This window comes from Hydra vulgaris, chromosome 13 (genome assembly GCF_038396675.1).
Source record: "Hydra vulgaris chromosome 13, alternate assembly HydraT2T_AEP".
Classification (NCBI taxonomy): domain Eukaryota; kingdom Metazoa; phylum Cnidaria; class Hydrozoa; order Anthoathecata; family Hydridae; genus Hydra; species Hydra vulgaris.
The window spans coordinates 53,474,089-53,546,177 of record NC_088932.1 but is presented as its reverse complement, the minus strand read 5'-3'; the positions used below and the strand labels follow the sequence as shown (position 1 = coordinate 53,546,177).

The following is a 72,089-nucleotide window of genomic DNA, read 5'->3' as shown; positions in this document are numbered from 1 at the left end:
TGCTTGCCCTCTTTAAACAGTTCTTAAAGACAGTCAGGGGTGCTGATGTCCAATACAGATTTCACCCCTGTGTATGCAAAACAAAAATAACAACAAAAATAGAATAAACATAAATATAATAAAGTAAAAATACATTTTTTCAAAATTTCGATTAGAAGCAGTAGTAAGTAAATAATAAAATAAAAAATATATAAATAAATATAAAAAATTAATGCCTGCATTTATGACACAATTTTTACTCATTTGATAAACCTTTTATACTTTTGGTAATAAAAGGAATATATAAAAAAATCTATAGCAAGTCTTCCCTGTGGCTAAGCAAAAATAAAGTTAAGATGGCTGAAAAAGACTGGGCATTGAATAAATATAAAAATTTTAAACTTCATGACTTATGACTAAACAATTTTGTAAATTTTTCCTTAATAAAAGCTAAAATAAGGTATCATAAAAATGATTTAAACTAAATCAGATTGAAATCAAAGAACTTTTAGATAAGTATTTCCAAACCAAACTCAAGTACTAAAAGAATCCATTAAACTACTCTGTAAAAAATCTAATCTATCAACAGCTCAAATCTTTTTAAACTATTTATCAACTGTCATTTTTACCCTAAAGAAAAAAAATGGCATTTGGAACTAAGGAGTTTGTATATCAACCAAAAAACAGAATTTATATTCTAAGAACAGTTAATAAATTCCATTTATTATGTTTTAGATGTAATTATAAAAAATCAACTTAGATCATCAAAATCTAGGAAATCAGCAGACCTAAATAATATTCCTCCTTTGCTATTGAAAGATTCAGCAGATTAATTAGTAAAATCTATCTTAGATAATATACTTATCCTTAAAAACTTTTACCATGCCTGATCTTTGAAAGGAAGCAAAAATTATTCATGTATATAAAAATAGTTCAGAAAACAATCTGGTAAATTACCACCCTTTATCTGTTTTGCTTTATTAAAGCATTTAGTACTATTTCTTATTAAATTTTATTTGGAATTAATCACATTTAATCAAAATAAATTGATGTGAATATATGATGTAAATTTCTTATTAAATTTTATTTGGAATTAATCACATTTAATCAAAATAAATTGATGTGAATATATGATGTAAATTTCTTATTAAATTTTATTTGGAATTAATCACATTTAATCAAAATAAATTGATGTGAATATATGATGTAAATTTCTTATTAAATTTTATTTGGAATTAATCACATTTAATCAAAATAAATTGATGTGAATAAAAAGTCATAAAAAATGGGTAGTAGAAAACTGCACCAGCTCCAACAAATACTCAAATTTATACAAATACTTAAAGTATATAAAATACATAAAAGTATCTAATAACTAAAGGTATCAGCGCTTTTAAAAAGCTTTCCAATTGATATAAAACAAATTACTTTTTTTACAGCTACAATGCAGTTTTCATTCTCAATATCTTCAGCCTTGTATACAGTAGCAAACTAAATGTATAAGAAATGAAAAAATAAAATTATTATTCTAAAATTATTATTTGAAACTAAAATTTTTATTTTGAAAATATTTAGCTATATAATTAATTTTCATGAAAAATAAATTTGAAAGCCCTAAATTAGCTTGACTCACAGCTCCTTCGCCTAAAAAAGAAACTTTTTTGTAACGTTTTGAGCGATCCTTTGATTCCAACATATTTTGCTTGGTTTTATAAAATTTAACAAGTATAGAACATGCAATATATATAATAATGTTATTTATAACTAGAATAGAGTTTTAAAATTAATTTAAAAACATTTTCATACTATTTGTACAATACAGTTAAGTTTTTAAAATTTCAAAAAAAAAAAAAAAAAACTTGTTTGAACATTTCGTGATGCACACAATCTCATGACATTGCCATTGACAGTAAATGGTAAATTTGAATTACCTTAAATATTTTGCCTCGCAACCAATTTAAACATTAACTTTTTGCCTCACTAAAAACATCACTAAATTTACTTTTAAAATCTCTACACATCGAACCAAAAAAATAACAAAAAATCTCTTTTTCTTTAAAACAACCAATACATACTATATCACTGTAAATACTTTAATGAAGTATTTCTATTACTGGTGCATTACATTCTATGACAGTTGTTACATTTTTTTATGATGTTTTTTACTTTGAATGCAAAAAAAAAGAGGATAATAACTAGATAGATTTTAGTATAAAAAAAATTACACTTTAAAAAATTCTATTTAAAAAAAATATTTTAACAGTATTTTGTCAGCTATATTTTTCAAAATATTTTTGTTGGCTTTACGCGTAAACCCCGCTTTTTCACTTTCACTTTTGTTTTGCATTAAGCTGGGTTTCCAATAAGGGGTCGTCCATAAAGTACTTTTGCTTTTTTTCGCCAACTCACCCCCCCCTCCCGCATTTCGCCATACGCTTTTTTGAATACCCTCTACCTCCCTAAAAGTACCTACGCTTTTAACCTACAAACCCAACATTTCATGAAGTTTTTCTTAATTTAATATCTCCATACATTTATAATTGACCTACTGCCCCCCCCCCATCTCATATGCGTCATTTGCAAACCCCTCTTCCTCTCCGAGAGTACGTACTTTATGGACGATCCCTAAACGTATTAACAGTAACTGTTGTTTCATGTTGTGATAAATCGTAATTGTTACGTTTTATAATACACAACAACCACTATCGCGTAAATTGCATAACTTAATGTGGGTTGCAAAGGCGCCTCTGATTAGGTAGATAGGATACACAAAGAAGGCCATCGAATCAATATTAGGATTGTAAGGACCACCGAGATTTATGTAGGGTTTCGAAAGTTACTGGAAAATCGTTAAATGGATGAGGTTTGTCTACGGGCCACCGAGTGTATAGTGACACCACTGGTGGGCTGTACAACTGTTTTACAGCATTTATGTTGTTAAACAATTGTAGCGGAAATCAATTTCCGCCACAACTGTTCTACAACAAAATTGCACAACTGCAGCACAACTGCAACTTTTCTACAGCTATTGGAAACTAAACGTTTGTATAATAAACGTTTGTGTAAGCTAAGTTGTATTCACGTGTTTTGTATCAACAAAGTAAAAAAAAGACATAGTAAAACCATGTATTGCTACAGCGTTCTTGTTTTTGTTTGAGGTAACTTTGTAAACTGGAGAAAACTTGAAACTTGTGTATGTTTATGCTGCTCCTGATCAAAAAGTTACCTCAAGCACAAACTACAAAGCTGTAGCATGGTTTTATTAAGATATATGATATATATATTTTTTCCCGCTATTGCGTTGTTAGAGCAATTAACTACGATAAACAAGCTTATTTTTCTAATATTTTGCTTTAAACATTAAATTACAAAAAGCAATCTGTAACACCTGTAAAAATAAATTAAGTGAGGTTTATTTAGAGTTAACATGTAAGGATTAAGGTATAGAGTTTATAAAAATCTCTATTTAATAATAATAAATCTATATGTATATATATGTTCTGTGATAAGTCCTTACGATCTTATCAAAGAACATATATGTATATGTGTATATATATATATATATATATATATATATATATATATATATATATATATATATATACATGTATATATATATATATATATATATGTATATATATATATATATATTCACTGCAGGCCAAAAGTTTCCGGACACTTGGATTTTGTTTAATTTTTTAATTAAAACTCCCATAATTATTTCAAAAAAATTCTTATATCATATCTATTTTATAAAAGATACATATAGTTACTATTTAAGAAAAAAAAAAAGAAAAAAAAGAAAAGAAAAAAAATACTAACAACACTATTATTATTAAACTGTCTTTTCGTCAAAAAATAACCCACGAGTTTTTATCACTTTTTTTGCGATCCGTGGCATCCTATTTATTAATTTATCTATTACTTTGGGTGTAATTGATAACCAGGATTCTTCTAATATCTGCCACAGGTGCTCTTTGGATGTTGGGCATTTTTGTCTGACCTTTCTGCCCAATTCTTCCCACAGTAACTCTATTGGGTTCAAATCTGTTGATTGGGCCGGCCAGGTCATGTTTTTGAGGACACCATTATCCTCTTGTTCCTTTATGTAGTTCTTACATAATTTTGAGGTGTGTTTAGGGTCATTGTCCTGCATAAAAACAAAACTACGACCAATAGTTCTTAAGCCAGAAGGTATAGCATTGTTTTCTAGAATTGTTTTATATTGTTCTTTTTTCATAATACCCTCAATTTTAACTAGGTCACCAACACCAGCTGAAGAAAAACATCCCCATACCATAACTGACCCACCACCATGCTTGATTGTCGGCACTAAACACTCTGGGATCATTTTTTCTTTTGTTGTTCTTCTGATGTAAATTCTACGTCTTTGCCCAAACAGTTCAAATTTGGACTCGTCGGTCCATAGTACTTTCCCCAGTCTCCTTCTGTCCAATTTTGGTGGTCTATAGCCCATTGTAACCTTTTCTTTTTATTTCCAATCCGTAGCAACGGTTTCCTGACCGCTATACGGCCAGAAAGTCCTGCTTGTCTAAGACGTCGTTTCGTAGTGGTTAATGAAATAGATTTTGAATGACTCCTATTAAAGCCTGAAGTTATTTCCGGGGCCGTAAGTCTTCGATTCCTTTTACTCATCAATATTATACTATTATCTTCTGCTTTTGTTGTTTTCCGTGGTCTACCAGATCTTTTTTTGTCTTCAAAAATGCCTGTTTCTTTCCATCGTTTGATGGTATCTTGTACAGTACTTCTGGCAACTTTTAATTTTTTGCAAATTTTACGAACTGAATACCCAATTACTGACCTCAAACTTACATAAACACTTAAAGTTAGTAAGTTTAAGTATTATAAATTAATTTTATTGGTTAATTTAATGATACAGGATAGATTTTAGCTTTTTATATAAAAATATCAAGTGTCCGGAAACTTTTGGCCTGCAGTGTATATATATATATATATATATATATATATATATATATATATATATATATATATATATATATATATATATATATATATATATATATATATACGTAAGTGTATATATATATGAAAAAAGAAAATATCTTTATATTATCATGTATAATATTGTATACTTGAAAGAGTGCTCAATAGATAAACTAGAGCTATATAATAAATATGTTACTGTTACCCGCAGTACCAGGAATTAGCTAAATGCTAATGTTTATAATATAATTTAATATTACAACTCTGAGTTTCATGTGTTATCACAATTATCAGGCAAGTAGTAAAAGTTTAATTTTGCTACGATTTGTTTAGTGGACGTTACGGTTTATATTGGTATTTTAGATCGTTACGGGACGGAAATTGATTAGTAGTTAGGTTAATAATATTTTTAATTTGTTTTTAGTTGGCTAATAACTGTGAAATAGTTATATGTTTAATGTTGTTTAAAATATTCTTTATGTGTTAATGTGTATTATTTGTGTATTAAAAAATAATAAAATAAAAATAAGATATAATTTCGGTTCTCTTATCTAACAGTTCTTCAGGTTTTGGATATGATATAATAGTAAATTTCTCATAAAGACATAGTGGGCATCTTTTGGAAATATTTGAGTAGGGGGGTACTGATTTGAGAATAGACCATGTTAGCATAGGGGTTTCATTAAAATTGTTTTTTCGATCCCAGACATAGTTTGATAGGGCGGTAGAATTTTTGTATTTATTTGTAATTCTACCGCCCTATCAAACTATGTCTGGGATTTAAAAAACAATTTTAATGAAACCCATATGCTAGCATGGTCTATTCTCAAATCAGTACCCCCCTACTCAAATATTTCCAAAAGATTCCCACTATGTCTGTATGAGAAATTTACTATTATATCATATCCAAAACCTGAAGAACTGTTAAATAAGAGAACCGAAATTATATCAAAGTGCCGCCACGAAAATAAATTCTTATTAAAACATTACAAAGCTCGCTACAAACCTGACTAACAACTATAAATAAAAATAACTATACTAATCTGCTCCAATTTTAATTCTTATTTTTATTTTATTATTTTTTAATACACAATTTTTTAATGACCTTTTTTTTATCAAAAATGTTATTAATTGCTGAAAATAATACTCTAGAAATATAAATTCAATAATAAAATTGATATTTTATAAATTAAAAAAACATAAACATTCATAACAAATAATAAAACAGTTTTGTCCAATTAATTGTTGTGCACGCAAATTTTGCAGAAGAATTTGGCTGTTTAAAAACTCAACAGAAAAGTTATTTCTATTATTAAGGTCTCAATTTGATTAGCATTTAAATAAGTTAGACGCTCAGGCACTTTTTCAATAAATGATAATGAATTCACATAACTGCTTGTTAAAGTGATACCCACTAATGTGGATTCTGAGATGCTGAACAAGATTGTTAATAATTATTATTTTTTAGGTTGTCCAAACATCTTTTTAACAATTTTTACTAAAAAATAATTGTAAGAATTATACTATGGTTATTGTTAGATAAAAAAATGCGTCGTTGCGTCAAAGAACCTACACACTAAAAAAAAAAGGTAGAAATTTCTACCTTAGGGTAGGATATGTGATATACCCTTAGTAAGGTATAATTTTCTACCTTTTAAGGTAGAAAATTATATTAAAAACAATTATTTGTCATACAATTTTCTAACTCAAAGGTATAATTTTTTACCTTATAAGGTAGAAAATTATACCTTACTAAGGGTATATCACATATCCTACCTTAACTAAAAATTTCTACCTTTAGTTTTTAGTGTGTAAAACTTAACATTTTTATTTTTTCCCTTCGGATTTTAAAATTTTCTAAAGGTCTTGCTACAGAACACCACTAAAGAGCATTTAATTATGAATTTTAAGATTATAGTTTTTAGAAATGCACCTACGCCGTCCGAAATGAGTCTTTTGGAGGATTTTATTGATTTATAGTAGTGGGAAAATATAATTTTCGACATATGAGTTCTAATACATTTCCTAATTAAATTAGAAAGAGTTACAAAACAAAAACCTCTTTTTCTCTAAAAGTCTCTAAGTACTTTCTGTACTTTTTCTTGTCTTACTTAACAACGTCCGTAATTTTTTTTAAGCTATTTTGTCTGATGAAATTTCACATTATTCAAAGCGGCCAACTTACTCCGATGTTGGACAATCTACTCTAGAGAAAATGTCCAATCGGACAGTTTACTCCGACGGACAGTTTTCTCCGTGAGAGACCACTTAGGCAGTTAGTTTTTCTGACTGCTGTCTCAAAGTTAAATGCCGGTGTCACGAATTAAATATTCCCCATTATATAATATCCCTTCGGTCGATATATACTTTCCGAGGGGAAAATTTATTTCGAAATAATATTTCCCCTCTTGTATAATTTTTTCCTCTATCTGCGAAATAAAATTTCCTCCGTTACATTAGTTCCCCCTAAATAATTTCTTAAATATACAAATTGATATAATTGTGCAATAAAATGTTAAAGAATGATCTAATTAAATACTAAATCTTAATGAATATACTATCTCTTTAAATGCTAAATTAACCTATATAAAAAACAAAGTTTCTGTTGAATCAAAAGCATCAATTAAAAAAAAATGAATGTCAGATAAGTTTGAACTTGGTTTCTTTAAACAAATTAATAACAATGACTAAAATTATGTTTGATTATTAACAAAATAAGTTCATGCAAGTTTAAAACGTTTTTGAACGTTTTAAAAAGCAAAGGCTTGTTAGTTTTCAAAATTTATGAACTAGTAATTCAAATCTGTATGAGTATTTTGTTATGCTTAGTAAAAAAGTTTCATAAAATTGTGGATCATTTTTATGAAATAACTTACAATTTTTATTTACTATAGTTATTTGCTATTAGTAAAGAACAAGAATATTTGTGAAAGTTTATTATTCAACTAGTTACATAAAAGTACAAAAGTACAAATATAAGTTGTTTTTGTTTTATTTAACTATTTGAAACAAGAATATGGAAAAAGAAGAAAGCAAGGTTCTGGTTATATATCTTGGGAAATAGGAATATCCATCAAAGTATACGAAAGACGACAAGAGGAAACTTCGAAAGAAAGCAGAATCCTTCCGGTTGCTACATGGAGAATTATTTCATATCGGAAATGAAAAACGACTACAACGTGTTGTAATTAGAGAAGATGAGAAAAACCGTATAATACGAACTCTCCATAGCAACATAGTTGGAGGATGTCACTTTGGGCAAAACGCCACGATCAAAAAAGCAGCTGAGAGGTATTGGTGGAAGTCGATTTCAAAAGACATACGCAAATTTGTCGGATCCTGCCCTGAATGCTGACGTGTGAATCCTAACAACAAACCATAACCTGCGACTAATAACAAACCATCAAATCCCAGTTCATGATATTTTTCACCGTTGGATAATAGATCTAATTGGTCCTTTGAAAAAAACTAAAAACGGAAAGAAGTATGTTGTAGTAGCAACAGAATACCTGACTAGATGGGCTGAAGTTGATTTCATTGCGGACAAGGATGCGGATTCTATTCATCGTTTCATTGTTCATCTGGTATTCAAATTTGGGCTTGCCACATTCTTCTTCACAACCAAGGACACGAGTTTTGTAACAAGCTCGTGGAAGATCTTATATTGAAATTAGACATAGAATCCGCAAAAACGTCACCATATCCTCCCCAGACTAATGGACTGACAGAAAGGTGATAAATGATTATACTCTTTTTTTATTTTTGTATAATTTTTTTAATAACTTTTATTATAATAATTTGTTTTTTGTGTAAAAAAGAGGCAATATTTAATAGTTTTAAATACAACAGTTACTAACTATAACTTATTTATTTATTTTGCACAACAGGTTCAACCAAACATTCCAAAACACAACCAAACTTCTGGACCCGGTGGCTTTTGCATATCGAATAAATAAACAAACTTCTACAAAATACTCTTCCTTTGAGATTATGTATGGAGTTAAAACTCAGATTCCAATCGATTTGGAAAACCGATTCCAATTGATTTGGAAAACCGGACAAGAGAGATTTTTCTGTGGGATACTAAAATTGACGAAGCCAAACAAGGATTACGAATGGCTCAGTTCGCTGAAGAAATTGGCGCGAAAAATTTTGAAACAAGTTGTTAACGCTATCAACCTAAAAAGATGGAATGAACCACATTTATACGCCATGCCAATTAAACCTGCAACCTCCGGTCAGAATATTGATGAAGTTATAGCAACAGAAGCATTGAAAAATTGAGTCGAAAAATTGATTATCAAAAAAGGTTTTAAAATAAGAACCCTGGATTTCAAAGTACAATCTAACAATTGGAGATAAACAGATCCTGATTTCAGACGCATGGTTAAACGACAGAATTATAGATGCGGTCAACAAAATGGTTTCAACACATCTTGGTAACAAAACAATCAATCAACTCTTCTAGTTCAGACACGATCTGGGTTCGAAGCAGTCACCTGGGAGTCGATCGTCATTCTTCACGACGTTAACCATTGGGTGACATCTGCATGCATTGAAGGAGAAGTTTTGTATTTAGATAGCCTTAATAGCTCCGTTTCAAACTATTTTAGACCTCAAATAAGACAACTCTATGTTAGACTTGTTAATCCCAAATTTTGTGGCCGTTTTGTGGCTCATTGTGCGGCCGTGGCGCAGTGGTTAGAACGCTTGCTTTATAAGCAGGAGATCCAGGTTCGAAACGAGCTCCGGACATATTTTCGCGTCACCGTAAGGAAGGAGGCGTGAACTTCCTGGTTAAATGCATTTTCGCGGTGCTCTGTGACAAGACTGTTAGGACTTCTTGGGGCACCTAAAATTAAAAAAAAAAAAAATTTGCTGTTTGGAAACATCAATCATCGCACCTTTTCCAAAAACTGTCTCACGTAAACATGAGCGCAAGAAAGCGATGCAAATTATCAACATTTAGAACATGTTATTTAGTATTTTTGAACTGTATTTTAACTGCTAAATTACGTTTTTATTTATTTTGATCGTTTTTTTTTTTAAATAAAATACTGGGGACCATGTGAAAATTCTGCATCAAGATTCGCCACGCATATTAACGTTCCTTGGTATCGGTCATAAATAACGTTCAGGCATGTTATTTAATAAATAAAATAGCGTAACAATAATTACTAATATTTTATCAAAAAAAAAAAAGTTTTAGTAAAAATTTTATCGGGGAATAATTATCACGGGCGGGGAAGAAATAATGTATCCCCGGAATGTTTATACTAGAATATACTTTCCGGGGGAAAAGTTTGTCCCGGTACATACTTTCCGGAGGGACAAAAACATGGGGAAGGAGGGGGGGGGGGGAACATTTGTCACGCGACACCGACACCGCCGGCCAAAACCGCTTGTCTTTTCGTAAAAAAAAAATACCCGTACTAAAATCGGTTTTTAGAACGGGTTTTTTTCATGCGGATTTTAGCTTGGTATTCATGGCAATAGTAAATTACTTTTATTTTAAAACATAAACAAATCTAAAAGATATTATTGTGTTAACAGTATCCTACCTATATCAAAAGTATATAGTATCCATATTACTATAATATATTATACTTGTATCAAAATATAGTTTATATCAAAAATTGCTCATTATTTGAGTCAATACAATATTAAATATAAAATACAGATTATCGGGATAGTTCACTACTTGCTACTTATTTTACATTTTGATACAAAGCCTTCTAAGATCTTGATAACATTATGTTCTTACAAAGCTTTCAATTAAAATGTTAATTCAAAGCTTTAATGTTTAGATTTTATTTAAATAAATAAAATTTTATATAAAATTTAATTGAAAAAAAGTGCAAATTTTATTTAAATATTTTAAATTAAATTATATATATATATATATATATATATATATATATATATATATATATATATATATATATATATATATATATATATATAAATTAGTAAAAAACACTTATCTAACTTTTTTCTTCAACTTGGAGTTTCACCATTGCTGGATCATTAGGAAGAGTTCTCTTCCTGATGATCCAGCAATATATACATATATATATAATATAATATAATATATATATATATATATATATATATATATATATATATATATATATATATATATATATATATATATATATATATATATATATATATATATATATATATATATGATGTTCATAGCCTTGGTAATTTATCTAAAGAAGGTCTTGAAACAAACAATATAGATATAAGAAACTATTTAAAGCTTTGTAAATCTAATAAATTAGTTTTTCAGCTCTCATCTAAAAAATTTTATAATTTTGAATTTTATTAAAAAACACTAGTCTGTCAAAAATACCAAGCTTTGCATTTGTTATACAGTTTTTTTCTTAAATCATTGTTTAAATTATAAATAGCTATGGTCCTAAAATCGTTTCCTTCCAACTGTTTCTAATTCTGATTCAAAAAACTCCAAAACAATTCTTTGATTTTGATTTCCTAGTAATGCTCTACAAACAATACTAAATGAGTTTCTTGAATGTAAAACTCATTTAAATGTTTTTGAAAAATCCAAAATAGCAACATCAACACTTTTTCCTCTATTTTTTCTGTGATTATATTTAATGTTTTAATGAGGTTTGTCACAGTCTTATATATCACAAATTAATTCACTAAATTCTTCATCATTTATCTTGATTACTTGATAGATTTTATAAATAGGCAGCATAATTGGTCTCAGGTCTTTAATTGACATTGGTAAAACTAATTTTGGCATTGACATTATAGGTGATTATATAATCATCTATAATGTCAATATATACTTAATATATACTTATTATTAAATTAATTTAATTATTTTGAATAAAATGTTTTCAAATAATAAATATAACATTTATATTATCTAACGTTAATTTACTTAATATTATCAATTCTTAAGGGTGTAAAAAATTTTTAAATGTAAAAAAAAACAGTTATTTTTTAATTTTTTAATTTCTTATAGTTTACTTATATAATTAAAAAAGCAGTTATATACAAACTGATGCTCAGGAAGTATTGAATGAGTTTATGGAAGGTCAGTTTTGTTTATTTATTACTTGCAAATTTCTAATGTATACAATAATAAGGTATTTTTTTCAAAAGATGTAAAGAAAAAGAACCTATTAATATTTTTTAAATATATATAAAAAACAGCATCCATATAGCATGTTTGTTTGAGAGAAAGACTGAAAGTTAGTTATTTTAGTTGCATGTTTTATACTTTATTGGTTCAGTTTTTATATAATATAATCTTTTTTATATTATAAAATAGGCTGCATTATGTATATTATACTAATTATATTATAGCCTATTAATAGACTGCATTATATGTATTGTACTGTAAGTTTTCAAATAAATGTGTAAATCAAAATTTTGTCAGGTCAGGTGTACGTCCATCATGATCATCAATGCTACTTAATATCTGTTATGCCTATAAATATTTTTGTGTGTGCGTGTGTGTCTTTTATATAGTTAGATGTGCCTTAGTTACTGTGTAAGCTTACCTAAAACTCACTTAAAATGTATGTTGGTGTTCTGTCTAAACCTCTGGCAAGGTGTTTACTTACCTGTAAGTTACTATATGTATGTTTGTGTTCTGTCTGAACCTTTGGCACAGTGTTGGTTTACCCATAAGTTACTATATATATGTTTGTGTTCTGTTTGAACCTCTGACACGGTGTTCACTCACCTATAAGTTATTTTATGTATGTTTATATCTCTGATGCAGTGTGAGCTCAGTAACCAACTAGACACAGAATGGACTGTTGATAATATTTATATGCTTTTCTACTGCTTCTAATAAGATTCCTGATTTCTTTAAACAATTTATAAAGGTCTGGTCTGAAATGGAATTCCATGCTTTTGTTAGCATAAACATAGCAGTTAAAATAGAAAACTTAATTTTCCCCAGTTAAAATAGAAAACCCGTCCCCAGCTCCGGCTAAAAATGAGATTTTTTTCAAACCCGGCCCTGGCTAAACTGTAAGATTTAGCAGGGGTTGATAGCCGGGGCTAGAAAAAAATGTATAATTCTTTATATATTATAATTTTATGCTTAGATTTACTAATTACTGAATACTGGCATATATTTATATAATTTCAAACTCTAATTTACTTCCAACAAGATTGCAAGCAACCACTATTAAGTTATGAGTTACTTTTAAATAGAGAATAAGTAAAAATACTAGGAAATGGTTAACTGAAGACTTGAAAAGTTGTAGGTTGCATAAAAGAAAAACATGAAGATGGCTAATAGTTATAAGGTTTTTTTGATGTGGAAGGAGAAAAACTGGGTTGATTAAAGGGACAGAAACAGTAAATAGATGCAACTTGTTGAATAAGAAACAAGCAAGAATGAGTTTTGGTTTATCGTAATAGAGATGATAGCTTGTTTGAGCATTGACCATGATTGTATTTGTAGTAAAAAAAAAGAAATGCAACCTTACAACAATGGGAGAGTGGCTCAAGCTTGCTAGATAAAGCAGGTCTAATTTATTGTTATTTTTTTGTTATTTTAATTCACCTCCCCAAGGCTGAAAACGCCTCTACAGACAAGGAGGCTACTTAATTGTGGTTATAACCCTCTCTCAACTATATAACTCCGAAACACAAACCTTGACAACCAGGGCTGCTATGCAGAGAAACAAGTTGAGCGTGGTACTACCAGGGATGTGGTAGGGATTGAACTTGGTACCTCTTGCTTATGATGCAAGCGCTCTACCACTACACAATGACCGCATTACATTTACAATGTGCTTTTAGACTTTGTCTGAGAGTAAGAGGGTTATTATTCATCAATATAGGAATACCAACATTATTGCAATATTTTTTTGCAGTAAATAAATGGGTTTTGTTGTCAACAAAAATTGCAGATTTTAAGACCAGAATTTAAATCCATAAGCCACAGCAAGCCTTAGGCTGTTACAGAAGAGAGATCAGATTAAAAATCAACTGCTTGTTCTAAGCAATCAAAAAGTGAAGGTTTTTTGTCAATAGTTTCCTTGCTCTTTAACTCTATTCTTTTTTTTCCTAGTAACTCCCAACTTAATAGTGGTTGTTTGCAACCTTGTGATTTAATCAGAATTGAAAAAAAAATAAAAATGTAAATAGAGATTTTATTTACTTTGTGGTCACAAAACATTTTCTAAACATCTTAAATACCAATTTGAGATGTCGAAATGCATCTTGTGCTGCTCTTTAAATTCAGGACTTGTTAAGAAGCATTACTCAAAATGCATTTCACAAACAAAATGTTGATTTTACCTACACTTTTAGCAATTTATGTTAAGGAAAAAGGTTTGTTTCTTGGAATATTTAAATATTTTTTATTATTCTATATTTTTTTTATTAGGCCCTTATTTAAATGGAATTAATTTTTTTGTGAAAAGATTAAATTTTTTAATGAAAAAAAATAGATTAAGTAAATTTTCTTTTAAACTTATAACGTAAAAATGTTAAAATTTTAAAAAGTCTTCATCATAGATTAAAATGTGTAAAAATAGCCATAAGACTTTATTTTATGTTTTAAGAAAGGAGAAGTGTTTTGTTTATAAATTTATTTTCAATATGGAATTGAAACTTTTTGTTTTTAATTCAAGATCGCTTTAAATTCATGACATAAGTTTTATTTATGAACATAAATTATGTTTATAAATATCTTATTCATAACTCATAAAACCTATCTATAATTTGTTTACAATCTTTATTAAAAATGGTTCATTAAGTATTTAAAAAAACTGAACAAAAAAACTGTATTGTGAGTATTTTATTAACTGGAGTGTTTTATTAAAGGAGTGTTTTAATAAAGAAGTGTTTTATTAAAGGAGTTTTCAGGAAAGTTATTGATAAGGCCTTATTTCTCAGATATTAACGATTTTAAAGGGTAAGAAGATGAATTAAAAACATTCTCAGGTGATGTTTCAATATGATTTGTTTGATCAGTAATCAGAGTAGAATTTGTTTGGGCTTAAATGTCTTAAGGAGACTGTAGTTTCTCTTTTATCTAGATACCTTATATGAGCAATTTGAGGGTTAGTGTTTATGAATGGAAGTTCCATTCATAAACACTAACCCTCACCATTCATAAACACTAACCCTCTAAATATTACCAGTGGTTCATACTTATTATAAAATGAATGTCTTTTCAACAATATTGGTCCAGGATGGCTTAACAATGAGGGTACAGTGCATACAATAGCTGTTTTATTCAGATGTTCAAACATTCTTTCTTAAGGTGTTTCCATTGCTTTAGTTTTTATTAAAGATCTTAGAGATAAGAAAACATTTAACAATACTTTTTCCCAAGTTTTAATAGGTAACTTGTATTTTCTGGTTGCATTATGGTTCCATTAGATTTCCTTAGAGATTATATGCTGTAGTATGACTTTTTAGAATACATGTATTTTCAAGTATTGCATAAAGATACAGGTTGCTGATTGGTAATAAGTCTAAAATCACATATAGTAAGGTATTGTCTCCAATATTTGACTGATTCTATTATTGTGCATGCTTCTTTCTAAATAGAGGGATGTTTGAGCTTACATTTTTGGAGTAATCTTGAAAAGAAATTAACAAGGTGACCATTCTGATTAAGAACTGCTTCTAATTTTCATTTTCATCCATTTAATCTGTCGCAGCATTTTCAATGTTTCATTTGAGTTGATTGAAATCATTTATACACTGATAAAAGTACTTAGTGTACTTTCTACTTTTGTGTGTTTTTGGTAAGAGAAGCTTTTTTTATCAAAAATATTTGAGATCCATTTAGAGTAACAAGAGAATTCTTCATGGATTTGGCATCATGAAGCAAAGACATCACTTTCTTTGGTTGAAGCTGACTGGGATGTGGTTTAAGTTTTCCTTCATCTTTAAGGTAATCAAGAATGCTGATTTTATTTTGTAAGAAACTACATTTATTATGATTAAATGTAAGATTAATATTTTCAAATAATTTGTGAAGTTTTTTATTACTACCATGCTCCAGATTACTATCATGCTGCACTTGGGTTTTACCACATATTATCACATCTAAATAAGTAAAAGTATCTATTTAAAGAGAAAAATAATTTTTAGAAAATAATTAGAAAGAGAAAAATAATTTTTCTCTTTCTATTATTGGAGGAAGCAAATTTCTTTAAATTAATCCAATGTCAGAATAGTCTAGTCATTAAGTGAAGGTTTGTATAAGTTCAAAGGTTGCTCAACAAGATTCATGCCTGCTATTGTAAGTTTAGAAGAGTTACATAGCTTTACAAAGTGGCCAACTTTCCCACATTTATAACAAATCAATTTCATAGTAGGACAGACAATGTTGTCATGCCTTAGATTCCCATAGTTCCAGTAAATTAAAATTTGAGTTTGAGTTTAATTGCTTTAATTTTTTTATTATTTTAGCCATTCTAGAATTTTCTGTGCAGGCTACAAGGTCTAGCTTTTGAAAATATTTCATCCAAACATATTGTTCTGTTTTCTAGTAGTTGCTGTCTTTATGCATCTCTAATATACACATAATATGCAGACACCTGTTTAAAGTTTTGCTAAAACTTTAAAAGCTTTTTGATAGACATCAAAACTTTCTCCTAGCTGTTGTTTATGTATTGCTAAAAGATGTTGTGCATAAACTCCATTTGATAGTTTGATGTAAACAGATTGTAAATATTGTATAGCTGGTTCATCATTTGCGGATTCACTTTTTATCTCATAAACATCAGGAACCACAAAATTTGTCAGAATTTTTAGTTTTTGAAGGTCTTGAGGGAGTTCATCAAGATAATACCCAAATGTTCTCTACCAATGTTTGAATAGTTTTGTAACAGAAGTTGAGTTGAGAAATGCATCAAGGTAAAAAGGTCTTAGGGCTCTATCCATTTATTATGTGTTTTTTTTTTTTTCAGAATTACAAAATTGAAACACTTGTACTAAAAATGACAATAAGTATTATTCTAACAAGTTTTTTTAATCTGAAATAAACAAAGTAAATAATCAAATCACAATAGTTTCAACAAAGATCAATAGTGAATAATAATCCAAAAAAACACTAGAGAACTCGGATTGTTGCTGTTCATCAATACAATGATAATTTTTTCAATCAACAATATTGTGATATAATGTTCATTCAATCAAAGATATTGTGATATAATGTTCATTCAATCAACAATATTGTGATATAATGTTCATTCAATCAAAGATATTGTGATATAATGTTCATTCAATCAACAATATTGTGATATAATGTTTATTCAATCAACAATATTGTGATATAACATTCATTCAATCAACAATATTGTGATAATTATAAGCAATAAACGACTGAGTTTTGCTTGGGTTAAAGTTTACTAGCAAATAAAGGTCCCAAGCTATCACAGAAGAGAGATCAAATTAGAGATTGGCTGCCTGTTCTAATCAATCAAAAACTGATGACTTTTTTGTCAAGACTGGGTTATATAGTTCATCAGGAAATAGTGGCACTTTAGAGGCAAGACTACCAGGAGGATTGTTGATATGGAATTGGAACAACATAGGACCAAGCATGAAACCTTGTAGTACAGAAGTTACAGGAAATGTAAGATCAGAAGTTACAGGAAATGTAAGATCAGAAGTTACAGGAAATGTAAGATTTTCATCTAAGACAATTTGATATTGTGGTTAGAAAAGAATGATAATAACAAAATAGAAAGATAATTTTTAAAACTTACTCAGATGCACCATAAGAAAGATGCTTTTGGAAAAGATCAGCATTCTTTTGGAGAAGACCAGCATGCCAGACATACAGATCAATAACCCTTGCCTCACTACTTCTATCTAATGTATGATAGAACCTGTTAGCAAGTAATAATTAACAAATCAGCAGTAAGATTAAAATGATTGTCAGAGAGTTTAGGCTCAAGATGAGTTATGAGAAGTTTGGTAATATGAAAAACACACAGCAGACAGTGTTTTATAAAATTTGGATTAAAATACTCATAGAGAATAGATATAGAGATTGTTTAGAACATAGAACCAAGGATAAGAAAGTGACACATTAAGAAGCTAATGGCCTCTCTTAAAAATTCTTGGTTTATCTAGTGCGAAGTCATAAAAAATTGCATAGGCAATGATATTAAAAACTCATTTTTTTGGAATAAAACCGCTTTTTCTTATATACTCCAATCTTATTATTTCTTTTCTTACTTAATTTCATTTTTTTTATCTATAAAAAAAAAAAAATTAATTGAAGTTGGTTAACTTTGTTTCTAGTACTATTTACTTCCTTTGTATTCTAGTACTTTGTTTTCTGTACCTAATCAAATAGCTGAAAATGTGTTTGTAAGTTTATTGTTAGTGATGATGTTTTGTTGTTAATTATTTAATGTATTCTATTTGACGTTTTTCCAATAATGCTTGATTTATTAGTTTCCTTGCTACATTCTAGTTCATCTTCATTTATTTAGTTAGATTTTTAGTTCATTTATAGCTTTAGTGATTTTGAATGTTTGTTTTAATTTTGGCATAAATTTTTGATCACACTAACTTTGTTAGTATTTATGCGGTTAGAAGGTCTGCAAAAACTATCTATGTGTTTGTGTATATGTGCCTGTATGTGTATGGTGTGGGATTTATAAATGAATATAAAAATCTATAGAAATATAAATAAGAATTTTCCATATTTTTTCTGTTTAAATACTCCAGTTGCACATGTTGTCCTGCAACATTTTTGGGAGATTCATGAAAGTGAATCAACCTAATTTATTTCATATTAAAAGATCTTCAAATGGAAATATCTAAATAGTATTCAACCGTCTTTATACTAACAATTTAAAATTTTCTTGAGTTTTTATGTTTTAAAACTGCATTTAACCATCCCATGTTGCTCTTGCTATTACTGTATACTGTTAATTCTTTTATATCCCACTTTCTAGCTAAATTTAGTCCTTGAAGAATTGAGTCCAGTTAACTTATATTAATATGGTGTGTATCACTTGCTAGCTGAAGCGTCTTCAACAACTTCTCCCCATATATTTCTTTAGATTCTCAATCGAAAAATACATTGTCATAAAAATTTATACAGATAATTTGCAACATTTTATGCAGCTTCTACACTTTCATCAGCAAATATATTATGTAGTTATCACATGCTTTCTTTATGGTTGGGTTTACATTGAGCAGGTGATGAAGAATTGTGGTCATTATTGTTAGAGACATGTTGATACCAAAACACATTCTGGTAAAACAATGCTGTTGCCGATTTATAATCACCGTTTAATATGGCCAAAGTTTTTTATCGATGTGAATTTGAAAAGTAGGCTTTCTTAAGACCATTTTTTTTTTTTTTTTACTTTCAATAACACAGTTTCTCTTGGCAATCGCCCACTTTTGCTGTGTGAAATTTAAATTTAAATTTGTTGAGAGCTCAGAAGTCTCCCACTGAAAGTATCTTTTTGCTTTTGTTTACTTGAACAGCGCTCAAAAGTTGTATCAATACATTAGGTGGTCCCAACCTAGTTCATTATATGTACAAGAACGCCAGAATTGATCCATTCATTTATTTCTCTTTGGTAACTACGTTTGTGCTCTTGGTTCAACATTTGAAAAAAAATTCAACAATGAAAAAACAAATGGTATTATTAATTGCGACCTCTTTATTTCAGCTCAATGATGCCATCCACTTTTTCCTGCTGAACTTTGCAGTGAAATCCTTATGTTTTATTCCGTTTATTTGCTTTTGACTTTTTGAAACAAAATCATGTGTGCATTTAGCATGAATTATTGTGATTGAGCATCCGGAATCAATTAATGCTATTTAGAGCATTCCATTTATTTTCACTTTTAATGACAGCAATGCTGTTTCCTGGTTTGGAGTGCAATATCCACCAAAGAATACTGGATTTCATTATTTCCAAGTTTTCCCTTTCCCTTGCAGTCCCATGTTGAAAATAATAAATGCAAAATGATGGATTGACTGGCCTTTCATTTGTCATCAAAATATTTTTCCTGTTGTGGCTTTGTCATGGTAGCCCTTTTTGAGCAGTCAGTAATATCCTTACAGAACACTTTTTTGATTTCTTTAATGAGCCAAAGTAACATTCAAATGATTTTGTGTTTGTACACATGGACTAAGCTATTCATATTTTAGCTCCTTTTATATATATGTAAAAAGAGCTGTATGTATATATACAGCTCCTGTATATATATATATATATATATATATATATATATATATATATATATATATATATATATATATATATATATATATATATATATATATATATATATATATATATATATATATATATATATATATATATATATATATGTATATATGTATATATATATATATATATATATATATATATATATATATATGTATATATGTATATATATATATATATATATATATATATATATATACATATATATACATATATATATATATATATATATATATATATATATATATATATATATATAATATATATATATATATTAGGGATATGACTTTTTAATTTTTTTTCAAATAAAATGTTTCCTGTATCATAAATCGATGAACTTTTACCTAAAATCATGAAAAAAGGCCCAAATAGCTTTCTGCAACAAAAAAAGGTCACCCCAAAATAAAAATTTGATTTACCATTTTTATACATTCATTTTTGACCGATGTTTTAATCTTAAGCTTAATTCTCAGCTTAATTCTATTTATTTCATTATTTTGTTATGAATTTATAAATATAACGCCACACGTTACCATGGCAACGAAACGGCCGTGTGCCGGCAAATACTTGGAATTGTTATGTGATGACGTCATTGTGTTACCACGGTGATATAGACGACTGTAACAGACTGTAGAAGATTATAGAACTTAGTAGAACATTCTGGAAGCTCTAAATAATTATATAAGCGAGCTGCTGTCAGAGCTCAGTGTTGATAATGTGAATAGTTCTATGAAGTACTCTGCGTGTAACTGAGCTAATAAGGAACTACTGTAGCGAACTAAAGACGCTGTAAGTGTACGAAGTATAAGTAGTTGTAGCATTATCGTTAGGATACGGACTGGATTATCGAACTGTTATCAACATTGACTGGATTATCGAACTATAATTGGATTACTATACAGTTAAAGTATTTTATTAATTAAACGACTTTATTAAACGGATATTTACGCTCAGCTATCCGTAAAGTCGTAACAATATTATATGATGTCTCACAAGAAAAGTCATACCACAGTAACAAAGAACAAGAAGACTTGGACTAAAAATTTGGTGAGATTTCAAGAGTCACACAGAAGAAGAGGAAGCGTGGCTGTAGAAGAACATTCACTCGATGAAAAATCCAGAATACCACTTCAATTGCAGATCGTAGGAAGATACCAGTTTCTCGGAGCATATGTTAAAGGAAGAAAAGAACGAATAGACCAAATTTCTAAGGAAATTACAAAATTGTGGGACAATAAACTAAATTTTCCACGTGTGTCTGATCAAGTGATAAGAGCAAAGCTTATGAAGGTGCTGAAGGTCTATGATGAATGTGTCAAGCGTGGAAAATATGATGTTCTCAATGCATTATTTGACATCACGAAAGTGAATGGCCAGTGGTTATCCTCGGAAGATAAACGTCTATACCACCTACAAAAAGAAAGTAAAGGACAGGTGGGGTACTCAACAGGACAAGTGGCAAGTAAAGAAACCATTCACCCTTCCAAGAGAAGGAAAGTCCAGTCTGGAACAGCAATACCTTCCACATCACAAGTCCTGTCTACCACAGACAGTGGTACTGAATCTGAAAACTGCAAAAGTAAGAGTGAAGATGATGAAGACGACGACGGTGATAAAGACGATGATGAGGACACTCAGAAAAAAACTAGAAAGCACTACAAAAGTAAATTTGCTGTAAGTATGGTTACATCAAGTGGAGTTTCCACAAAGAAAGCTGCTAAAATATGCAATGTATTATCACAACAAGGTATTGATATTCCAACTCCAAGTCAATCAGCAATTTACAAGTCCATATTCAAAGAGGCAGGTAAATTAAAAAAAGAAATGATACAACAACTTAAAATGGAACAGTGGTCCTTACACTTTGACGGCAAACGAATAGATGATAAGGAATATCAGGTAGTTGTACTTCAGAATGAAAGAACTGACGTGAAACTTGATGCACTGCGTTTAAAAGATGGCAAAGCTGAAACTGTTGCTGAAAAAATTGCCAAACTTATTGATGAATACAATTTGTGGAATTCAATTAAGATGATCATTACTGATACAACAAACGTCAATACTGGGAAGAGAAATGGAGTTGTTGTGAAGTTGCAACGTATGTTTAAATTAAAGGGTGTCACAATACCACAATTTATCGGTTGTCAGCATCACGTACTAGACAGGATTCTCCGTCTGGTGATGGACGAAGAACTTGGGGGTGATACCAAATCTCCAAACATTGAATACCCATTTGTGTCTGAACTGTTGAATAAGTATGATGAACTGAAGGATAAGTTTGTGAATGGAACTGTAGAAATTCTTGATAAATCAGGGTGGAGAGACGATATGAAGTTTTTGTACCATTTAACAAGAGTGTTTAGGTTCTATGAAGAACAAAGAAACTTCCCTCTGATTCACTTTCAGAACATTCCTAATATGAGCAATGCCAGATGGAACTCAAGAGCCATTCTCGCCATTCTGGAGTTCATTCTTATGCCTGAAGCGAGAAAGAATTTGGAGAAGGTTTGCAGGTTCATTTCATATGAGTGGGCAGAACATTGGTTTAGTAGTCAAAAGTACAATGACAATGACTTCAAGAATTTATCTGATGTATTGAAGCCTTACAAAAAGGCATTGCAGTCATTCAAAAATCACTGGAAGAAAAAGCCATCCGTCATCGACATACCACGAAGTAATCAGATAGCTGAACGTGCAATCAAGGTGATGCAAGACCTGTATGCTTCCTGCAGAAAGAAAGACAAACTGCAACTTCGATTCATTCTAAGTAATAAGCGCTAGACTCTTTATGAGACGTGAGCATCATGTGACCCATGTACTAAACACAGTAGGCCTATAGACACAGACAGTTATGTATATTGTTGTACTAGACGCTTTGATACTGTTAATTTTGTAATACTTGTATAATTATATATCACATAATGTTTTTTGTTATATCACAGTACATGTTGCATAAATAAATAAAATAACAACAGGAGTATGACTCTTACAACATCTTCAGCCTTTAATATTCATTTACTGTACAAAAGTGTACCTATTGAAAATTCGATTTTTTGGTTTTGGGGTGACCTTTTTTCAAAATATGTCAAAATGAAACATCTATTCGTTCTTTTTACATAAAAGTTCATTGAATTACGATACAGGCCTAGTAGGTTGCAAAAAAGTCATATCCCTAATATATATACATGTATATATATACATGTATATATATACATGTATATATATACATGTATATATATACATGTATATATATACATGTATATATATACATGTATATATATACATGTATATATATATATATATATATATATATACATGTATATATATATATATATATATATATATATATATATATATATATATATATATATATATATATATATATATATATATATATATATATATATATATATATATTTACAGTATTGAACAAATTATTGGAAATTTTTGTTTCACACGCATACTTCTAATCAACTTGCCTCACATGTCGTTGATCTCATCATCATGAAAACACTCATGAATCAGACATTCTATTAGGACTGATATATTGGTTATTGGCACTTGGATTATTGGATTTTATCCTGATCCCAAAGTAACACCATAGGATTCATGTCATGAAAATTCCATAGCCATGGGAGTACCTCAATGTCACTTTTTGTCATCCAGTCATGTATATGGAGCTTCAAACCGGTACTGAGCATTTTGATGTGCTTTTCCACATTTATTGTACTCTATACGATGTTCAGACGACTTGTCCCTTATCCTTTTGGTGGGTTCTGCACTCCACACCATGATCTTTGTGGGGAGCGCAATATCGTCTGATAGGGAATCTTCCCTGAACTCCTTTCCTGGTCTTCTTCTTACAGTCTGAACTCTATCATCTAATACTTGGATGGTAGACTCATCTGAAAAGATGACTTTTGACCAGTTCTCATTTTTCCAGTCTTTATGTACCAATGCTCATTCCATATGTGGTTGCTTCATTTTCTTAATTAGCTGAGATTTTTTTCTTGGGCAGTAAGCATGAAACTCAGCTTCCAGCAATCTTCAATTAGCAGTCATCCGGCTTGTCTTCACATGTCACTCTTCCCAAGTAGCAGCAATTTTTCTACATGAAGCTCTTTTGTTGTATTGGCACAGCTTTACAATTCTCCTGTTTGTTTGTGGAGTTGTTTTACTCTCTCAGCCACATTTTCCAATCCACTTTGCTTCAAATGCTTTCTTCATTCTGCACACAGATGAGGTGGATACCTTCAATATTTTTGCCACTTCTTTCTGGCTTATTTCTGGCATATTTTTCATTAAAACTTGAGTTTGTCCCTTTTTTCTGGGACTCAGATCACTCATTCTCCCCATTGTTTGTCTAGAAAAAGCAAATTTTCTCAAAACGAGATCTTCGGTTTTCAGGATCAATCAATCTAAAAAAAACGTTTTCACCTCTGAGTTCTAATTTGTTTAGAACTTTATATGTATTTATATGTATGTATGTATGTATGTATGTATGTATGTATATATATATATATATATATATATATATATATATATATATATATATATATATATATATATATATATATATATATATATATATATATATATATATATATATATATATGTATGTATAAATTAGTAAAAACACTTATCTAACTTTTATCTTCAACATAATGTTTCTCCATCAGTAGGAAACATGTTGAAGATAAAAGTTAGATAAGTGTTTTTACTAATTTATTATTGCTCTGTTTTTTAAGAACATTGAGCACTCATTCGTAGAATACACTGACATAACACACACACACACACACGCAGAGGTTTGCAATAAACCTGTTAGTTTTAGTGTAGGTTTTTTTGAGTTTTACTGATTCTTATAATGTTTTTGTTTACTTTTGAATGAACAGAGAGTTAGGTAGATGAAATAATAAAATGATTTTTTTAATTAATAAAATCCAGTTTGTTTTTTTTTCAAAACTTTGTTATTTACAAATTTTGTTCAGTTTTGAATCCAAAATTAAATAATAAGCAGATAAATGGCTTTGTCCAGTGTACCCATGGTTATTCCCAGTTTACTAAATCTTGTATCTTATCTCAGAAGTTGGGCTTTAGAGACTTTTAGCAAATCTTGACAGTGTTATTAACAAGGTAAATCGAACATTCCATCTCTTATTGATCTGATCTTATTATCTCTCCCAAGGATAAGGCAGAATTATTTGCAGAGAATTTTTCATCTGATTCAGCTCTTGAATCTTAATGCCATGGAAAATGACATCTGTGGAAAATGGCATCTGTGGTTCCACTTTTTAAAAACTCTGGAGAACATTCTAACCCCTCAAACCATCAACCGATCAGTCTTTTATCTGATATTAGCAAAGTCTTTGAGTCTTTGATCAGCAAGTTTCTAACATCCCATCTTAGTCGAATAACTTTGGGACAATCAATACGGCTTTTGTTCTCGCTCTATGGCTTGTTTGCTAACTAATGTGACTGAAAGTTTTTATTGTGCATTAGATGGAGGTGGCGAGGCTAGGGTTATAGCTCTTAACATATCTAAAGCTTTCTACAAAGTTTGGCATGCTGGTCTTCTCCATAAGCCAGCTTCATATGGTGTATCTGGGAAAGTTTTTTGAGATTGTCAAATCATTGTTTTTTAACCGCCTTATTAAAGTCATTCTCAAGCCAACACTTTTCTTTATTTTCAGTAACTTCTGGGGTACCTCAAGGTTCTATTCTTGGTCCTGTATTGTTACTTTTACATTATGCATTAATGATCTTCATGACAATCTTAAATTAAAGTAATCTTACATCTTTAGTTTTACATTCTTTTTATTTCATCTTACAGTTTTTGATTTTTAAAAAAGAAAAAAAGAAAGATGTGGTTGCCTCTTAAACTGGTCTTAACTTAAACTTATTTACTGGATAGGATTTGTCAAGAAATATTTTTCTAATCTGAAATTTAGTTGGATTTTTTTGGGTGTCTAAACTGGTATACAATTGTCATAATAGGCCTGGATACATCACTGTTTGGACTTTCATTGAAATATATAATAAACATTTTTCTTATAATAGTTACTTTTGTTTACTTTAGAAGCACAAAAACAAAAAAAAAAGGTGAATAGTTTTTTAAAATTTTCTAGTTCAATTAGCTAATAAAGAAAGAGATGAATTAAAAGCTGCAAGAAAACGAACTCAAGCTCGGTTTGAAGCTCTGGTTAAAGTTGGTTCTGAAGTTGATGGAAATGATGGTAGCTCTGATGTGTTAGTATTCACTTTTACAGGTTTTATATTACTGTTTGGTTACAAAATTGTAACTAATAATTTTTGTTTTAGTTACATTCGTAAACCTCAAAGGAAAAAAGTAAGGAGTAAAACAGCTGATATAAATTTCAGTAAAGTAAAAAAAAGCACTGAACTTTCAAGATTAAAAAGTCAATCACAGGAGCATCTTATCAAAGGTGAGTTGTTGTTAAATTAGGTTTTGTTTTTGTATATATATATATATATATATATATATATATATATATATATATATATATATATATATATATATATATATATATATATATATATATATATATATATATAATTAGGTTTTGTTTTTGTATATATATATATATATATATATATATATATATATATATATATATATATAATTAGGTTTTGTTTTTGTATATATATATATATATATATATATAGATATATATATATATATATATATATATATATATATAATTAGGTTTTGTTTTTGTATATATATATATATATATATATATATATATATATATATATATATATATATATATAAAAAAACAGTTTTTATGCAATAAAATGTGAAAAATGTTTATATAAAATTAATATTAAATAATAAATATTTATTAAGATTAGAATTGTATAAAAGTAAATTTGAAATCACCAATCATATTGTTTTAAAGATAATAGACATAACATTTACTAACTTCTGTGTGTGATTTTTTTGAAATGCCTGAGAAGATTTTACTTAAATTTTTCAAATAATCATATTTAATCTCAAGGAGAATAGCTTTTATCTTCTAATTAATAATTCCATCTCAAGGAAAATAGCTACTATAGTCAAATTTGATCCCAGGCTTCAATCAGTGTAAGTTTTTGAAAATCATTTGAAGCTATAGATTTGAGAGAGGGTTGCTATAGCAATAATTAAAAATGGTAAATGCATTTTTGACTATAGTGGCCCCCAGTATATCTCTATGTATATACATTTTAATTTTTGAGTTTTAATAATTTCTTATTAGCAGTACAGTTTATACATGATCCCATTTCTTTTGTTATTTTTATATCATTTCTTCATAAAAGTTTTTTTAAAAATGTTTCACACTCTTCTTTAGCACTCTACACATCATTAGGATGCTTGTTGTGAGTGGATGCTTGTTGTGAGTGGATGCTTGTTGTGAGTGGATGCTTGTTGTGAGTGGATGCTTGTTGTGAGTGGATGCTTGTTGTGAGTGGATGCTTGTTGTGAGTGGATGCTTGTTGTGAGTGGATGCTTGTTGTGAGTGGATGCTTGTTGTGAGTGGATGCTTATTGCTGAAACATGATTTTTATCTTAACTCTAACAAAAGATTAGAAGAGTTTTTTTAAAGAAGTTTCTCCTTGAACCTCCTTGAAACACAGCAGTAGCACAACATGAGGATAATTCATTGATCTTTTGATTCTTTTGATTGCTTTTTATATCATTATCATTTAATTATTTTTGTTTCTTTTTTTCTTTATTGCAAGCACACATTTTTAACTGATAATTGTTATCAGTTTTTTATTTAATTTTTATCTTTATATCACTTTTTTAAAATAAAAATTTAGAAAAAAATAATGAAAAGATTTTGTTATTGTTGTTTTAATAGATATATTTGATGGATGTAGCAAAAAGTTTAAAATTTGAACAATAGAAAACTTTATTTATTGTAGAATCAATTCAATTTTAACTTCTTCTTTTTGAATTATTATTGTTGAAATTAATCATGATGATTTGTTGTTCTTAGCAATTCAAAAAGATTCTTCAGAGCCTGAAGTCCACTATGAAAAGCTTGCAGGAGATAAAAGACTTAAAAAAGAAAAAAGAAAAAAACCAAGGTCAAAAAATATTTATAATTTTTTCACATTTTAAAATGTGTGATTAGCCTGCGATCCACTCACATACCATATAATGAGACGCAATGGAAATTAATTAAGATTAACAAAGATTAGCCAATTAATGAAGATTGTTTAAAACTAATATATATATATATATATATATATATATATATATATATATATATATATATATATATATATATATATATATATATATATGTATATGTATATATATTATACTTCTCAAGATATTCAGCTTCTAAATTATTTTTTTTAACTTTAAAAAAAAAAAAGAATTATATTTTTTTAATTAGTGTTGGTGTGTGTCAGGGTTTAGAAATCAGATTTTTGCAGTTCATTGTCAGAAGCTCTCTCTAAAAAAATTACTGTTAGTTTATCAAGTCAATTCCATGTGCAGTTGTTTTTATATAGCAATACAGGATGCCACATTTTTGCGTTTTTGGGAATATTTATTGTTATTGATCTACAAAATACTGGCAATTTTTTATTGATATTGTCTTCAATTACGTAAAAAGAAAAGTAAAAATAGGTGATTGAATTTTGGGAAATTTAAACCCATTGGAAATTCTGTGGTATATGCAATGCCGTTGGGCTGGCTAACACCCTGCTATAAAAGCAGTTCTTTTCAAATCATCATTCTTGCTGAGGTGCTTTTATAATACTGCTACTTTTATAATACTGCTACAGTAAATTCTTGCATATGCTGTTACAGTAAATTGAATAAAATTACAAAAATTACTAAAAACGAGGCGATAAGTTTGGAAACAATTATATATTTGAAAAGTGTAAGTAAAAAGAGAAAAAAGGAGTTTTGATAAAGAAAATAACATTTCCATTTTGATTCTCATTGTTTTTAGTTTAGTCATGTTTTTAACTTTTTAAACTTCTATAGTCTAATGTTACTTTATCACTTATACTTTTGTTTAATTTTATATGTTTTATTGTAATAGAAAAACTGGAGAGGATGAGAGTAATAATGGTAAAGATAAAAATAGAAAAATATCAAATGAAAAGTCAAATGCAGACGGTTCTGTTCCTAACAAAACTAATGAATCCAATGTTGAAAAAAGGGTTAGTTTCATTAAATCTTAAGTTTAACAAAACTTAATTCTGAAAACAAATTTTACAAATGGTTATTTTCAAAATTTCTGAAGTTTTTTAATTTTGGAAACATTGTGAAAATTGTTTAGTTTGCTGTATTTTTATTTTTATTTAAAATTTTATAAACAGATATATATCATCATCATCATCATCATCATCATCATCATCATCATCATCATCATCATCATCATCATCATCATCATCATCATCATCATCATCATCATCATCATCATCATCATCATCATCATCATCATCATCATCACCACACTGAATGACTTGGCTTTACCACCACTGACCCTGCTGACCCTAAAGCCCATAACTTCTGCATTTTTGAATCTCTTAATCAGATAGTCAACTTTGTGATTTGTTTTCCAGACAACCCTAATTACTTACCTTCACTCCTTGATTTGTTTCTTTTCTCTAACCCTAGGTTGAGTTCAGTTTCTCCTTGATCTCCTCGGTGATCAAGGAGAAACTGAACTTAACCTAGGGTTAGTTATTAGTATAGAGATCATTACATGGTGTATCTGACCATGCAATGATCTCTATAAATCTTTTGTCTTGTACTTCTATGGACTCAGCCTATCATCACACTATTACTACTACCCTATAGCTGACTGGGATTCTTTACATGATTTTCTATGTGATGGTCTATTTATTATTGCAAGAAATCAATGTAAAAAGGTGATGTAAAGCTCTACTATTCCCAGTTCACTTGTATTTTATCTCAGAAGTTAGGCTCTAGAGACTTCAGGAAAATCTTCAACAGTGTCATAAACCAAGGTCTCTCATTCATGGGACTGATCTTATTATCTCTCTCAATAATAAGGCATAACTATTTGCTAAGCACTATTCTTCTAATTTGACTCTTATAATTTGAATCATGTCTTGAATCTTGAATGGCCATACTCTTCTTTCCTTTCCAATTAAACAGGTTAACCCACTGTTAGACATTTAAATCACTCTAGCTTCCATTGCTTAAGTCATATATCAATTAAACTCTTTTAGGGCTTGTGGTCCAGACAACATTCCGGCAGTCTTACAAAAGTGTTCTCCAGAGCTCTCTTCAATTTTCTCTAAACAATTTAATAAGTGCTTAACTAAATCTTGTTTTCCTGCCAGCTTGAAAATGGCATCTGTGGTTCCAATTTTCAAAAACTCTGGTGAACATTCTGACCTCTTCTATTATTATCCAATCAGTCTTCTTTTTGTTATTAGCAAGGTCTTTAAGCCTTTGATAAACAAATTTTTAACATCTCATCTTGTGTCAAATAGCTTATTGTCAAACAATCATTACGGTTTTTGATTCTCTCTCTCTGTGCTGACTTACTAACTGCTGTTACCAAATAATTTTATTATGCATTAGATGGAGGCGGCAAGGCTAGGGCTTTTGACATATTTAAAGCTTTTGACAAAGTTTGGCATGCTGGTCTTCTCCATAAGCATACTTTTTTGGTATATCTGGAAAAGTTTTTGAGATTATCAAATCATTTCTTTCTAATCGCCTTATTAAAGTCATCCTCAAAGGCCAACACTTTTCTTTATTTCCAGTAGCTTCTGGGGTACCTCAAGGTCTATTCTTGGTCTTGTATTGTTTCTTATCTACATTAATGATCTTCCTGACAGTCTTACATCTAAAGTGGCTCTATTTGCTGTTAGCTCAACTTTTTACTCCTGTCTTGACAACAAATCTTCTCTTTTCAATCGCTTAAAAAAGGCAATATAATATTGAATCTGACTTCACTTCTGTAACTAATTTAGGCTTGCAGTAGCTTGTTGGTTATAACTCCTACAAAACCCAATTGTTCATTGCAAATAACAATCAAAATACTGTCAACATTCCTATATTAATGAATGGCAACCCTATCACTGATTCCTCTTATGTCTTCTTGGATTTTTGTTTACTACTGACCTCTCATGGTAACCATATATATAATCAATTGCTAAGTTAGCATCTGCTAAGGTTGCTTCTCTTTATCATGCTTGCTATTTTCTTACTCCTGATTTCATTCTCTATCTTTGCAAATCTTTTAATTGCCCCTGTATGGAATACTGTTGTCATATTTTGGCTGATTCCTGATGGTTCTCTTTCTCTTGTAGACAAGGTCCAAAAACGCATTGTAAACATAATAGGACCCACTCTATCTGACAAGCTTGAGCCTCACTTTCATTGTTGTAAAGTTGCATCTCTCTTTCTCTTTTCTACCCATACTATCTTGGTTGCTGCTCAAAGGAGCTATTGTCTCAAATAATCATTCTTGCTTGATTCATCATTCAGCAAAGTCTCATTCTTTACTGTATCTGTCCCTTCATGAGTCAGGAAAACATCATCATATTTTCCTGACTCATATAACCTTTAACTTTTCTAGTCCTTTTGTCAACTGTTTTCTTGCTTTTTAACTCTATTTTTTGTTTTCTTGTAACTTCCAACTTAATAGTGTGTGCTTGCAGTGTTGTTGCAGTGTTGTAAACCAGAATAATAATAATATTAAACTACACATACACATATATACCAGACTAGAAAATTTGATGAGGCCCTCATGTATCTTTATATGATATTCTCGATTTATGGAATGGCTTAAATGTAATGATGGGATTAAATGATGGTGTTGGTGGTAGCAACATATGGCAAAAACACTTTTACCAATTTGGTATTATAAATACCATATTCATACATCCACGCCGTCCCGTATAGGTTTCTTGTTTTTGTTTGTTTATATATTCACACACATATAAATAATGTTAATATTTTGCATTTTAGAAAAATAGTACAAAAGTTCGAAAAAAGAAGAATGCAAGTAAAAATATTTTAAAGTTTAAAATCGAAATATAACAATTATTGTTATCTCTTAAATAAGAAAATTTACTAAAGTTTACTAATTCTATACAAAGTATTCATAAATATTTTTTGTTGCCACTTCTTGATTACCTGTAAATTTTTATTCTTCATTAATGTTATATATATATATATATATATATATATATATATATATATATATATATATATATATATATATATATATATATATATATATATATATATATATATATATATATATATATATATATATATATATGTATATATTGGGTCATGTGCATGAAGTCATTTTGTTTTATAATCTTATTCTTTTATAACAAATCATCTTTTTCAGATACTACAGAACGAATTATAAATGCTCTTAACAAAAAAAAGCAAGATGACGGTATTGTGAAATTTCTTTTTAATTGTTTGCATTTTCATTAGACACTTTAACTTGAAATTGCGTTTTCTTATTTTAGGTTTGCTATTCTGTATAATAATCCACAAAACTGATGAGTTGAGACCTGATTTTCGAATTAGACATCCTGTAATCAGAATCCATATTGTAAATATGAATAGTGGACATTATATAAAAAAGACAGATCCGTATGTCCTTTTTTATTTTCAAATTTATGACTTTTTTTTATTTTGACTAAATATATGTCAAAAGAAGAATTTCTACTTTAATTGCATGACAATTTAGAATGCGAAAAGTATTAACTTTATACGAAAATGAAAATGTTGATTATATTCTCCCAGTATTAACTCAGCCATATGATATTGCTAAAAATAGGTATGTTATCTTCATGTGTTCATTTAAATTTGTTTTGATGGGTTCCGGTAATGAATCATATTTAGTTATTTAGCACTTTTAAAATATGGAGAAATCTTTTTATTTCATTTAAAATTTGTTCAGTTATTTGCATAGTTAAAGTTTTTTTAGTTATTTATCCAGACAATATCCAAACAAAAAAAAAAAAAAAAAAAAGAGTATCCTCCTCGACTGTAGTGGCCCCCCTCGGGCCTTGGGAAGGTGAATAATATTTAAAAAAAAAAAAAAAATTATTATATTTAAATTGTATAATATAATTTATTTTAAAAATAAATATTATTAAACAACAATTTTATGAATGCATGCATTTAATAGCATAATTATGCTAATAATCAACTGAATTACGTTTAGTGAATGAAATGCAAAAATTTCAAAAATTGGTTTTTTGTCTCTCGTGGTTAAATTGATTTAAATAATTGAATTAAATTTTTGTTTATTGTTATTTCATTTTTAGATGTCTTACGCCACAATGGAATGAAACAGTACTTTATAATGAAATCTTCTCTTATTTTTTGCAAAGAGAACCAAATGACCCACCTGTTATTTTATTTTTTGAGGTATTTTTATTTTTAAAGTTTCTGCCACTTTTAGTGGTGATACTTAAATAATTATCATTAAAAAGTATTACATGTTAACTACAAAAAAAAAATATTGAAAAGATAGCATATAAAAAAGTAGTTACTTATGTAAAATATAAAAATAATAATCTTAATAATATCAAATATGAAAAAGTTTGTCACAAATGTAAGATATAAAAATATTAATACTACAAATTTATTAACTTCGATTAACATCTGATAATCTGTTAAAATTAAATCAAAATTTTATATACAACCTTCATTATAAGAAAAAATGATGTCGGCAATAATTTACCGACCTCAATCTTTTAAAGGTCGGCATCAGGTTAGCAAAAAAAGTTCGATACAAAGGTCTTACCATAAAACATAGAAACAAGGTTGGCAATTTTTTGCCGACCTCAAACACTTTTAGGTTGGCAGTTAGGTTGGCATTGCCGACCCTAATTCTGAGGGCTGTATATACATACTCTTGCTTGATGACAATGCAATAATCTCACTTGATTATAATTCAATATTCAAGGTTGATGATAATGCAATATTTAGTTATTAGTTTTGCAATAAGTCAAATAAATTAGTTAATTTTATTTTTATATGTAAAGAAAAATAATAACCCATATATGCAATTCTAGGTTTAGCAACTCTAGGTTTCAGCTAGATTTAGCAGTAGTATGTTCACCTAGGATGCATAAGCTCCTAAATTCAAAACAGTTGTTTACAACTTTTTTTTTTCTTTTCTAAGTTTAAAAAAGTAAATTTGCTTCGAAAAAAAAATTGAGCAAATTCCTTTAATTTTTGAAAATTGTGACTTGAATATAGAAATAAAATTAAAATGTAAAAAAAATTGGTTGGTAAATTCAAGTTTGAATAACAGAAAAGAATTGAGTTTAAAAGCATCTTCTTTATATTGACTTGTTTAGTTGACTTATTTAGTTATTGGCTTGCTTAGTTATTAGATTTTGCTTTAATGACAACAAAACTAAAAGACCTCTCAAAAACAGATCATGGTTGGCATAGACTGGCTTGGGCTTTCTTAAAGGTTTATTTGTTGATTTTGTTTTTTGTTTTATTATTTGCTTTGTTTTTTAAGAGAAAAATTATTTGATAGTTGTTGACACATGTTTAGATAGTAAGTCCAAGTGGAATCACCAACACTGGTAGAAAGTTACGCCTACAGTTCTATCAACCAATTTCAAAAACAAAAGTTGCAAGCAAAGATGACAATAAATCAGTTGATGTAAGTTTAATTTTCTTTAAAAAATATTGTAAACAATTTTTCAAAAAATTCAAAATGATCACCCTACTATTCGCTCTATTTCTACTTCACCTTATTATAAATTTAATAACTTGTTAAGACTTTAAGTGTGATAAAGAAATTTCTGCTGAATCAGAAATTTTATTAGTAGTTTAATAAGTTGTTAAAAATAACTTTTGATTTTCGGAGCTTTAATTAGATAAAATATTTAACAATTCATATGATGAATGACATGAAACAATAAATGAATGAATGAAAATGAAGCATTCAATGATTCAAGATACCAGGAATTTTTTTAAATCACAAGACCTATTAAAATTTTTTATCTATTAAAAGTTTCATTGAAAAAATTTTATACTTTGTTTTTTTAAAGTTAAAAGATACTTTCAATAAGTTTGCTATTTAAATATTATTCAAGAGATAATAATTATGCTTCATTGATTTTCGATGTAGATTAATTATTTTTACTAATAATAAATAATAAGGGAGACTGCGGAGACTTCAGACATGGGGAGAGAATGGACACTTAGAAATCTCCTACCCTGTTAACATTTTTTTTTTAAATATCTTCGCTTCCAGCAAGGCTGCAAGCAGCCACTAATTAAAGTTGGAAGTTACTGAAAGAGAAAAGATGAAGATTGTAGAGCAAGATAACGATTGACGGACGACTTAAAGGATTGCAAATTGTATGAATTAGGAAAGTAAGATGAAGGAAGTGAATTCCAAAGAGCTGATGTTTGAGGAAAAAAACTAGATGAATAGGTGTTTTTTGGAGCACTTAGGAACAGTCACAGAAAAAGGATGAGACTTATTGAATGACGAGTAACACAAGAATGAATTTTAGTAGATGGCACAAGAGATGTAACTCTTTAGAGTAGTGCCCATTATAGTATTTGTAGAAAAGAGAAAGAGAAGCAACACTAGGGCGATGTGATAATGGTTGGAGGTTGGCTGCAAGAGCAGGTCCAACTATGTTTACAATGCATTTTTGCACCTTGTCTAAAAGAAAAAGGGCATCATTAGAAGAACCGCCCCAGATTTGGCAACAGTATTCCATACAAGGCTGGATTTGAGATATATAGAGATAGAGAATAGAATCCGAAGTATGAAAGTGACGAGCTCGATAAAGAGATGCAACCTTAGCAGATGCTAATTTTGCAACTGATTTCATATATGGTTTCAAAGAAAGATTGGAAGTAAAAGTTAATCCCATAAGATGAAGAGTAGATGACTCATTGAGTACATCACCGTTCATAAATATAGGAAGATCTAAATTATTGCGATAACGATTGGCTGAAAAAAATTGAGTTTTATCTGTATTGAAGTTCACCAGCCACTGTGAGCCCCATGCTGTAGCAGAAGTGAGATCCTTTTCAAGCTCAAATGCCCCCTCCAAGCAATCGGATCGCTCTCCAGAATTTTTGAAGATAGGGATAACAGACGCCGCTTTCCAGCAGGCTGGAAAACAAGACTCTGATAAGCACTTGTTGAATAGTTTTAAGAGTATAGACGACAGCTCCGGAGAACCCTTCTGCAAGACAATAACAGGTATATTGTCCGGGCCACAAGCTGTAGAAGAGTCTAGGCAGGAAATCACTTTAGATACAGATTTAAATACATTAGGACAATGATGTCTATAGTCAATATAATGGTTGACATTTGCTCTTAGTTTTAAAATAGTTAGGTGATAGTTTCCCACTAAAAAACAGATATTTGAGTGAAAAAATGATTTTTGGTTCTTTGATGTAAAATTATCTCCCCTTATGGGGAGACTTCTGACATCTTGGACATTGTATAAAGACTAATTGTCAAATGCTTTTGTAATGATTGCAATGAATAACAATTGTAATGTAACTTTTGTAATGAATAACAATTCTCTATGGACAATAAATAAAATTTTGTAAATTTCTATTTGCGCAATCATTAATGATTGCAACTACAATTCCCTTGTAGATTAATTCTGCACGAAGGTGAAGATTCTAGAGTGAATGTATATAAAAGCCGTACTGCAAGTAGCAGTAAAGTAAAGAGTTGTAGTTACTCGATAAAACAAAAAAGTTTAACATAGTTTACGAGTTTTAAGTTTTATTATCATTTTTATCACAGCTAATCAAAAGATGACCAGAAACTATAAGAGAAAAACGAAGCGTACATCTGAAAAGTTAAGGGAAGCCGTCACATCAAAACTATCAACTATGCTGATAGTTTTGATGTGTTTTAAGGACATGATATATTTTAGGTGCAATTTGGATGAATACCCATTCAATAATTTATAAATAAAAAATAAACTATCATTTTTGATATCACGTATTTATTTATTTGATGTCCATAATCTCCTCAATACATGTCTGAAGTCACCTTGTATGTGGGGTAACTTCAGACTTCGGACACTTGACTAACTTTTTAAAAATAGTTTTTAAACATTGAAAATCAATGTTAATATATACCTTAATCATTGTAATTTGACAAAAAAATATGTTACTTTGAAAAAATGCAATAGTTATTAAATAAGCTTATTTAATCTAAAAACTCTCCCCGGCCTCCCCTATATAAGTATATAAAAATTATATTGTAGTTTACTAGTGTTAGAGAAGAGAAATTTTTATTTTCAAGTAATTTTTTTTTAAAACTAATTCTTAGGTTTATGATTGGTGGAAATTTGGTGTACTGACAAAATATCCTTCCACTCTATATATAACAATCAAAGGTGTGCAACCTCCCAAGCAGCTAAATCCAACTACAAGATCAATGTTTCCTTTACAAAGGGTACTAGTTGATTTTATTTATGTAATGTAAATTCTTTAAAATTAAATTAATTTTAGTGAAGTTGATTCAAATGTATCTTTTTGATTATTCAGGAACAGGCTAGCATCACTTTCGAAGAGCTTAACTCAACATTAGATAGCAGAACTGGTGTCAAGTATTAGTATTTTTAAATCTTTGAATGAAGTTTAATTTTTTTTATAAGTTGTGTTTTATCTATAATTATTCTATTTTTAGTGACCACACAACAAAAGAGTTTTCCTGGACCAAGTTACCTGGTCAAATTAATAAAATACCAAATCATTTGTTTCTTAAGTTACATTCATCAAAGAAAGGTTGTTCAGTTGTAAAGTTTTCAAGAAATGGCAAGTGAGACACTTCTTTTACATAAACTATGTAATATAATGCTCTAAGGAAGTGAGAGATGCAATGGCGATGTGACATATGATGATGTGACATGATATGTGACATGACATGTAATGATGTGGCAGATGATATGACATGTAATAATGTGACAGGTGACATGACATGTGATGATGTGGCAGATGACATGACATGATGACATGTGATGTGTCAAAGTTTTGATAGTTTTATACTTTTTTGTTTTTTATTTTTATAATTTTCATCTTTTTTTATTGGAATTGTTTGTGTGTATATTTTTGGTGAATTGATAAAGAAATACGGTGCTATTCATGGAGTTATAAGGGTTAAGCCTTCATTTAAATATTGAGTTTAATGAAAATATTTTATGAGTTTATGTGAGTTTTATGAGTTTTAAACCAGTCGTTTTCTCCTCCAATCTTTCTTTTTTTTCTTTTTATGTTTCAGAGCTTTTTATTTTCTTGTTCATCAAAATTTTTTAGGAAATTTTGCACTCAAGTTATTTTTAATGTTTTTTGTTTTATGTTTACTCTTTTGCTTAGCTAATCAGCTACTCCAGCCTAATTTTATTGCTAGTTCAGTCTTTGTAGTTTCTTTGATAGCATATTTAACGCAAAAAGAAGCCTAGGATGCCTGTAAAGGTTTCTGACTATAATAATGACCAAGTTTCATTTAAGTTTACACAACTTTAAAGAATGATTGCTCACTTGGTTGTATAGATTCTCAACAGTTATTCTATTATATTATAGTCAGGGTTGCATGGTTTTAACCAAATGGTTTAAACCATTGGTTTAAACCATGGTTTAAACCAATTAAAAAAATGTTGGTTTAAACCAAATTAATGTTTTTTTAAAAAGATTTGAACTTACAACAGAAAACTAAAACAGGGTTATGTTAACAAATACAACTAATCTTCAATATCGCATTTTTTTTAAATCCATGATTTTTGTTTCTGTTTTTTCATAGAATAGAGTCCTCAGTGTTCTTATAGAACAGAGCAGTAATAAATTAGTAATAACACTTATTTATCTGTTTTCTTCTACAGGCTTTTTCTCCTTCATATATATATATATATATATATATATATATGTATATCTTATCTTATCTTAATCTTAATCTAAATATATATAAAGGGCAATGTGTGTTTGTGTGTGTTTGTTTGTTCTCTATAGAGATCCAAACCGCCGGACTGATCTCGATGAAATTTGGCATGGGGGTAGTCCTCGAGGGGGAGAAGGTTCTTAGCTGGGTTTTGACCCCGTACCCCGACCCCCGGGGTCAAGGGGGCCTAAAAATGGGCCCCCCTGACCCCGGGGTCAGGGGGGACCATTTTTTGGGCCCATTCTTGGGCCCATTTTTGTGTACAGATATCAGGTAAGCCAGTTTAAATGTTGGCCCGGGCAACGCCGGGTAACTCCAGCTATCTTATCTTCTTATCTTATCTTAATCTTCTTAATATATATAAAGGGCAATGTGTGTTTGTGTGTGTTTGTTTGTTCTCTATAGAAATCCACCGATCTCGATGAAATTTGGCATGGGGGTAGTCCTCGAGGGGGAGAAGGTTCTTAGCTGGGTTTTGACCCCGTTATTCGACCCCCGGGGTCAAGGGGGACCATTTTTTGGGCCCATTTTTGGGCCCATTTTTGTGTACAGATATCAGGTAAGCCAGTTTAAATATTGGCCCGGGCAACGCTAGGTAACTACAGCTAGTATAAATATATATATATATATATATATATATATATATATATATATATATATATATATATATATATATATATATATATATATATATATATATATGTATATATATATATATCTATATGTATATATATATATATATATATATATATATATATATATATATATATATATATATATATATATATATATATATATATATATATATATATATATATATATATATACACACATATATATATATCGTTAAGAAAACTTCCTGATGAAAGAAATATTTAAATGTTTAGCAAAACTATAAGTAGTTCTAACATAATTTATTGATACAACAAAAAATGTCTCAAAAAAATGGGCGCAAATGTGATATGATTTGGTTAAAATATACACGAGTGACTGTTCCAGAAAGAAAGGGGTGTAGAGCAGTTTGTAATGCGTGTAGAAAAGAAATGGAAGGTCAAATTCAAAGGATGCATGAACATATAAAAAAGTGCAAGCAATCACAACCCCATGAAATTATGTATTCAATTGAAGATCAACAACTTCTTGAAGGTAATTAAATGAGTGCATTGTCATTTTAAATTTTATACTTTCCCTAAATTGTAAACATATATATTTAGAATAATTCAATAAACTGCAATTTCATTTTAAAGGTAACTCACCATCAACATCACAACAACAAATGAAAAGGTTCCAGCCCAATTCAACATCAGCTGATAAATATTTGAAAATTGATAAGTTTTTCACACGAACAAGCCTCAAAGAGAAAGATTTATTTGATCTGCAACTTGGTAGATTTATATACAGTACAAACTCTAGCTTCAGAACAGTTGAACACAAAGAATTTTATATATAAAAAATAAAAAATTTATCAATATGCTTTATCCAGGATACACTCAACCTAATAGAACTCAAATTGGGGGAGAAATATTAGATATGGTTTATGCAGAAGAAATTGAAAAATGTAATGTATTGAATGGTAAAATTGTAGCCATGTTATTAGATGGCTGGAGTAATATACATAATGAACCTATGGTTTGTTTCTCTGTAATTACAGATAAAATTAACATTTTAGTAGAAACAATCAACATTTCTGGTCATTCACATACTGGTGAATATCTTACACAATTAGCAAGAGAAGCAATAGATTCTGTAAGATGTAAATTTGGATGCTCAGTAAAAAGCTTTGTGACTGACAATGCAGCTAATATGAAATCAATGAGACAAGTACTGTCATCTGAAAGAGATATTATCATAACTTTTGGGTGTGCTGCTCATATGCTGAATCTTTTAGCAAATGATCTTAACATTGAAAATGTGAGCAAATGTTACACGAATAATAAAATATATAAGAAATAATCATAATGCTGGAGCAATTTATAAATTAAATGGAGGAGCAAAATTGCCACTTCCTTCTGAAATTCGCTGGAATTCTGTATGTGATTCACTTAAAAAATATGTCAACAACTGGAGCATCATTTTCACAATGTTTGAAAAAAATAAAGACTTAGATCCTATGATTGGTAAAAAAGTAAGTGATATACAGATAAAGCGAAACACAGAAGATTTATTAAAATATTAAAACCAATTTCAGTAGCTCTAGATAAGTTGCAAAGAGATCAAACAAAAATAAGTGACAATGTTAAAATTTTTAAAGATTTGATAAACAGTTTATCATTTTTAACAAACAAAAAAAAAAAATTGAATCTAGATACCTTCAGACTGTCAATGATGCTCATTTCCTGGCAAACAAAATAGATCCTAGATATTTTAGATGTAATCTTTCTGAAAATGAAAATGAAGCTGCCATGAATTTCGCAGATAAAGAGTTCAAGAATTTGTTACCAATAATATTCAAATTAAAAGCTAAATCTGCTCCATTCGATAAAAGCTATTTGTATAGTGAATCTGTTTTAAAAAATGTATCACCACTAGAATGGTGGAAATCTCTAAAAATTGTGGATTGTAACATAATGGATATTGAAGGTTTATTAAATGCACCAGCTTCTAGTGCTGGAATCGAAAAAATTTTTTCAACTTTTGGCCTTCAATTCAATTGGGGGTAGAAAAAGCAGCAAAGCTTGTATTTATATACAGAACATTAAACAATGATGTATTGAATAATTTTGATTAAATATTACACTAATATTGATAAAGAATATAGTTTACTCAAATAAAATGCATTATACTTTTTTTTAATTTAAAAGGATAACTAAATACGGCATTATTTAATAAAAACCTAATTTTAACCAAAAAAACCTATGGTTTTCGGTTTTTTTCAAAAAAACCGGTTTTTTGCAACCCTGATTATAGTTATAATCAGTGATACAATACAAAAGTTTTTTATTAGTTCTTCCTCTCTACCCAATAGTTAATAACATAATTTAACATGCATAAACAAACACATGAAAACAAACAAAAGTCCAATCTGGTTCTAGACGTTGTTGCCATTATTATTAATTTTTTTTTTCTAGTTTTAATACAATCCAACAAAAATGATGATGCTGATGATTTTTTTTATAAATAGATATCTTGCTTGTGGTTGTGCAGCTATGGATGGCTTCTCTCTCTTAATATATGAAGTATTTTAAAATAAAATGTTTTTGTTCTTTAATTGTTACTTGAAATAATACAATTAACATTGCTACAAAATGAACATAAAAACAACTTTTTAGTTTCCTGATGGAATATTAGTTGCATCTTTTGAAAACCATTTTGGCATTGTTTATGATTTATGTTGGTCTGAAAATGATGCAGAATTGCTTTCTTCATCTGCTGATTGTACTGTTAGGTAAACTTGATTGTACTGTTAGGTAAACTTGTAAAAAATTTAATTGATTGTTTTAACATGTCTATAATAATATTTGAGTTCAAGTAAGTTTAACAAATTGATAAAAATAAATTTTACATTATTATTTGATTTCTGATGTTGTATTTTATTAATATTTGTATTAGATGTTTTAACTGTATGTTTCATCAAGTAAGTTTCATTAAGTAAGTTTAACTAATTGTAAAAAAGTAAATCTTTACATTTCTATGATTTCAAATGATTCCAAAATAAATTTTTAAATACAATATATTTACTACAGGTTTATTTAACTAAATTTATAAGGTTAAATAAATTTATATTAGTTTATTTATGTGGTTAATTAGATACAGCTTGGTATAGCTTTATAAAGCACACTAACAAAATATATAAAATCAAAATCAAAACAAATTAAGTCATTTTCATCATTTACACATCTTTTGTGTTCCATTATACGTGTATCCATGTTTTGTATACCATTAAGTGTGTATCTATGTTTGCATTGTTAGAAGGTTTTAGAGGGCTGCTAATAGTGTGAAGCTTTTAATCTGGCAATCATGTTGTTGTTTTTTTGTTAGGCTTTTTTTCTTCTTAATCTTTTTCATGTTGTTAACAATAGTTTTTAATTTTCAATTCTTTGATTTATGCATTCATTAGTTTTTGTTGATTTTGCTTTTTTTTGACAAAATATTAAAAAATGATTGGAAATAGTCTGTAGTCTTGAATGAGTCTTAGCAAGACTAAGGTTTATGTTTGACTTTAGGTTAATTCTGTTTTGATAGAGCAAAATACATTTGTCAATTAGTTTTTTTAGTAAAAGTGTTAAAACGTACTTGCAATATTTGTCTTTTGATAAAGTGTAGTACTAATCTAGCTGATTGTTGTTTAACATTGTTGGTTTAATTGTTGTGAATTTTTATTTTTTTGTAAACTATATATTATATTTATTTTATGGTTTTTATTTTTACCTAAGTTATAGAATTTGCCATTTACTGTAGGTGCTGGGATACAAAGCGCTACTTGACAAGTTCAATCAAACTTTTACCACATCCATCTTTTGTCTACTGTGCACAGTATCATCCAAAACTGCAAAGGATTATTGTTACAGGAAGCTTTGATAAGGTCATTCGCTTATGGGATAAGATGTCAGAATCTCCACACGCTACGGTGATAATTAGTTTTTAACTTTTTTTGTACATGTAATCCACTTTTCAGTGCCTGGCCTGTAGCGCCTAGCATAGTTGCATAGTTACTCGTATTTAGCATAGTTGCATAGTTACTCGTATTTAGCATAGTTGCATAGTTACTCGTATTTAGCTTAGCCTAGAAGATGGTAAGTTTAATAAAAGTGAAAAAAAAAGATTTTTTTTTTAATTTTATTATACTTAATTAATTAAATTAACAATTAAAAGAAATAGAATTTTATTTTATTTCTTTTTATAACAAATTTAAGTATTAACTTTATTAAATTGGCTTTAATAAAACTTCATTAAAGCCAATCTTAAAATTAGTGGTTTTTAAAAACTTATTTTTATAAATCATTGTTGTTCCAACTCTCTCTTAATTCTTCAAAATGAAAACCTTGACAAACAATGACTCACAGGGAAACAATTTGAAAAATAAGTAAAATTTTATTAAATGTTTAATTAAAAGTTAAAGATAAAGAACACAGCTTTTTATCTTGATGCAGTCATTCCATTTACAAGGAGCCAAATCATTCAACTTTTTTATTACAGGAAAATAAATTTTTTTAACTCCTCTGTTAGATGCTAATTTGACATTATTGATTAAATGATGTTTTTTCGCTCTTTCTTCTAATACCATAATTATACATATCTCATAAATATTCAGTTATTTTCAACATTTTCCAACTTCTTTTTTTGTGAAAAAATCCGATACTATCAAGTAACCCCCTCAATGCTTGACAGTTTGAGTATTTAGAGTTGAATTCTATATCTTGACTTCTACCAACTATTTTTTGTTCATCAGACACACACAAATTGAACTTTGATTAGTCATACAAGAAAAAGCACCCCAGAAAGACAAATGGTTTATTTTGAGGAAGATGATTTTATTAACCCTTGTGCCTATTGCTTCCTGTTCTTGAAGTTAATTAGTTTACTAATTGTTAAATAATTTGTTTACTAATGAGTCTTAAAAAGTTAAATAATTGGTTTACTAATGAGTCTTTTTTAAGTTCAGATTTAAATTTAGGAGTGGAATTTGCTTAGTTAAGTTTTATTTTTGGTTGAATTAATTGATCAAGACTGTTTTTTTCTGGTTTTTACTTCAATCAAAGCAAAAAGCTTTAATCATTCAAGATTCTAATTTACTTTTTATTTATCTACTTTTTTCTTATTGCTTGCACTGTTTTCTGACACAACAGCACTTTCTTTGCTACTTTTTGAAACATTGTTTAAGTAATCTTCATAGATAATTACTTCTTTTTTTATCTTTTTTGATACTTGAAAAAAAAACATGTCATAGGTGCGCAAGTATTTCTTTTTAAAAACTGTTTTTTGGGTATTTAAGAATGTTCTCAATTATTTTTCCAATTTTTAAGATTGTGAAAAAGATAAAAAATTTCTTTTGATTAGCATTTTTGAGACTTTTTCTAATCAGTTTTTTCTTATTTTGCAAAATAAAATTCTGATGAAAGAGAATGAAATATTTGAAATATATTTTATATTTGAAATAGATATTTATTAGGCACTATGATGTACAGAATATAATTAATAGAAGATTCTTATAGTTGGTTGTTCTGGTGGGAGTATGCGCTTGGTTACTTAGTCTTACATGAATATCTATTTCAGCATAGCATCATTGATGACATGCTGAAATAGCCATTTGTAGGACCCTCAGTACATTGACTAGGTCTTTGATTTAAACAGGTACAGTCTAGATTTCTAGATATTTTTTGAAGTCTAGATTTAACCTGTTCCTCCATGTAATAGGTTTGTTCATTGAGGCTCATGTTTAAGAGTTTGGCTCATTGAGGCTTCTTAGTTGATTGAGGCTCTTGTTTAAAAGTTAAGTATAGGTTTAAATGTTCTTAAAATGATTTAAATGAAAAGATAAGTAGCCTCCCATTAATTGTAGTGGCTCTTGCAACCTTAGGAAGGTGAATACAATTAATGTTTTAAAACTTAAAGTGTGGTAAACATATTAGGGTGGACATTAGGCTCCATTAGTGTCCCTAATAGGCCCTATGAAAAAAAGACAAACTTTGGTTCAAATGTAACTAAGAAGTCATGTTTTTTTATATTTTTGAAAAAGGTCATTCACCATGGCCCCTCATTACACCCTGGGTCTTATCAGTATAAATATATTCTAAAAAAGTATATCAACTTTGTTCTCAAAATAACCAAAAGTTTTGAAGAGACTTCAGAAAGAACAATGATTTTAAGTAAAAATTAGTTGTTAAAATGTTATATACAAAAAAACAGTTTTTACATAAATTGATAAGGTTGTTTTGTATGACAATTTATGGCATTTTACAACATAATTTATAATTTATTTAAAAAAAAAGTTTTTTGATAAAAAATATTAGGAAGATTAAAGTCTTTATAAAATTCTTTTGAGCTCTAGGTTGGTATACTTTTATAGAAAATTTTTTACTTATACATGGGACCCAGATTGTAATCAAGGGCACAGTGGGTGTAATCAAGGGCTATGGTGGGTGATTTTTTTCAAAAAGTAAATACAACTAGTGAATAATTAGTTACTTTCAAATTAAAGTTTATCTATTTTTCATAGGGCCAGCTGGGAGTACCAAAAAGTCAAAAACCTAGTGTGCATTTCGGTTCACTAAAAAAAAAGTGCATATTCTCTGTTACAAGGTGATGTTACAAATACTTAAATAAATTTGTCTGCCATGTTAGTTCACAAACAACTTTAGCTTAAAACTATTTGAAAAGAAACATCCTGATTGGAGCCCGACACTAAAAATGGGCTATAAAAACTAAAGTGTCAGTGTTTTTTACTCTAATGAATCAAAGATTCATTAGAGTAAAGGTGCTACAACATGAAACTGGAGTTATGAAAACTGAAAAGATGTTAACTAATCAAGACTGCACTGGTATGTCTACTGAGAGTGATATCAACATTAAAATTGATTTTAATGTTTAACTAAATAATATAAATGGACAAAAACAAACTGACATGTCAGCAAATATGATTGAATTACTTAAAAATAAATTATTAGAATAAGATAGGTTGATTTACCAGGTACATAAAATTGGAATTATAGAATGGTTTAATAGCAAAGCGAAATTTTGATTAAACAATTACTAAAATGCGTATGACTTTATATAACTTCCTTTGCAGTAATATACCACATACATCAAAATCAGCATTGCCAAAGTTTATTAAATCGACATTGTCTTTGGTAAAATTATTAGTGTTGTTACGACTATTAAATAATTTGACTGTTTACTAAATTGACTAATATATTTTCTTAAGTCAACTAAAATCAACTAATACATTTTTGAAATTGACAAAGTCAACTAAAAGTCAATTTAGTTGAAGAATTGGAATAATTTTTTTTTAAAAAAAGTTCTTATTTTTTAATTTTTTAATTTTATCATTAAATATCATATAATTTAATAATAGAGCGAAACAATATGAGAGACAGCACTCTGACAATGGGGCAATCTGTTTCCAGACCCCAATGACCATCTTAAATACTTCATATATAGCAAAAAGTCATTGCAATTATATTTACAATGTGGTTGTATAGATGAAATTTTGATTTTGGAGCTTCACAACTTAATTTTGCCCCAGACCCCTGAGCCAACTTTGGAGCAGCCCTGAATGAAAGTATTGATGAAAATCACAAGCATTGAGTAAACAAAAGGAAAAAAAAAATGAAATACATAATCGAAAATTTAATTAGGTATAAATAATGCTAACATGATATGAATTAGATAAAACTTTAAGCAGGAAAACAAAAAACTAGGTAATAGTTATAATAGTACATACTATTGTTATTAAATGAACAAACAAAAATAAAGATTGAAATGTTAAATAGAATGAAAAGACATAAAGCTTTTAAAATTTCACTCAACTAAATTGACTATTACTCGATTAGTAGGAAGTCTATAGTTGATTAGATAGACTATTTAAGTCAACTAATTTCGACTTTCTACTAGTCGACTTTTAGTTGATTTAGTCAAAGTTGATAACAACAATAGAAATTATGTCTTAATTAAACCATAAAGACCTAGCCTATCATTTTGAAGTCAATAACTCAACGGTTTTTTCTGTATTTATTGAACTAACAAATGTCCTATATATTTATTTACACCAACTCAAAATACGCCCGTAATTCTTCATACACCTACACACGTAACAAACAGTTGTTAAAAATCTAATTGTTTTTTAGTAACATTTTGATATAATAATGTTTGTAATAATTAATTGTTTTAAATTTTTTACATATAAACCAATGACCAATGAGCAAGAACACAAAAATTTTCAAGTTATAAACATAATTCATCATGACACTGAAGTTTTCATCATAACACTGAAGTTTTAACTTGGTGTGTTTACACCATATAAGTTATTTTTAAAAGTTTTTACTCTGTTTAATTATATTCCTATGAATAGATCTTTAGCATAAACAAAAAATAAAGTTTTCAAAATAAGAGTTTGAGGAATAACAAAACCTTATTCTAATCTTTTAAAATGTTTCACCCTTTTCTTGGGTGCTAAATAAAGCAATGCCTACCTCCCCCCAAAAAACACATTAATTTTGTTATTTTTTCTATGCTCATTTTCTAAATGACTAAGGATCAATTGATATTATTATTGTTTTTTATTTTAAAAATAATCACATTTGTTTGGCACCTGGGCATACTAGTTTTCTCTTATCTAAGAATTTAGATTTCTTTGTAGAAATGTCACACAAAAAAACAAACAATCATTTCATGTTAAATAACTTTTGCAAAGATTTTTTTTCTCCTCATGAATATTGAGTTTGTAATAAAATCATTCAATTCATTTGACATTTTTTGGGTTCATGTTAACCTTGTAACTAGCCTCTGATTTGACTAGACTTGACATAACACACAGCAGGGTCTTACACATTATACCTTAAGGACTTATGTATACAAGATTCACATGTTATGAATTATGTCACAACAAATATTACTATTTTATTATTTATGATTTTTTACTGTATTTATTACTTACTTTACTTTATATTTTCTGCTTGCTTTACTTTATATTCCCTACTTACCTGCAATGTTTAAAAACTAATTTTTGATAGTGCTTGCTTTCTTGTTGATTTGTCAACAGCATTTTGTTGTTAAGTAATTATATTCTATGTTTTTACAGTGTTCAAATAATTTTAAATTACTAATAATTAAAAAATTTGTATCATAAATATCAGATAACATTCTAGGTTATGTGAGGCAGTAAGTTGTTTTGGAGTATAAATATCATCATAAAAAGGTATTATTGTAAAAAATGCAGGATTAGAATTATATAGACTCTTAATTGTATAGGCTTTTGTAAAATTAAATTTTTCTTTATACTTTTCAAAACACAATTGTTTGCTTTTAATACCAACAGGTTCAATAGGAGTTTCATAATTTACTTCAATAGTTGTGCAGTTTACTTTAAGTGTGTTGTCTTTTTTTTCTTTTCTTACAAAGTGTGTTGTCACTTTCTTTTAAGAGTATCTGGTGATGTTAAGTTATGTCAACTACTACAACATACTAGTTTTAACGAAGTAGATAACATCTAATAGGCCTTTTCCTCAGTTACATATATAAAATCTTTAATTTTGATGGTTGTTTAAATAAAAAATAAAATAGGTTTTACTCAGAATATTTTGAATTGTTTGTGAACCAACAAGACAGATACGCATAATTTAACATAAATTAAAATTCAAAACAAAGAATATACAATTATTTATCCCCTAACTCTTTTTTTAAAACTTTATAAACAAAATATTTTCTTTAGGGAAACAAATTAAGTGTGGTGCAAACAGGCATATCTTGCGTTCATTCCCAAAATTTTTAACACATACACATGACAAAAGTCTCTTCAATTTACTTTAAAAAAAAATTAATTTTTCTTCTTTAATAAAAATTTTGCTTTTTTCAAATCTATTTTATCATTTAAATTGAAAGAATGATGAAGAATGTTTGTTGCATTTTTAAATTACCGCGCAAACCAATAAATAATGTATTAGATGCACAGCACTGATGATGCCACTAATTCAGCTTTAGTAGATTTTTTAAATTGTTCTTCTCTTTTCTAAAAGCTTTGGGATTATTTCTACTATTAAATAAAAAGTTTTATAATAATAAATATAATGTAGTTACCTTTTTTTTTTTAAATAGCTGCTTAGAGAATTTGATATTCATAAAAGTCATGTTAATGCTCTGGTATTTTCCATAAATGGTAAGTTTTAGATGAACATTTTATTTTAAAATTGCTACAAATTTCAAAAGCACAAGAATATAGCAGGTTCTAAGTAGATAAACCATTGTTATTAGTTGCTTTAAATAGTTGGTAGTTGTGTTTTAACATAATAATCAGTTGATGAAATATTTGAGTACTGTAAGTTTTTGAATTTTGCATTGTTAAAAAGTTATTTAAAAAACCAAAAGTATCATTGTGCATCTAGGAATTATTAAATGGATGTAGACAATTTTTTTTATTCCATTTATTTTATAGGGGATGCTTTTTTTTTGCTGCTGATGTTGATGGGATGATTTTATTCCATTATTTTATAGGGGATATTTTTTTTTCTGCTGATGGCGATGGAATGATAATAGAATGGAACTGTTGCTCAGAAAGTAAAAAAAAAAATGACCGTAAGTAACTAAGATTTTTAATTTAATTTTTTATTTTATTGAGAAAAGGTTAACCCTGCCTTACTCCTAGAGGAATAGTAGGTGGTGGTTGGTCAAGGTTTAATCCTAATACCTATACAACCATTACTAATTATGCTATGGTGTTGATTTTTTAAATTTGGCTACTTTTATTTATTTCAGCTGCTTTGATTGTTAGTCAATGGAAACTTCGTAAAGCAATTGAACTCAATGAGTTAAAGGTTCTATTGTATTTTATATTTACCTTTATATGTTATATATATATATATATATATATATATATATATATATATATATATATATATAGAACTCTTATATGTTGTCAGAAAGTTTTTTTCGTATTTTGTTGTCAAAAAGTAAAAATTAAAATGCAAGACCGGAATTTTTTTTTTTTATTAAATAATAGACTGTCTGCCTCAACCAAACCCTCAGTCGATGTAGCAGCACTCCCTTGCGAGTCAGGGTAAAAGATAATAGATGTAGCAGCACTCTGTTGCGAGTCAGGTTATTTGTCAGTCGATATAGCAACACTCCATTTTAAAAAACAATTAATTTGTAATTAAGTTAATGGTTTTAGCTTTTAGTAATTAAAAGTGACGTATGTGTTGGCCTAAGAATCATTTTTTTCCTTCCATACTTCCCAAATGCAACAATCTATAGAACTATATATATATATATATATATATATATATATATATATATATATATATATATATATATATATATATATATATATATATATATATATATATATATATATATATATATATATATATATTAGGGTGTCCCTTATTTTGCAGTTTTTATTTTCTAATGCATAAGTCTTAGTTTTGTTAATTTGCTTCTAAAACACTCGAAAATAAATTTTTAGAATAATTGGAGTACGATAACCCATGCCAACTTGCATCGAATCATGCTCATACAAGTTATACAATAGTTGCGCTTACTCACGTTATTTGTTAAAAGGGTAAATATGCTCAAAGTGGTTTTTACAATGAAGCAAAATTAATAAATGAAAATAGATAATTATTACCTTGATAATTTGATAACATTTGGTAATAGTAAATAGATAATAATTATTTACTTACAATAAATGTAAATAGATAGTTATTATCAATTTTAGGACATTGTAAAAACCGCTTTAAGCAAATCCGCAGTTTTAGAAAAATTCAGTTATTCTCATGACTAACAAATATTGTTTTATTTTTAAGAAATGGCAATAAAATTAGGAAACAATAAATTTTTTTATCTCAATTGGTGACATAAGTTATTAAATAACAGGCGCAAAGTTACCGTCTAACCGTCAAGTTCTTGCAGTACACTTTTTTAACATTCGTGAAGTTATGTTGACTGTTAGTGAAAGCAAAAATCTTGTCTTTCAAGAGTGTATTGTATTTTGGGAAGAAGCTAGATTCCCTAAAGCGCTATACCTAGCTGTGTAAAAAAACTTGTAAATCTTCACAATCTTTGAAGAGAGAAAAAAAATTAAAAAAAACAAAAAAAAGATATTTACAAGCACTACTAGGAGAACTTTCAAAACAATTTAGGTAATTTATTTGATATAGCACATGCTGATGCTTTGGAACAGATAAAAATACATAAACAAAGAAAACCAAGGCGTCCAGGATGTTTAGCTTCTTTTTCAGCTAATTGTTTGTAGACAAAAAGTTAGCTGAAAAAGAAGAAAGGACAAGACAGAAAAAATTAAAAGAAGAAAAAAAAAAAGACATTAGCAAATGTGTCTTGTGAGTTTATTGTCATTTCTTACTACACAAGATTTTATACAAATGCAAGAACATCACAATCACACACCAACACCGATGAAAGCCCTGAGGAACCCTTACCGCCAACCTCTCAAGTGGTAAATTCTGAAACTACAACAAAAAAGGAAGGAAGAACTTTATCACATTTTAAGCAAAAAAGAGCCATTAAAAGGGCCATTAAAAGGAGCTAGTGTACCTTTGAAACAAAAACTAGACAGGAAATTACTACTTTTTGCTTGCTGCCATCATGTTTACGAACTGGTTTTAAAATGTGTATTTGAAACAAAAATCCACCAAGTCACAAGTAGCCTTTTTATCCCAATATTCAAAAAGTTCAGAGACAACTGGAAAACTATTAATCTGGCTGCTAATGAAACATACCCTGATATTGTAAAACAACATTTTAGTAATACCACTTTGAAAAATTGTTCTCATTTTATAATTGAGAACTGCAAAAAACTATTGTACGTGATGATTATCAGGAACTAATTGTTATTTTCTTAGAAGGTGATAATTAGAAAAAAATTAAAATCAGACCTCTGGAGCAATGAATCAACCAAGGTGGATGGCTAGAGCTATTTATTCTTTAAGGATATGTTGTTGCAATCCCAGATCAAAATTAGCGCCAAGACAAACAAGCACTTTGATTTTGTGTCTGTCAAGAACATCAATTTATTTTCTTGATTAAAAATTAATGAGAACTTCCTCCAGAGACCTGTTTCAACGTGTGATGAAGATGTTGTCTATATAGAGGCAAAAAGAAAATTTTTTTCCTTAAATGCAACTAATGATGCAGCTAGAAGAGCAGTAAAACTTATTAAAGATTTTCATGATTTGATCATTTGATCATTTGATTTGCAGAGGAAAAAGGAAAGCAATTTTTACTACGCTGTGTGCAAGAACATACGCTGTGTGCAAGAACATACGCTGTGTGCAAGAACATACGCTGTGTGCAAGAACATACGCTGTGTGCAAGAACATAGAAATCTGTATCCAGATTGTAAAAAAGAGACCCTTAAAGAAAAATATCCTGCTTGATCTGTAATTGTAATATTATATATAAAGTTGTCTCAATTGGATTTTTTTTTTACTTATAAAAGTGCAACTTTTAAAAAGTGTAAACTGAAGCGTAACATAATTTTAAAAAAATCTATATTTGAGACGTATTTTAATTGTCTCATATCTAGATTTTGTTAAGTTATTTGGTCATTAAAAGAAAATATCCTCCTTTATCTGTAATTTTATATTCTTTTAATAAATATCTTATAAAATATAAATGTTTCATTGATTTAGCTACAGAACGGGAAGGGTTAAAAAGTGCAATTTTCAAAATCTTCAGAGATCTGTTGGCATGCGTTAATGTTGTTGTAGGTGGATAAAATTTTAAAGTTAAGTAAGTCTAGTTTAAAAAGAAATAGGCGGTATGCGTTTTGAAATCCAAAAAAAAGAAAAATTTCTCTGATATAAGAGACACCCTAATATATATATATATATATATGTGTGTGTATATATATATATATATATATATATATATATATATATATATATATATATATATATATATATATATATATATATATATATGTGTGTGTGTGTAGTTATTGGAAACTACTTACTTAAAATGTTTGATGAACCATTTGTTTTGTAGAAAACTGTCATTGATACAATTCATTTACATCCTAATCAGCAAAAGCTACTTATTCAAAGCAGAGACTCGTTGTTGAGGATGCTTGATTTGAGAAGGTTTACGAATTTTTTTACTTTTATAAATTTTTTTACTTATTTTAAAAAGAATTCTACTACCAATTGTCATACCAAATTTGGAGGTAAATTTAAATATACTATTTAATTATTAAAATTACTTTTATGTATAATAAACATATAAATATTATAAATGAAAAGTTATAAAATAAAGAAAAACTTTATTTTTAGTTACGGCATACAAAAGATTTATTCTAGCGGTTATAACTTTAAAGAACATATTCAAGCTACAATGTCTTCATGTGGGTCATATATTTTTTGTGGCACAGAAAATGGTGTTGCTAATGTTTGGAGTACCGAGACTGGTAATAAATTTTTTTCGCTTTTTTCTATAATATTTTATTACAGAAATAAGGTGAAGCTATTTTCCAGTTTACTTTAACTAAACTAGTTTTTTAGGTCAGCTACTTCACACATACAATGATCTTGGTTATTTAAAGACTGTTTCAGCTTGTCATTTTCATCCACATGACAACTATATTGTTTTTTGTTCCTATGGAGAATCTCAGCCAATCTTGATTTACTCATACGATCCAAAAGGTTTAAATTTATCTTTCTGCAATTTAAAAATTCAAATAAAAAATATTTTACAGAATACATTAGTATTGTGCCAACCTAAATACACATTAGTAAAATACACATAAGCGTGTGTGTTTACATTTTTGTTTACTGGGACTTCTGTTTTATTTTTTATTTTTTTGCTAACAAACTTAAATTAGTTTGAAAAAAATGAAAACAAAGTACACGGTTTTGCATAAATTAAAATTTTGAAGACCAGATATTTTTTCAGATATTGCAATCCACAATCGCTTAAGATTGTTTTCCAAATACTGTTTTGATTTCCACATATATTTTGTTTAGCCTGAAAATGATTTTTTTACTGTTGACCTCAAGTGATGTAATATTCAAAATTTAATTGGTTTTTGCTTCTAGAGATCCCAAAATAGTAGAAATGAATCCTACTTTTTTTTTTTCGCTGCAGGGAAATGCTTGATCAGCAAAATTACAAGAAATGTTTTGTCTGCGCATGCTAATTGACAAAAAAATTAATTGATTAATTTGTCTTGTGGAAAACAGTTTTTAATTTAACCCTTGTATACATATATATGTATACATATACATACACATTTATTATACATATATATTATATTTATACAGTCCCTGTCCAAATTATTGAAAGCATTATAAGATTCTTAACTATCATTTGATACTAAATGTCTGTTTTTACTAGATACAGTTGATTTTTACTAGATGTATATTTTTTATTATTCACATTATTACCTGTTTTTTAATACAAAATCATAGTTATAGAAAAAAATGTACTTATTAACTCTTTAAATTAAAAAATTAAAATTAATGCAATTTGTTTATTTGTTTATTAAATTGATATTTATACAGGATAAGCACACTTCAGTTATACAAACAGTTATCAACATGTGTCCTGTTAAAACATAAAGCCTAAGTTTAATTGACTGAAGAGCAAATGAAATAATTGATAGCTCATAAACTCAAATAAATTGAGAAAATCATTAAAAGAGATTTGTGCTTATTTGTAAAAAAAAGTGTTTAGATAATGAACTATATAAAAATTACTCAATAATTAATCGAAACCATTCAACATAAGAAATCTACGAGATAAGTATCAGAGAAGGTTTATTCTTAAGAGTTCTGAAACGTAAACTTGAAATATCAAAATTTTTTCTTTGCAGGAGCCAAACAAGTTCAACCATTAGACATTCGAAATACTCCTAAACTCACATTATTTAAATATAAATTAACACTTTTTTTTGAAGCAACGTTAATGTACGTTTTACTAATTTTTATACTTTTTATCATTTTTATTATTATGTTTAATTTTTAGATGAAAATTTTATGTTTTAATTATTTTTATTTAAAAATAGCAAGTTATTAAGAAGTACTTTTCTATACTATTTTTTAAAAAGTAAAATTTATTAAAATGTTCTATACTACTTAGATCTGATGTTAGATCTGACATAAATAGTCTTGAGATATTTATGACTATGTGACAGCATATACTATAGTCATAAATATCTATATCATATAAATGATCTTTGTTGACCTAAGACATTCCAGTAAATCTTTGTTTACATTTTTTCTTATATTATTTGTTAGCAGTATAACTGCAGATTTAAATTTTCGATATTCAAACTGAGAACTAGTCAACATAGCATAACTTTCCAGATGTGTAGATGATGAACTGACAGCTTTTTTCATAATTTTAAATAAAATTGGTAAAATTGAAATCGGACAATAAATTTCTTCTTTATCAATGATTAAGCCCTTCTTTAGCCCTGATTTATAAAAAAGGTTTATTTCTGGGCTATTAACTGGCCAATCCAACAGAGGAATATTTTTCTCTTCCAAAAACGCTTTAACAGGCTGTGTTGTGTGGCAGGGAATTCCTTCTTACATATAAATCCTATATGCATCTCTATTTGGAGTTACTCTCTTAACTGTGGAATTAACTGATTTTCTAATACTTCTTTGTATTGATTTTGTCTTGTTAAACCTTTTATCATGTATGTCCAAACCTTTGCCACTGATGATTTATGTAGAGTGCTTAACAGTCTAAATGACACAGTCAGAATGAAACTTTTCTCCATAACAACAACACGCAGAGTTTTATTCTCAAATGTTTTAAATTTCATTTCATAACTGAAGCAGACCTATCAAAAATTAAAAAAAGTGAATATTCTAAACATCTCTGCTGGTCTTTATTTATTTTATAGAAAATGACATTCAATGTATCATTTGTGATGAAATACCAACTTCAAATGTTTTATTTTGATTACAGCTGTTAATTTGGGTTTTCTGTGAGGCCAGCAGCTCTTAAAACCTAAATACATTAATTTTCTTTAAAAAGTGTGCTCAGAAGCATTCATACTAGCATTTAGGAGTTGCAATTTTGTCAGTTTTGTGGTCGCATATCTGTTTTACAAACAAATTTTCCTTAAATATCTTTCTGGCCTTGGTGTAAAAAAAAGGCTTTCTGTTGCATGGTCTGTTGCATCTTTTTTTTTCCATTTTGGGTTCTATTTGTCTGCTAACTCATTTACTTAGTGAAAGCTCAACATTTTTACCCATTACCCATGAAAATGCTTCAATTAATTATTTAAACAATGCACATAAAATAAACAAATGACTGCAAAGTACAAAACTTTGAATCAAATAAAAACAATGCACAAATCCACAGAGACACACCCACAACTAGCGCATGAAAAAAAAGATGCCACTTTGTAATTTTATGTTTGTGGATTAATTGGTTAACATTGTGGTGCCATACATTATAAATAAATACAAATTTTAAGTACACACAAAATCTTCTGAATAAAAAGCCATTTTTAAATTTAAATGTATTACAAATAAACTCATGCAAAACAAGTATTAAAAAACTGCAGGGCATCTAGGATTATGACTCTTTTGTGACCCTGTGTTATTGGGTCAGAAATCGATGAATATTTGTACAAAAGTAATGAAAAAAACATTCATTCGATTTTTTTGTTGAAAAAGGTCAACCACAAACAAAAAATTTACCATATATGCATATGGACAAAATTTCAAGCAATTTTATTATCATTATTTTTTAGTTCTAATTTATTTTAATTAGAGAGTTGTTATGTAGTTATTAGGCATTTAACAGGTTATTGTTATGTCATAACACTCTAAATTACAAATAAATAAATAATATACAAATAAATAAAGTTACAAACTTAATATTTATTTGTCCAAAAAAAAAATTGTCAAAAAGATCTTAAAAAAACACTTGATTGCTCATTCTGCAAAATGATTTGTTCTTGGAATTTCCGGTCTTGATGGTTGCTGATTTTAAAACTTTTTCACTGAGTTTAATGCTTTTTTTTAACCGTGCAATCTGCTAAATAGCTTCCTATATTCATTTGGATTGTACATTTAGTAAGTAAACCAATGATCTGCCCATCTGTAAGAGATCAATCTACAAATATCAAATAGTGAATCTCTTCTCTCTGGTAGAAGTCTCTTGTAGAAGAATAAATGCCAAAAGAGCATGTATTGCTTGGGAATTCCATCTTGCATTACTTAATTTAGGTGTTTCCTGAAACTTCATTTTAGGAAATACTCCAGGATTCTTCAAAAAAGCGGAATACCCAAGTTAAGTGAAATAGAAATTTCATATCATCAAGCTATCCTGTTGTTTCAGTAATCACTTCTTTACTCTTGAAATTCTTCCTGAGCTGTTCATAGTTCTTTACAAGTTCCAGGATAAATAAATATTCAATATTATAAGTTCTTCATCCATTACTATGCGAAGGACTCAAGAACATGATATTTGCAACCATTGACTTGTGGTTCTTTCAGTTTCTTTTCAGTAAAATGTCTTGTAAATGACTAACAATCTCACTTCTTCCAGTGTTTACATTTGTAGTGTCCGCTACAATCATCTACATACACTTCCATAAATTGTATTTATCAAGAATAGCTGTTATACCTTTAACAAAAGTATCTGCTTTTCCATCTGGTAGATCTAGCTTGTAACTTAACTTCTCTTTGCTTATTCTTCAACACTAACACTTGATATTTTGGGTGACTAATACATTTATCATTAAAGTGCAGTGACCAGCTTTATAAATGTAGTGTTTTTTATTAGTTGATCTGAATATATCCGACTGTGAAGGTGTCTGAATATCAATCCTATCTTGAGTTGACAAATGCTTTGCTGGTGTAACTTTGAAGATGTTACTAGTTAGTTTGCAGTTTTGGTTTTGCTGTATATGTGGTATATGTGGTATTTTTACTTGCTGGTATATGTGGACTGTTCTTCTAAATCTTAAGACTCTTGATATTCTGCTTCAGACTCGGATTCAGAAGTTGATGTTGTTGCTGTTGCCATTACTGTTGTTGAAGTAGGCTTCAGGGATAATTTTCTTGTTTTTGATGAATGAATAGTTTTTGAACTAGCAGCCTTCCTAGTTGTATACCCGACCTGTCCTTTGCTTTCCATCTGAAGATGACACAATCTTTGGATGGAAAATTTTCCTCATTTTTTTTGTGATGTCAAAAACATCACAAAAAAAAATTTATTGTGCGTCTTCAGCAGTTAATTCAGTTTTGCCTTTACGACTTGAATTGATAAACGTGGAAAATTCTTTTGCCTTAAACTTGTTACTTCTTTCTCAATTCACTTTATGTGTTTTCGTCTCTCAGATAGCGACCAATAATTTGGATTTTAAGTGGTATCCTGCTGTTATTTTCCAGTGATTGTTCTTCTTTTGGAACTATATGACTCATAAAATTGCACGAGCTTCTTCATCCAGATTGTCTTGTTTCTTTCGGTAGTGAAGTACTTTTCTTGTAATACGTTATTGAAGATATGTGTGACATCCTTCTGAGGATGATGATAGTATTGATATACTGTCAGGTGTCTTCCAGGCAAATTCATCCAATTGCAAAGATCTAGAAAAACAAATAAAAAATGCCCTGTAAGATTTGTCCTGACCCTGTTGTCTAAATATGTAATATTTAGACAAGATAGTAAACTATCTTGTCTAAATATTACATATTTAGACAAGATAGTTTACTGTCAGTGCTGACACAAAAAAGTCTACTTTTCTTTAATTTTTGAAACAAAAATTTTTTTGTGTAGTGCAGTTTGAAATACAACAGTTACCTAAACCTTTTCATAATGTTGAACTCATCGAAACTCAGAAAAGAGCAAAAGACATTAGTGATCAATCCATAAAGATTCAAGAGACATTAAATTCTTCATTTGGAATGAACAAAAGTAGAATAGAGAAAGCATTTGAAACACTTAATATGGTTACTGTAAGTTTCTTTAAACTTAAGATTTTTTTTGTTCTTCGTAATGTTTTTTTGCTAATATTTAAAATAGTCTGTTAATATTTGTCTATAAAAAATCAAATAAATATAATGGGACAATATATTAACAATATAATAACATTTACAATATAATAACATTTAAATATTAAATACAATTGAATGTAAATAATTAGTACTTCCTAGCATTCACTATCTTTTACATTCAATTGTATGTATATATAATATATTTTGTATATATTTGTTTATAGTTTTAGTTTTAACTTAAAAATTTTGTATACTTTTGAACTTTCTAGAACAAACCAAATGAAGACAGAAAAACTGTTACGTTCAAAACAGATGAATTATCTCCTCGAGACACTATACAAAATCCAACTTTGTCTACATGGGGCTCAGATTTTTCTTATTCTGTGAGTTTATAATTTCATTGTGTATTTTGTCTCTATAATAGTGATCATGTATTTTTTTCGTATCATGTGGTATGTAATCACTAAGGTGTTCCAAAAAAAAACAATCTTTGAAATGTGTTCACTCTCTAAAAAGCTTCCTTTTGGTGAGTTAATACACAAAGAAAGAATTTAACTTCATGGAAAATGTTTTAGAGGTACCTTAAGCACCTTGCAAATTGTCTTTGTTGAAAAAATGGGGAGGGGGAAATTGTTTTTATTTGATTCACAGTCCTGTGCTATGCAGTTATTTGTTTATTTATATTTAAATAATTAATAATCTTTTTCTGGATAGGAGTCAAAATGACTGACATTGTTCAGTGAACTTCCTTTTGTAACATTTTTGTAATAAAGCAGTTTAATAACTGTGTACAGTGCTTTGAACAGCGCTTTGGCTATCCATTGGGCTATATGAGAGGCGGTAGCACCTGGTCTGTGAATAATATAAAACAAGTTATCAAGTTTTTTTTTTAAATTTGTTTTATTATTAGGATCTTTTTTATTACCTCCATCTTCTTTTTTTTTTATCAAATTCAAATAGTCTGTATACATATTGATGATCATGCGGTAGTGGTGTAGTGGTAAGAGCGCTCGCTTTGTAAGCGAGAGGTTCGGAGTTCGACTCCCACCACGTCCCTGGAAGTACCGCGCTCAACTTAGTTTCTCCGCGCAGCGGCCTTGCTCGGCAAGGTTCGTGTTTCGGAGTTAAAGAGTTGAGAGAGGGTTGCACCACGAATAACAACTAAAAAATAAAAAATAAAAATAAAAAAATAAAAAAAAAAAAAACACAAAAAAATGAGTAGCCTCCTCGACTGTAGTGGCCCCCCTCGGGCCTTGGGGAGGTGAATAATCTAAAAAAAAAAAAAAAAAATTTCCTTTATTATGCATTTTTTTGTTGAGTTGGCAATTGGCAACCAAAATAGTGTTAGCTGATCATAAACTTGTTGTGTTCTGTCTTTTATTGTTATTTTCATTATTAGGTGATGAAATATAAAATTATGCATAATATCTTGTCCTAAAAGGATCAAGGATTGTTCTATACTATACATTATTACTACTATACATTATTACTACTACTATTATTATTACTAATTAAATAAGTATTAGCCTTACTTTGTGCTTTCGGAAGATATAAAATGGCATTATCAATCTTTCTAAATAATAACAAATCATATTATTTATTAAATAAGCAAGAAGAACAAAGTTGTGTTTTTTTGGGATACCTAGTAGTTATGTGATATTGCTATTAAATGTGATAACTACTTTTTTAATGACTTCTTGAAATTTCAGCCAGAAGGCCTCCAATCTACAAAAATTACAGGTTTTTTTTACTTTTATTAGTAATATTTTTGCATGTTGTATGCTTTACTGTTTGTTGTTGATTATTTTTTTGCATGTTGTTTTGTTTTATTGTATTTTTGATGTTAGTTACTAGTAAGTTACTGTTTTTCTTGTTGGTTATTATTGGGTGTCTTGTTGGTTATTATTGGGTGTCTTGTTGGTTATTATTGGGTGTCTTGTTGGTTATTATTGGGTGCCTTGTTGGTTATTATTGGGTGCCTTGTTGGTTATTATTGGTTGCCTTGTGGCAATATCCTTTTAATTAATTGATTTGTTTTTAAAACTTATTTGAGTACTTGGAAATTTTTATTTCAAGGAGTAAATGTTACTTTCTGAAGCTTTATTTATTTTTAAAATGACATTTTTTTAAATTTATTTTTTAAATAATGTTTTTATTATTATTTAATAATTATTAAAATATTAATTATTTTTTTTTACAGCATCAACACCTCAAATTTTCTCTTCTGTGAAAAGAAATTTGGTATTAAATTAATTTTTTAGATTATTTTTATTTCATTCTTTGAGGAGTCTCAAAGTTTACATTTTTTTGCTCCAAGAAACTTTTTTTTTCTAAATATCTATCTCTTGAAAGTCTCCTTTTATAATAAAATATTTTGCAATTTTTATTAATTTGACATTAATATTAATAACTTTTAAATTAAGTTGTTTCCATCACAGTGTTGCTAGTTGCCCTCTTTTTCAAAATTTTATTTACTTATGTTTCCAACTTATTGTTGTTGAATGTTATATTTTTTTAATTAACATCTTTGCATTGATTTATTTAAGACACTTTTTAGAACATATTTTTGATTTTAAAATGTATATATATATGTGTGTGTTCTAAAAAATCAACATATATGTGTTCTAAAATTAATAATATATGTATATAAAAAAAATAATATAAAATCTAATATAAATAATAATATAAAATCAACATATATGTGCTCTAAAAATCAGCATATATGTGTTCTAAAAAATCAACAACACAAATCTACAAAAATTAGATAGGGTTGGAAAGATTGTTTTACTTTTTGAAATATTTCGTCAATTTAGTATAAATAGTAATATTTTTATAATAATTGATACAGTTGTTAGAAATTATTTTTGTTACAACAGAATAGAAGCTCGTTAATCCAAGCTACTGGAAGTTTACTGAAAAAAGCAAAAACTGTAAGTGTATACACATTAGAAACACATATCACATGAATGTTATAATGTATAATGTAAATATGTTGTAAATGGTAGTATGTAGTACATATAAATGCATAAGATGTAAAACACAAAAAGCATTTTAAAAAATGATATTATGTAAGACATGATAACACATGATATTATGTAAGACATGATAAAGTTTCTAAACTTCTGTGTACAAAACTCATTTTGAAAAAAGACAAAAGCTAAATGTTCATTTTAAAAAAAGAAAAAATATTTTTTTCACCAACATCCTTGAGGTTAAATAATTAACTGTTTAAAATGTGGATCTCAAAAGTTGTTAATATCACACAATTTTTATTTAATATTTTGAATATGTTCTCCATTTCCTAAGTAATTTATTAAAAAAAAATTAAAATACTGTACTAATATATCTCCATAAAATTGAATCATAAAGTTGAATCAATAATTTAATGTATCCCCTACTATTAGGTGCTTAATACATGGAAGGGGACATTAATTAGTTTTCATTAATTACCCCTCCCCTTCCCCCCCCTCCCCCTATTTTTCTCCTTTTCCCCATCTCAAAACTTAAAAAAAAATCAGAAAGTATATATTTCAGCTACTGGTAAGAATAAAACTTTCAGTGTAATCTTTAAAAATTGACAACCTCTAAAAAGTCGCATAAATCTTATTTGTCAAAAAAAATTTATTATATCTCGACTAAGTCCCCATCCTCCTCCTCCCCCTCCTCCTCTCCCTCCCCACCTTGTATTAATTACGCAAGAGTAAATGACTTGTGTATTAAAAGAGTTTACATCTTGTTCTTATTTTCCACTTTAACACATGATATTGCTTAACATTTATTTTTAGGTGGTATCGCTTTATGAATATGAACCCACCAGAGCAGATGAGCTTGCCTTTCAACCTAATGAAATAATAACTGTACTATCAGAAGAAAGTTCTAATTGGTGGATAGGGCAACTATCTGATGGTCGTAAAGGTTATTTTCCTGCTAATTATGTTATGGATACAAGTAAGTATTTTTTATATTTGTCGGATACTATAGTTATTCAGACATAAATTTTGTTAATTCAATAAATAATTTAGTTACGAATATATTACGTTATGATTAATTTATATCTACATATTAAAATTTTATTTAGTGTCCACAACAGACACACCTATGATATCATTTTTAAAAATAGAATTTAAAACTTCAAATTTGTTTATTTTAAGTTTGTTTCATACAAAAGTATGAAACAAACTTGAACTAAACAAATTTTATTGTAAAATTAATTGAGCATGAATTTTTCCAAAAAAAATTATTTTAAATTATACTATACTCATATCTTATTCTTGACTTGTCAGATAGCTGTGCATAGGCATGTCAGGCTCTAGCCTTTCTTTGTTTACTATAAAATATTGGCTACTTTGAGTTTTATTATATATTTATATATATATATATATTACGTATTTATATATATATATTTATATATATATAAATACGTATCATGTAGTTATTTTTTTATTGTTTTTATTGTTAAAGAGCTTTAATTAGAATATAAAACAATACAGTTACTTATTCATAGCTATTTTTTTATAAAAAGTTTCAACATAACAAAGGCAGTAATCTTAATATTTTGCAATGCCACCCTTTGCTATAATAACGGCTTTCAGGCGTTAAGGCATGCTTTCTATGCAGACTTTTGCATTGTGTTGGAGATTGTGTTGCTATTCCACTCTCTTAAGGGTTTTTATCAATTGCTGTTTGGTAGTGATGATTTCTTTGGCAATTTTCCGTTTTGTGAACTCCCATAGATTTTCTATGGGGTTCATATCAGGTGAATTCCCTGGCCATGGAAAAAACACACTTTTTTTTCAAATAGGAATGCTGTAACACTTCTAGCTTTATGGCACGGTGCTGAGTCATGCATGAACATATACTATTCATTACCAGGGAACCATTCTTGGACCTGGGGCAGGAGCCTATTTTCCAGTACTCGCTTGTACTGGTTTTGCTTCATGGTCCCTTCCACAATGTAAAGGCAGCCCATACCCTTGACCGAGATCACAGACCACACCATTACACTCACAGGATGTTTAACCTTTTCCAAAAGGCAGTTCTGGTGGAATTTTTCTCCTGGGCATCGTCGAACAAATGAGCTTTTGTCCATCAAAATTTGAAATATTGATTTATCCGAGAAGCAGACCTGTAAAAGATTTCAAAGATATTTTAAATTATTTACCTTAAATTTTTCTGGTTTCTTACAATATTATAAATTATATTTGCTCTACTCCAGTCTTCAATAGTCATATGCTAGTGTTTTCAAGCCCATTCCAGTCGCTTTTTTTTTCGTGGCTTCAGTTAAAAGTGGTTTTTTGGTTGGAAAACGACCCATTAAATTCTCTTCAGCTAACCTTCTCTGGATCATCCTTTTGGAGACATTAATTCCTTCATTGTTCATCATTGTAGCTAGTTGAACCACACTTTTTCTTCTGTTTTTAAGACAGATGTCTCTAATTTTACGGTCACAATGTCGAGTAGTGATTCTTTTTCTGCCACTTTTACCAGCACAGTTTGGTTCTAGAGGCATATTTGTATCAATTTTTCTTTTAATTTGGCTAACTGCTGACTTTAAAACACTTGCAATTGCTGCAATTTCTCTCTGAGAATGTGTAGAATGAAGAGGTTTTTACTTCCCTTTTTTTCTTGGGGTCTGGAGACTTGTCCATACTAAAAATATCAAAGAGATGTGAGAATGGTTACAAGTCAGGATTTATGCATTAAAATTAGCAAAAAATAATAAATTATTAGCTATAACTAATTGAACTATTAACCAATACTTAGGTTTCAATAGTTCTGAACTCGAAAAACTTGCAAAAAATTGTTCCAAAAACAAATGATTGAAATCAATTTTGAACTTACTCCAACCACACTTTTCAACAATTGACAGCTAATTGAGTAATAACCTAACTTTTTGACAGATAGGGTGACACATAGGGTGGACTGACACAATTGCCAAAGTTAAAAAACAATTATAGTTATATTAGTAACTAAAATACACAAAAAAAAATATTTAAAAATAATTTATTTGCTCACAAAAATCATTTAAACTTGAAAATTACTTAAAAAGTAAAGTGTCCCTAATAATTTGGCAACCCACTATGTGTGTGTGTGTGTGTGTGTGTGTGTGTGTGTGTGTGTGTGTGTGTGTGTGTGTGTGTGTGTGTGTGTATATATATATGTATATATATATATATATATATATATATAATATATATATATATATATATATATATATATATAAACTAAAAAAGTTAACTCTTTTAAAATTGCACTACATTCCTTTCGTGACGTTGTTTTGTGTAATACTTGTTGTTATAGAGTTTGTATTATTTTTAGAGCTATTTGGTAGAGAGAGGAGAAATATTTAACTTTAAATTTAATGACCTCCCCATCTTTGGGAGGTTGAGGGAAGGAGAGTTGAAAAATACTTTTATTTTTATTTAGGTCATTTTCACACAAATGAAGATGATAAAGATGACAACTTGAAAGACTATGTGAGATTTATTTAAAAGCATTTTTATTGATAATATTATGAAATTATCAACTTCTATGTTGTTTATTTTAATGGTTTCTTTAGGTAGCTGCTGTAAACAGAAAAGGAGATTTAAAAATAATATCTTCTATTAAGAGTTCCAATCAGATGAATCTTAACAAGTAATTTTCTCCTTTGTTCTATGTATTTTTATCTTAATTTTAAATATATTTAAACTTCTTTGAAAGTAGTTCCATACTGAAAATCACTAAGAAATTATTTTTTTGAAATTGAAATGTAAAATACAAGAGTTGTATTTTACATTTCAATGAAAAATACAAATAAGAAAAGGTTTTTCTCTATAAATAATTTTTTATCTGTATAATATATATGGTGCAAAAAGGTATTGTCTGACCTGATCATTATTCTGACCTGATCATATAATATATATCTCTGGTCATAGGTCTGACCTGTTCATTATTCTCAGAATAATCTTAATCTAAATAAAATAATAAACTTTTTAAAAATGTATTTAAGTCTAACATTCCATCTCTCATACATTATTACTTCTCTCAACGATCTGGCAAAACTATTTGCATAGAATTTTTTAATCCATCTCTTTAATCTTATGACCACACTCATTCTGTCTTCCCGAAGATACTGTTGCTCCACTGTTAAACATCGAGATCACTCCTGGATCCGTTGCTAAAGTTATTTTTTTGCATAAACTTCTTAACAGCTTGTGGTCCGAACAGTATTCCTGTTTTAAGTTTTACAAAAAATGCTCTCAAGAAATCTCATCAATACTCACTTAACTATTTAACAAGGGCTGAATCTCAAACTGACTCTTGTTTTCCTACGTGCTAGCAAAAGCGTCATATGCCATAATGTTTTCATATTTGGGGTGGTTCTTTTAATGAGGCTCTCTCTTTTTTAGACAAAATCTAACAACATATTGTAAACGTTGTTGAGCCCGTCAAAGCTGTCAAGCTTGAGCCTCTCTCCCGTCGTTGTTAGGTTACATCACTTTTTTAATTCTACATATACAACCATAATTACTTTTCAAGCAAGTTATCATCACTTTTCCATCAACCAAAACACAATCTCGCATCACTCGTCATTCAGCAATGTTGCATTCTTTAACTAGAACTTTTTTTTCATGCTCATAAACCTTCTATTTATCTAGTTATCATAAACCTTCTATTTATCTAGTTTTTTCCCTCGAACTCAATCTATATAAAGAAATACCACTTATGTTAAGTGATCAACTAGGTTGAACTTATTTTACAATGTAACATATTTTTATTATATTTTATTGTATTTAAAAAAACTTTTCTTTTTAGGCTTCAAAAAAAGCATCAGCTTTCAAACAAAGATTCAATAGCGTGAAGTTTTTCAAAATTCCATTAAAATTCAAAGTGAAATATTTATGTAATATTAAAATCAATTTATTGTTTAAATTATTATATATTGTAAATTTAAAAAATGAACTTGTTTGCGTTTGCTTATTTAAACTTTTTATTTAAACTTGGTTTCTCTTAGTTGTAGAAATGTCGTAGAAATTGTACTACAACTATGTTTTGTGAATGCTTTTAGCGCTCCTATGGAGAGAATGCCAAGGGCCTTCTTCCCGGGACAGCAAAAAATAGGAGCTTTACTAATTTCGCTATATTATATTGGCCTGCATACTTGGGTTTTTTTTTTTTTTCATTTTAAAATTGATTTTGTATGATTTATTTAAAACTTTAAACTTAATAGTAGTATTAATCTTGATGATGTAATTTTGATTCAACGATTTTTTTTATCCTGATAGCTGACCTTAATTATAACCAGCATACGAACAAGGTTAGCCAGCATACGAACAAGGTTAGCCAGCGTATATAGCAACCATATTGTTGGCCTTATACTACTTTGATTGGTTGCTTTTTTGTATAAATAATTGACATCCAACATAATTCCTACTTAAAACAAACTTTTCTTTTTTCGAGACGTTAAAACTTTGTCTTAAACTTCATTATTATAATGAATTTTTAGATGAAGTTCTAGCTTTGTTAGCAACATATTACCGTGAAGCATGTACCCCCGAGCCACCTTAGCAAACATAATATTTTGTACCTCCAGGAAGTACAAAAATAGAGAATGAGAGTGCAAATATTTTTCGTCGAAATTTGGCAGGTACGTAGAAAATAGATGTAAAAAATTTAAATGAGCATATTAGAAAAATAAATCAACATGCCTTTATACACTTCCGCAACAAGAACGAAGTTTTTAATTCCAATGAAATTATTAAAAACGTTAGTAACTGTTAGTAAAAAAAAAGCATATTACTAACTTTAAACCTTCCTCTTTTGAAATAAAGTTTAGGTTGATATAAGGTTCTATAAAGTAAGATGACAAAACACATCCTTACGACACCTACGCCAAGCACCTTTGAAAAATGTTGCAGATTTTTACTTTAAAAATGGTAAAAGCCATCTGGCTTTTACCATTTTTTGGCTTTTACCATTTCTGACTTTTACCATTTTGGCTTTTACCATTTTACCAAGTAAAATACGCACGTAAAGTAAGATACGCACGTTCCTACATTATACGACAATAATTTTTCGAAATTTTTTTCAATAATATACGACAGAATCATTTTTTTTTTTTTTGAAAACTCTTTGAATCTTCTAAATTTCATTTAGAGGATTCAAAGAATTACTTAAAAAGACAATGCTTTTAAACAGTATAAATGGCGAGTTTCCTCAACAAGATAATTTTTACATCTTCAAAGAAAATCTTGCAAGTTAGCAAGTTAGTGATCTTATGAAGAAAATCTTTCAGATGGAAGCCAGCTAAAGAAAAAATCTTTTTCACTACTTTGAATTTCGGCTGCAGAATTTGCAGAGTTAGGTTTAGCGTAACGTTGAAAGTTTTCCTTTCAAAATTCTTTTCTATGAGTGATAGTAAGCTGACTCTATGTCTGTTAGAGAGAATTTAAATGTTCCTTGTAAAAAATTTTATTTTTTTTAATACAGGATAAATAAGTTTTATATAAAATCTATTATAGTTAGACTAACACCTCCCATAGAATTTTTTTATTTACCTGCAAGTTTATTTGAAAAATCAAAGTTACAAGAAATAAATATAGTTAAATAAATAAGAAGAAATAAATAAATAGATATAACAATAGAAATAACAAGAACATAAATAGATATAACATAAGAAGAACATAAATAGATATATAACAGATAGATATAACATAACAGATAGATATAACATAACAGATAGATATAACATAACATATAGATATAACATAACATATAGATATAACATAACAGATAGATATAAGATAGATATAACATAAGATAGATATAACATAACAGATAGATATAACATAACAGATAGATATAACATAACAAGATAGATATAACATAACAGATAGATATAACATAACATAACAGATAGATATAACATAAGAAGAACATAAATAGATATAACAATAGAAATAACAAGAAATAAATATAAGTTAAAAGAAATAAACACTCAACATCGGTATTATCAATTGAAAGCAGACGCGTTTAAAGCTTAGAAAAATTTTAGCTGAAACTTTTTTATTTTTGTTGTTATTTTTACTATTATTAAAAACTTTTTTCTTCTATTTTCTTGGTATCGTTCAAATTCTTGTTATGGATATAAATTGTATCGAAAAATTATTCTATGAAATGCTTGAAAAGCAAAAAATCGACATCCTAAACGAAACTAGAAAATTATTAAAAGAGCACGAAAAAATTTTTGCTTCCATAACAGCTGCAAACATGAAAATTATTACTGAACGACTTGATAAGAATGATAAAGATAATATTGATAACTCAAATAAAATAATCGCCATTACAAACGACCTTGAATTAACAAATAAATCCGTGACGTTGTTAGTAACTGAATTCAGTGAAATGCAAAAATTCATTCAAGCAAACGATGATATTATCTCAGGTAAATTAGAACTACTGAAGAAAAAAACAAAAGAAATTAATAACAAGATAAAAGATAATAGTGAGATCACAAAAATAAAGAGTAAACTTAGAGAAATAGAAGACCGCTCAAGAAGAAATAACTTGAGAATTGACGGATTAAAAGAAAGTGAAAATGAAAATTGGAATGAGACTGAATTAAAAGGGTAAAAATTCTTCGAAGATTTACTTGGATTGAAAAATATAAAAATTGAACGGGCCCATAGGACTGGGATTAGAGACTCGAAAAAGATTAGAACAGATAAAGATAAAGTCGCTATTTTAAAAAACGTCCAAAAATTAAAAGGAAAAAAAATCTACGTTAATGAAGATTACTGCGCAGAAACAATATTAATAAGAAAAGATCTAAAAGAGCGAATGAAAAAGGAACGAGAGCTTGGCAAGTTTGCAGTAATATCTTATAATAAACTAATCGTTCGAGAGTGGATTCAAAAGGAATAGTAATTATTATTTTTTTATTTTTATTTATATTTGTTATCTTAAATTTATATTTTTAAAATGGAAACTAATCGATTATTTAGGAATAATTTTGATAATAGCGCTTTGAATAATATTGACATAAATAATCTTGAACCTTTCCTAATAAACAAATATATACCGTTAAAAAATCAATCAGATATAGATATTAAATTTTATAATGATGAGGAGGGATTATTAAATATAAGTCCTTATTACTATAGTTCAGATATCTCATGTATTACTGCTGACATAAATTTAACTGCATTATCTATCCTACACCTTAATATAAGGAGCCTCCAAAAAAATTTTGAGAAATTTAAGCAATTTTTATTCAGTGTCAAAATTAACTTTCAAATTATATGTCTAACCGAAACATGGTGCCGCGATAAGGAAATTGAAAACAATTCTAATTTTCAACTTAATAATTATAAAGTTTTGCATCAAATTAGAGGCTCTGAAAAAACAGGCGGAGGATTATGCATTTTTATCCACAACTCCTTAGATTTCAAACTACGCAAAAATTATTTTGCTGTTACGCATGATTTTGAATTGTTATCAATAGAAGTTGTAAACAAAACTTGCAAGAACGCAGTTGTACACGTCATATACAGACCGCCTTCTGGTAATAAAAAAGCATTTAAAAAACAAATTAAAAGCTTAATTATAAGCGAAAAATTATGTGGCAAATGCGTTTACTTCGTAGGCGATCTGAATTTAGATTTACTTGAATACAACAAAAACAAAGACGTCAGAACTTTTTTCAATATTATGTTTCAAAATGGATTTATTCCTACTATAAATAAACCTACTCGAATTACAAAAAATTCTGCTTCTTCAATTGATCAAATTATAATTAATAATTTCAAAAACATAAAAATTAAAACTGGAATATTTATTACAGACATATCTGATCATTTTCCGGTTTTTATAACAGCACAAAAATCGTTAAATCAACCTTCTAAAAAAGTAAAAACTAAAAAACGAGTAATTAAGGACGCTTCTCTTGTGACATTTATTAGCCTTTTATCGACAACAAATTGGGAATCCGTTTTGAAAACAAAAAATGTTAATGAAGCTTATGATAAATTTTATCATATATTTGAATGTCACTACAATAAAGCATTCCCAATAACAACTAAATTTATTAAAACAAAAACTCTATAAAATCCCTGGATAACACCCGGAATCATAAAATCTTCGAAAAAAAAGCAACGATTGTACGAGAAGTTCATTAAAAAAAGAACTTTTAAAAATGAAACAAACTATAAAAGCTATAATCGCCTTTTTGTGACGATTGTAAAGCGCTCAAAAAAATTTTACTATAGTAGCCAATTGCTAAAATACAAAAATGATTTACAAAAAACTTGGAACATAATAAAAGAGGTTATAGGTAAAAAAGATATGAGTATTAGTCGTTTACCAAAAAAACTAATTATAAA

General features: G+C 28.4%; 2 protein-coding genes across 3 annotated transcripts in view; one reads left to right on the top strand and one right to left on the bottom strand.

Annotated features, from left to right (window-relative positions):
* LOC100197655 (cyclin-dependent kinase 7) overlaps window positions 1-1,744 on the bottom strand; it is a 28,125-nt gene extending 26,381 nt beyond the window's left edge. Inside the window, exons 1-2 of the mRNA XM_065816825.1 lie at window positions 1,613-1,744; window positions 1,408-1,470 (exon numbers count right to left, since the gene is read on the bottom strand). Of these exons, the coding sequence (XP_065672897.1) occupies window positions 1,408-1,470; window positions 1,613-1,675 (126 nt within the window). The 5' untranslated portion in view covers window positions 1,676-1,744. The remainder of the gene's footprint in view (window positions 1-1,407; window positions 1,471-1,612) is intronic.
* A 10,199-nt stretch (window positions 1,745-11,943) lies between these two features.
* LOC100211019 (jouberin) lies at window positions 11,944-67,689 on the top strand. 2 transcript variants are annotated; one of them, XM_065816819.1, is made up of 33 exons: window positions 11,944-12,019; window positions 26,303-26,423; window positions 26,496-26,620; window positions 28,181-28,271; window positions 29,243-29,363; window positions 32,155-32,191; window positions 32,546-32,596; window positions 32,673-32,799; window positions 32,897-32,986; window positions 33,480-33,582; window positions 34,550-34,639; window positions 34,727-34,837; window positions 37,496-37,621; window positions 37,714-37,775; window positions 37,856-37,987; window positions 42,222-42,276; window positions 42,370-42,485; window positions 43,499-43,667; window positions 49,850-49,910; window positions 50,246-50,326; window positions 50,507-50,565; window positions 53,756-53,850; window positions 54,040-54,173; window positions 54,268-54,408; window positions 59,510-59,688; window positions 59,997-60,110; window positions 61,437-61,467; window positions 61,928-61,968; window positions 62,583-62,657; window positions 63,513-63,675; window positions 66,154-66,203; window positions 66,287-66,363; window positions 67,525-67,689. In XM_065816819.1, the coding sequence occupies exons 1-33, from the start codon at window positions 12,013-12,015 to the stop codon at window positions 67,568-67,570; spliced, it is 3,081 nt and encodes a 1,026-aa protein (XP_065672891.1). In that variant the 5' UTR covers window positions 11,944-12,012; the 3' UTR covers window positions 67,571-67,689. The 2 variants fall into 2 exon arrangements, with proteins under 2 accessions (XP_065672891.1, XP_065672892.1); XM_065816820.1 differs by having other exon boundaries at window positions 11,946-12,019; window positions 62,604-62,657.
* Window positions 67,690-72,089: the final 4,400 nt, after the last annotated feature.

Bases quoted from the DNA above. Each gene is read 5' to 3' on its own strand.
- LOC100211019 (XM_065816819.1), top strand. The intron at 33,583-34,549 runs GTATTTTTATTT...TGGCTTGCTTAG, and splicing joins CTGTTATTTTATTTTTTGAG to TTATTAGATTTTGCTTTAAT. The intron at 53,851-54,039 runs GTTTACGAATTT...CTTTATTTTTAG, and splicing joins AGGATGCTTGATTTGAGAAG to TTACGGCATACAAAAGATTT.